General features: G+C 38.3%; 1 protein-coding gene and 1 pseudogene across 2 annotated transcripts; one reads left to right on the top strand and one right to left on the bottom strand.

Annotated features, from left to right (window-relative positions):
• Positions 1-33,635: 33,635 nt before the first annotated feature.
• Positions 33,636-35,154, top strand: LOC145093941 (Leucine-rich repeat (LRR) family protein). The gene has a single exon (XM_079032190.1). It carries the CDS (start codon positions 33,766-33,768, stop codon positions 35,038-35,040), a length of 1,275 nt encoding a protein of 424 aa, XP_078888316.1. The 5' UTR covers positions 33,636-33,765; the 3' UTR covers positions 35,041-35,154.
• Positions 35,155-39,036: 3,882 nt separating this feature from the next.
• Positions 39,037-42,741, bottom strand: LOC145093940 (DNA-directed RNA polymerase IV subunit 7 pseudogene; annotated as a pseudogene). The gene is made up of 2 exons (XR_013703146.1): positions 42,502-42,741; positions 39,037-39,773 (listed from the first exon to the last, which is right to left on the bottom strand). The product of XR_013703146.1 is annotated as a DNA-directed RNA polymerase IV subunit 7 pseudogene (transcript).
• Between the last annotated feature and the right edge of the window lie 29,348 nt (positions 42,742-72,089).

The raw sequence follows: 72,089 nt of genomic DNA, 5'->3' as shown, positions 1-72,089 counted from the left end.
TGTATCATACGTAGATGATGTTGATACTGGTTTATTTTCAGTCCATGAACTCGATGACATGGTTCGAGAATTAGTGTACAAAGGTGAACAGACCCTTTACTACCATTTTTGTATCCTTGAATTTACCTTAGACTACAATACCAAGATGTACTTCAATTGGTTTCGTATGTCCCTAAACACAGGCTTGTAAAGGTGTATATTGAAATTGGTCAGACTAGGGTACCTACTTATTTTAAGTCTCCTTCCAAAGTTGTTATTGAGGAATTGGAACCTGAGAGTGTGTCACCGGAACTTAATAGAAAAAAACCTTATAGAAGAGAAGTAGGATCGTGTAGTAAAAAGCTTGATTTAAACGACCCTACCAACCATGTTGTTGACCAGTCACATGTAATAGATATGGATGAAAGTCATGATTTTTCAAAGACTATTGTTCCATATGTTATGTCACAAGTTAGCCAACAAAGTAACGTCATTGATGTGAATGAAGGAGTGATCATGGGCCACATAGAAAAAGTGTGTAAGGATAATTTAGTCAATCATGCAGAGGAACCAATTTGTGAAGATATTGGTGGAGAACAAAGTATAAGACTATATGAATTTGAAGCATTTACAGAGGATTATTCAAATTATGCTGACTTTGATGTTGAATACAGTGTACCAAATGGTGAAGACAATCAAGTACAACTGGAAATTATAGAGGGCATGTTAAGTGAGGATAATGGAGATGCTTTCTATAGTTAGAATGGAGATGGTTCTGATTATAGTGGAGATGATTATGATGATAGTGACTACATTGTACATGGGTCTAACTTGCAATTTAATGTGGATGTAGACATGAGTGAATTCCAAAGTGATGTGGATGTAGATGAACATGGAATTTTAAACAAGCAAACTGAAACTTTAGGGAATGACATAGTTCATGAAGAGTTGGAAGTTATTCAAAGTGATATTATCAATATGCAGGATTTTATGAAGATGAAAGGACAACAATGCTTAAGGAGATGAGTAGGTCAACTCCATGCTCACATGGGAAGATCCATTTAAAACCATATAGGGTGGGGAATTTTTTCAAAACAAAGAAGGAAGTTGTGGATTACATGCATTCACATGCTGTAAATACAAGGAGATCCCTATACTTAGCAAAAAAATGATAAAATCAGGATAAGGGTGAAATGTGGAGGTGTTATAGGCCAATCTACTGAAACAGTTGAATGTGGTGGGCCATCAACTAGAAGTAAGGTAAAGTGCAAGGGAAAAAATGTGATTAGTAAAAAAAGGAAAATGTCATTGGGCAGTCCAAATCTTGAGGCCAGATGAGAATAAGGATTGGCTGGTGAAAACAGTACACGATGTCCATAAATGTTTGCAGACAATCTCAGTTAAAGCTTGTACTTCCAAATATTTAGCAAACTTAATTGTTCCACAAATTTAGAGTAACCCTAGAATTTTAATCAAAGCTTTACACGAGGAGTTGTATAAGAAGAGAGCTTGGTATGTCAGTTCAAAAGGTTGCTAGGGCAAAGCAAATGGTTGACATGTGATTAGTGGGGACTACCAACTACAATATAGGTATTTGAGGGATTATGCTTTGGAACTGCTAAACACTAATCCTGGTACAACTGTTAGGATAGATGTGTATCTTGAACCATACTTGTCGACTACTACAAGAACTTTTAGAAGAATATATGTATGTCTAGGTGCATTGAAGTTGGGATTCAAAGGTGGGTTAAGGGATTTCCTAGGAGTGGATGGTACATTCTTGAAAGGCCTATATCCTGGGCAGGTACTAATTGTTGTGGGTCTAGACTCAAATAATGGAATATACCCTGTAGCATATGCAGTGGTAGAGGCTGAAACAACTAGTTCTTGGACCTGGTTCATGGAACTGTTAGGAGAAGACTTGGAATTGGGAGCAAATTCAAATTTTACCTTCATTTATGATAGACAAAATGTATGTTTCACCTAATTATTTCTCATGTTAGTGTACCTTACTTTCTATTTTTATAAATGAAATGACTATATTTGTATTTGTTAATGGGATAATACCAGCAGTTGCAAAGGTATTCCCCAATGCAGAACATAGGTTTTGTTTGAGGCATATTCAAGAGAATATGAAGAAACAATGGAAAGGAAAAGAGTTGAGTGACAAGGTTTGGGAATGTGGTAGAGCAACAACATTAAATCACTTTAAATATGCAATGGATGAAATGAAGAATATTAATGATGAAGCTTATTCTTGGTTGTGTAAGATTCTTGTAGAGACATGGTCTAAATCTCACTTCAGTGGTATGTCACTAACAAGTTGTTGAGTTTTATGTTTTAATATAAAATGTGTAATTTTCTTTTTGAATATATTTTACACAGGTAGGGCACACACTGATTGTTTGTTGAATAATCTTTGTGAGGTATTCAATGCTAAGATAGATGTGTTGGATTAGGTGTCTAAGCCCATAACAATAATTGGTATGTACTTGACCCAAGAGTAGCATGGTCCATTTTGGGTTGCATATCACCAGGACAATTTGATAGGATAGATATTTGAGTAAGAGGTTATTTATGATTTACTAATATATTATAAGTATAATATATTAATGGAGAAATCATATTATTTAATTAGTATTGATCAATAATTAATTTGGAATTAATTTAATGATCAAAAGAGACTAATTAAAATAACAGGGACTGATTATGTAAATCAGTGATATATATATTGTTTGGGCTATCGATCCATGATGGGCTATGTTTATGTAAGTATCCATGAAGAGTTAGCCCACATGAGATATGGATCATTACCTAAGTGTAGGAATTAAGGTCACATGTGACTCTTGGATTCTACACTATATATGTAACCCCTTTATGCACAAAATTAATACACTAGTGATCTTGGAGATGCTATAGTCGAATTTTGGTGCCTAGAAACTCTTTCTCAATGTTCTCCTTTGTTCATGGTGTGTTGTGAACCGTTTGAGGCATCACATTTGGGGTGCTAAGTTCTTAAAGGCCAAATACATCAAGCTACAACAAAGAGGTAATCATTTAATCTATTTTTATGATTCAAGTATCAAATTGTATGCTAGTTGTAGGTTTCATACTTTGGATATTTTATTGCATGTATAACTAGAGAAAACTTAGATCGAAAGCATTTAGGGTTGTATGTGCACCATAGGATGTTGTAGTATCCAAAACTGTTGGGTCAAAAATATGGTTTATACTTTGATTTTCTAAGCATTTATTGTTTTTAGTCTTGGGCCGAAAATATTATTGGTTTAGTTGTAGCTTGAACCGAAATCTCATGTGATTTCGGTCTAGCCTTTGTATTTTGGGTTTGGGCTTAGTCCATAGGTATATATATATAGAAGTAAGGGTGAGGAGTTAGGGGTCAGCTATATCATTAGACAAGGGAAAGGGTTTTCGGTCAAGGTAGTGGAAGATGGAAGCCATTGTTTTGTAAAGCATGTGCTAGAGAGAGAAAGTTAGAGAGAACTAGTGTCTGTGAATCTTGTGTAAGGATTAGCATTCATATTATCAATACATCATAGATTCATCAATTTCTTCTTCTTCTTCTTCTTCTACATTTGATCTTGCATCATCCACTTGATTGGGATTCCGCATCATCAAGTGGATCGGATTGATACGTCAAGCGATTTTTTGGAGACTTACAGTTGGTATCAGAGCTTTGATTGTATCAATCATTTTGGCAAGATCTGGAGCGTTTTTGGATTTTTTTTTTCTTAAAGGATTTTGCATTTTTTATTAGTTTTGGACAAAATATTGGGGGTTTGTTCTTCGTGTTCTTCATAAAAATGGCTTTTTGATCGACTTTGGAGCTAAAAAAGTGAGACAAATGCTATTTTGGTCGTAATCTGTGAGGGGTGGCGGCGGTTTGTGGTCAGCAGCTAGGGCATCCAGAGCATTTTCGCCCGGAAATGATTTATGATCTGCGGTGTGTGCGGTCCGAAATGTTAACAACCGATAACGAGAGTTTGCGGTGGAGCGAGCCTCGGACGTTTTCGACTTCAGACAGTTTCAGTCCCCATTTGCGGTCAACATCCCGTTTGCGGTCAGCGGCATTGGTGCGAGAGTTCTCGGTAGCAACGAGCATATAAAAGTTAGGTGTAGCAAGGATCGAACCCGAGTCTCTCACACATACAACCCACACCCTTACCAATCCGTCTAGCAAGTCACATGTTATACGTATTCCGGGTTTAGTTCAAGTAGCTTCGCTTTTTCGGTTCTAATTTCGGATTTCTGACATTTTTGGCCCAAAAAATCAATATTGAGAATCTTAAAATTCCATTTTCTACCCAAAACTTTGATTTTTGATTTTTGATTTTTGACTTCCTAATTTGACTTTTAACCTTGAAAATTGACTTTGACTTTCAAAGTTTGACCTTTGACTTTAAACTTTGACTTTCTCATTTAACTTTCAAGTTTTCAAGTTTAGCTTTTTGGTTTCACTTTTCAAGTTTGACTTTCAAGTTTGACTTTTTAAATTTGACTTTTAAGGTTGATTTTTGAGGTTTATAGTCAAAGGGCATTTTTGATAAACAATGAGTTCTTCAAACACCAAAATCAATGAAGTTTCATGTTCTCAATCTTGTGAAGCTACTATCAAGTTTCTCCGTGATCAAATCAATATACACTTAGGAAAGGTCAAAAACCCACTTAAAGAACAACTAGACGCCAAAATCAAGGACTTCCGAAAACTTCAGGAAGAATACAGTAACAAGTGTGAGAATTATAATTATGTAAAGAGATAGCTTTCCAGTTTGACTGCCGAGCATGACACATTGAGAAATAAATTTGAAAATGTAGATTTTACCTTTAAGAAATTTGATGTGTCAAGTGAGGTAGTTGCATCCATGATTGAAAAACAATTAACTTTTAAAGATAATCAAAACACGGGTCTAGGGTATCATAGTGTGCCACCTCCTTTCAATGACAACTATAACCCACCCCTTGAAACAAATAAGGAAGAACTACCTACTTAGTGTGGCCAAATCCCTGAACCATTTTCAGTTAAGACTGAACAATTTGGGCCAACTGAGAGTGTTGAGGTAAAGGATTCTAATGTTTCTACTTCCTGTGCAGGTAAAGTAGTGGAAGAGGAGGACAAGGAGAACAGAAAAAATTCTAGTTCTGTTGATTCTGTTGACTGTCAAACCAATGTCTCATTGAACTCTAAATCTTGTACTTCTAACTCAATTACTTCTAATCAACCTGCTGTTGGTGAATACAGGCCACCAAATCAAGTGAAGCAGACTGCTTGTTGCATGTGTACATGTGGGAACAGTAACACATGATTTATACTACAAAGGGTGATGTTGTTCGAACGTGATGCTACAAATGCTTTGAAGAAAACAGAATGTACGAACAGTAGCACATGATTTATACATAACTTTCATGAATGATTATGGAAAGGATATAAAATTTCTCATTCTTTGATTCTTTAAAATTGAGCGACGATATCTCGTAATTTTGTAGATACGTTTCATATAATTGATGTGAATTAATTGGGAAGGAACGGAATTTACTTTCAAAAATTATGATGAGGTTTAAATGAGTTGAATACATTCATTTTATAAATGACGTTAACATTAAATCAATTAGTCAAGCTTTAAAATTTAGTCAATATTAATTTTATTTTATTTTATTTTATTATATATTAACAGAAAAAAGAAAAAAAAACATGATTTGCCAAGTGTAATAAAAGGAAATGTGAAAAAAAAAAATTCAATTTTACCTTTTTCGGGATTAAATTCATTTATAAAATCCATCCATTTAATATTGAATAAAAGATCAATAAAAAAAAGTAGGATGCTAACATGTGTATCTATGGAAGTAGGATACTAACATGTGTTACATATACACAAAAGAAAAAACATATACTTTTGTCTATTTGAAAGAACATATGGCACGTTTATAGACAATTGAAAGTACATTGCTATTAAACATGTAAACATTTGAAAAACAATCATTGTATATAGCATTGAAATTTTAATTTATATCAAATATAACAATTTTGAAAAATATCGTCCCAGTTAACATATAATTGTAGAAATGGTCCCTTTGAAAAATATAATTCAAGAAATGGTCCATGTTTTTACAAACAGTCAACTATTGAAAAAAAAACAATGTTTATACAATAAGATAAAATCATACTTTTTAAAAGGCATAAGATAAATACATATCCATTTCACAGGAAGTCCAATTCTATAAAATATAATTATATAAAGTGATTGAGTAAAGGAACACACTCAATTTGACTATTATACCACCAATCATATTATATACAACACCATGCATAGTAAAGTAAAAGAAAGTACGATGCTATTTAATGTATTTGAAACACTTAAATCATGCTATATATGTCATGGGATATTTCATAGTTGCGAGAAATAAATAGCTTCAATAGAATACATAATTCCAGCCACTACTTCCATATCACATAACCACATCTTCAATTTGTTGTTTAGTTCTTTTCAAATTGTCATCCTACTCCATGGTGACAACTGGAGTTGCTATTGTGTCTTCGAGATCTTCTAGGCTGACTTCAGGGGTGGTTGTCACAATTAACTGAGGATTCTGTGGGATGGTTGTGTTTGCCGGAGAGTAATCATCAATGGTGGTGGTGGTGGCAGGCGGTGTTGTAGAAGTATAGTTTCCTTGTATAGGATTTTTAAGTTCATCAAGGCCAAATTCCATTTAAAGGATGCTCTTGAATTCACAATGAAACTTCCTATTTTGAAGTAAATCGTGCGTTTCAAACATTCAATTAGTATCTCGTTCTTACTCTTCAAGTTGAGATAAATAATCACTTTGAAACCACACATTCAAACAAGAATCACCTGTAGTTCCCTGATTGTGGGTTGAAATAAATGCAATGTTTTTCCCAAAGTTTTAGCAGCCTGCAATTTAGGTAGAGCTGGCAAAAATCGACCCAACCCGCCAACCCAACCTGAACCCAACCCAAAATTAGCGAATTGGGTTGAGATTTTCAACCCATTTAACTTAAATGGGTCAACCTGTCTAACCCATTTAATTAAATAGGTTGGGTAGGGTAAAAATTATCAACCCGTCAACCCATATAACTTCAATATATATATATATATATATATATATATATATATAATAATTTTTTGATTATTATTATGTATTAATCAAAGTATTAACTTGTAAATTATAATGTTGCATTATTGGTATCTATGTTTAATAAAATTCAATCCTAATTTCCATCATTTTTTAGCGCCGATAATACTGATTACTCTCCAAAATCACTATGAAACTAAACATTTTTAATGTTATTTGAAAATTTTATTTGTATTTATGAATTAGGATTGTGCTTTTTTTTCATAATTATTAAGTTTTATTTACCTTTTATAATTTAAGTGATATAATATTTAATTATATAACTTATTTAATTGATTTAAATGGGTTTAGCCAAGTTTAACCCATTTATTTAACAGGTTGGATCGGGAACTATATAAACAGGTCAACTCAGTGACCACTATAGGGTCAAGTACTGCTTCCTCGTGGCCTATAACCAAAACTTTTCCTACTCCGCTCGCGTTCCCGGTCTTTGGGTAGTTCCTTTTGTAGTGACCCACCTCACCATATCTGTAGCAAGCCTGGCCCACACCAACACCGGGGACTTGGTTGATTGGCCTTGCCGGAGACTTGTAGAAACAGACAGCGTGCCCTTTCCTGTTGCAGTTAGCAAACTGCATTTCCCGGCAGAGTCCATTATGGTGAAAGTTGCACTTGTTGCACTTGGGTAAGCTTCCTGCATACTGCCTCATTGGTGTAGTGGCAGTAGGTGTTATCGTAGCATGAAAAGCCATGACCTGCTGCTTTTTGGCAGAGTTCTGCGCCGCTTTGTTCTTCTTGTTATCCCAAAACTTCCGCTTGTTGTCAGCGGCTTTTGATGGTTCTGGGATGACCAGGGTTGTTGTCGTCGGGGTGCGAACTCCATGATCAATGAGACGCTGTGCCAATCGCTTGGCACGGTCAAAGATAGTGGGGTTTGAAGCTAAGACATTCCCATGGAATGGAGGCACCAGCCCCCATATATACCTCTCGACTTTCTTTCCCTCAATAGCCACCATTCCCAGACATAGAGCCATCAGATCGCTGAACCTGACGGTGTAAGCAACTATGTCGGAGCCCTTCATGGTTAGGCTCCAAAGTTCTTGTTCAAGTTTATGAACCTCGCCCCTCAGGGAGTAATCTTCAATCATGAGCTCCTTCAAAGCTTCCCAACCCATAGCATTAGCCACTATCAGGGTTAGTGACTTGACATGGCTATTCCACCATGTTAAGGCTCTGCCTGCGAAGGTGCCAACAGCAAATTTAACTTTGCCCCCTTCCGGACAGGAGCAGATCTCGAAGATCGACTCCGTTTTTTCGAACCATTGTGAGAGGGTAATGATTCCACCAGTCCTGTTAAACGTCATGGGCTTGTAGTTGGTGAAGTCCTTATACGAGCACTCTTTAGAGCGCACTGGAGCATCACCTTGAGTGGAATGAACAGTTGTTCCACTACTGTTAGTACCACTAGCACTAAATTGAGCTAAGGGTGCCGAAACAGCCGCAACCACTGCAGCTTGGATAACTGCTGGATTGTATTGTGGAGGAGGTGGTTGAGTTGGAGTTATCGGAGGGTTATTTCTTAGAGAATGACGTGGAGGCATCTTTCAACTAAAAGTTTACAAAGATAAAGATGATAGTAAGAATTCAATTGTGAGTATAATGAGAATGGTCCAGGGACTAAGTCACCATAGACGAACAAAACAGATGAGAGTATGATTGAAATAGAGATCTAATAATAGAAGGATGAAAGTATTTGGATAAAGATTTCCCAAAAGATTAGATGTATGTCAATAACATTGCTATTAAAGATGTAACAAGTTCGGGAAAAATGATCTAGAAGTAGGCCTTACATCAAACCATAACAAGAAATTTTTTGACAACATAGAGACCTAGCAGACTGAAAGTCCAAGGTATTTAAAATACACAGGAAATTAATACTAGAGTCTATACATAGACCTAAATATATCTGAAAGACAGAGTAGAGTAGACTCTACCTGCGACGAGAACCGCTCGGATGAGCCATTGATTTTTCCTGATAACACTCCATTTCCAGCATACGCCTTTTGAAAGTTACCTGACGTGCTCAAAGTTCCCTGAATTTAGCTTGGGTTGTAGTAAGTTCTCTCTGTTGGACCTCATTATGGTCCAGAGTTCTTCCATGAGCAGCTTGTAGATGGTGAATGCAGACTATGTTGACTCCTGCATCAGCATCAACTTCCATAACTCGGTTGATGGCTGTCCTGCCCTGCTCGTCATTTCGAGCAACCCTGTGAACCAGAATAGGCAGGATTCTGTCTGCTAAGCCTCCATCGCTCAGATTGTAGAAGCTTCTGTCTCTGTTGTAGGGTAAGGGTTGGCCCTGCTCTTGACTCCATCTGCCCAAGTTCTCAGCCCACAGAGGCGTCGGGCCTTGAAAAGTCGGACGAGGGTTAGGATTTGGGATTGGAGCCACTAAGGGTAGATCATTGACTTCTAGATCGGAGTCAGAATCCTCCGGGAAGTTTTCTGCAAAGTCATCATCCAAAGGAATTGCATGATTCTCTTCTGGCTCTGCATCGAGCCATCCACCATTACCTTGGTTGGGAAAGTACGGTCGCCGGGGAGATGGAATCCATCCATGTTATCTACGCAAGAATAGGGGTAAAAGAAATAGTTAATAGACGTACTACTTAAGATAATTATAGGATGATCCTTATGTTGGGTTTTGAGCAAAACATCATTCCTATGGTGTACATGCAAACCCTAATAACTTTTGGATCTAGTTTGTCTAATGAACATGCAATTGAATATCCAAAGCTATAAACCCTAATCTAGCATACAATTAATCATATTAACATAAGAATAGGGTTTAGATCTTACCTTGATTGTTATGTAGCAATAACAATCTCAAATACTCCTTGTAATGGCTTTAGAAAGCTTAGAGTCACAAGTGTCACTCCTCTAATGGCTCACAAGCACCAAGATCAAGAGGATGAAGAATGATAAGAGAGGAGGCACCAAAAAAACCTGTAGAAACCCTAAGGAAACTCTTAGCCACGTTTTTGGTGCTCTAGGGATCCTTAAATAGTGAGGCTATTAGGGTTATCTAACAAGGAAACCCTAATTTGACTGCTTAGGCCCTAAGCAACCCAATGAATCCCTTCTTAGAGGCCTTGGATGATTTCTAATGGGTTTCCCCATAGAATTCGTCCATCCCTCTAATATGGAGTCATTAGCCCAATATTCAACTATCATACAATTGACAGTTCTAGTCCCTTAAGTTTAATTAATCTCTTTTAGCCACAAAATTAATTCTTAATTAATTATTGACTAATATTAATTAAACAATATGATTTCTCCTTTAATATATTATTCTCATAATATATTAATAAATCATAATTACTCCTCTCTCTCCATAATTCATCCTATCAAGTTGCTTTGATGAAGGCAACCCAAAAGGACCATGCACCATCGGGTTAAGTACATACCAAAATAGTTATGGACTTAGACACTAATCCAACACCTTACTAGTTACTTCAATACTTGCGTAGTGCATACCAGTCATATGTAACCAAAACAGGATATACCTTCGAATAACTGACTCTAACTCTAAGTCCACACCCAAACAAGTAACAGGAAGTAAAGCAAAGTTCACAGATTCTAAGTCTATGACACCCTAGTCACATATAACCTTAGCTTATCCACTCAGCAATTATTGACATACTAATAAAGACCTTTTAGTTCTCAAATAAGTAATTATAGTAACACAACATACTCCTATAGTATTTTAAGTTTATGTTATGTTCTAAAGTTTTCATTGTAGTAGTTTCGGTAAGTTTTTAAACTTGCTGCAACACCACAGCCATTCCTAGGCACATCCTAATCACTTATCGGAAAGATATAGTTGATCAGGCTATATCACTCCCAGATCTGATTATATATCCCCAAGCCTACTTGTGTTGTCCAACAACCGCAATACTTTTGTTCTGTTCTAGTATAAAACCGATCCTAGTATGAATGCATGTATGTATACTTTAGTTAAATATTTTATTATTTGAAAGTATAAACTATTGGTCAGAGTTTTTTAGTCCCGATGTGTTTATAGTTGTATATATTTTATGGGTTGATATACTCAATTCATTACAAACAAAGCTCTGATACCAATCTGTCACACCCCCAAACCAGAACGACGGAAACATTCGGGGGGAGAGGACGTTATGTATTGTATCATAACAATGCACAATAGTAAACAAGCAACAACATCATCCATTATATTAATAATATAATTTAATACAAGTGTGTTATGTGTATAGTTTGAAAGACACCAATATATGAATCAAAATAAAAGACGAGTCTTGAACACGCTCTGTCTTCTCAAAACCTGGTCCAGTGTACCTGTCTACCGGTGACCTAAGAATACAAGTTATTTTGAAAGAGTAGATCAGCATTTAAGCGGGTGAGTTCATAAGTATTTTAGTGTCAATTTTTGTATAAGTTTGATGAAAGTGTTTGTAAGTGTTTGATGTAAATGTTTGTATCTCCTAGAAAATCATATATTTTCTACTTATACTGAAATGTAGTCTTCTAGCAAGACCCGACTGTTCTGTATGTTTATTCTTGTGTAAAAGTGAGTGTTTTTCCCAAGTGTGATTATCATTACCAAAAATATAGTTTACATTACCGTATATGTGAGAGGATCACAATATGAATGAAATGGGAAAATGACGATCTACTGTAGTATTGTATATATGTCACACCCCAAACCTGGAACGGCAGAAACGTTCGGGGGCGGAGGACGTCATGCTCAGTATCATAATCATAGTGAAGAAAGTAAACACAACCATCATAAATATAATTTAAAAGGTTACATCGTTGCAAAATACATGTTTCCAAATAAATTACATATGATGTCAAAATAGTTCAAAAGAAATCTACGCCTCAGCGTCTTGTCTTCAAAAAGTCTTGTGGTTACATGTATTACTGATTACCTGAGAAATACAAGTTGTTTTTGAAAGAGTATCAACATTAAAACTGGTGAGTTCATAAGCAATTTATGAATGAAAAATGAATGTTGCTCCTTAAAGTTTGTTATGAGTTTGTTTCCAGAAAATCCAATATTTTCAAAAAGATTTACTGTAGTCTTAACTGAACCAAGACTTTATATATGTAAGTAAATCATCATACTTATATGTGGTTTTATATGTAAATAAAACTCCCTTTTGTGAAATCCTTAAATTCCCGTGAACGGCGTGTTTGTTAATTTCCCATGTGAGTTGTTATAACCATACTATGACTCGCAGACCTCGTATTCGACGTTCTTCAAGCGTCGGAATGTTATGACACTTGTCACCCCAGACCTGCCGGTCTAGCTGTTGCAAGCAGCTCAGGTGCGGGTTGTCAAACCCAATATAGATCTATATACAACTATCACGCTCTCCCTACAAGAGATTTTGGCTATAATTACAGGACTTTTCTGTAGTACTAAAGAGTACTCCGAAGATGAATGTCTCACAAATTTATTCATTAACATGTTCACGTAGTTTGTAATAAAATACTCGCTTTGTAAATCGATAGTGTTATCATTTGAGGTGTCCAAACTATACCTATTATAGTTTTGTCAAAAATGTTTTATGTTATAGACGATGCCTTGTTATGCATGACCTTGTATTTCAATAAAATGACATTGGAAATGCTAAATATAAAATCTTACACACCTTGCTCAACATGTTACAAGGTGTGAAAAATACTCTTAAACTTGTTTTAAGAGTTTAACTCTTAACTGCCACTATTTTAGATTATTTATAGAAAAATCATTATAAGTCAAAAACTAAATCCGTAAACTCTGAGAGATTGGAAAAAGACTCTAATATGTTCAAAAAATTTCTTATAATTTTTGGTGGTCTCAAAACCAGCGTGAAAATGTTCATTTTCACAACCTGGTCCGATTTTCGTTGCTGCAGTGATAGGCAGTTTTGTAAAAATCACCAAAAATTGTAGGAAAATCGTATGGAGATGTGCAAGTAGTCATTTTAAAGGTATAAACCTGAACTATTTGAATATTAAACAGTTTTGAAAAATATTAATATTAAGTTGGGTAAAACAGTTCGTGAACAGGTCATAACTTTTCTATTGTAAGCTGTCAAGTTAAATTTCAAATATGCTTTAGTGTTTTAACTTGTATTCCCCCCCTGAAAACTAAAGAAAATTAGAAAATGTAGGGGTATGAACTCACCTTTAGTGATTCTTGGAAGAGTGGAGGGTCAAACACGAGGAGTATCAAGTCAAGAACACTTGATGAACACGTAAAAGCTTGGATGATCCTAAGAACGATTCTTTGGCGTTAGAATGTGTGTAGATGATTCAAGGATGTTATGAAAACATGGAATAACACTTGAGTTTATAGGAAATACTTACCAAAAATTGAAGTAATAACTCAAGAACACTTCCAAAAGTGGCTGGAAGTTGAGAGCAAATAAGCGTCTTTGTGTGGTAAGAAAGGTGGAAAAGTATGGGAATGATCAAGTGAATCAAGAAATCCTCCAGTGATTTCTTTATATAGAGGAGTTAGTGGAGCAATTTGTGAGATCGAAGTGATGTGTGCATGGGTTTGTGTGATGTGGATAAGGTGGCAAGTGAGAGGGTGACACATGGAAGGCAAGTGGGCACACTTGACCCACTTGTGGGGTAATTATCCTCTTAATATAAAATAATGATTTTAAATTAATAAATCCTTGAGAAATAAATAAAATATGAGTTATGGTGTTTAAAATAGTAAAAATATGAATTTGGTGAAAAAATCCCGTAAAAAACAGGCTTAGGAGGCGAAAGTAGTCGAAAACCGGAAGAAGGAAGCGAACTTGCGAGGTTCGGCCCTTAGGAGGTGAGAACCGAGAGAAGGGAGGAGTAGGGACCAAAGGCAGGTGAATGGGACCAAAGGTGGAGGCTCGGACCCGAAGTTCAGGTTCGGTTCGCAGGGGGCTTCGCTTCTGACAGCCTCGCTTCTGACAGCTTCGCTTCTTATGAGAGGTTCCCTCTAAGAGGGTTCGGTTCCTAAGAGGGTTTCGGCCCTAAATGGCTATTTTTCAATATAACTTCCCATTTTGAGTGATTTTTGGCAAAGTTAAGGGTTGGGATGAACCGGTTTTTTGTTTAAGCAAGCATTTAAATTGATGGCTCACGAAGCTTTTCTCTGCGTCACTATCGAAAAGAATGCATGTGTATGTATTGTTGAGGAGAAATGTACCGGTGACCACAGTTGGGTCTGCAACTGCTTCCTCATGACCTATCGCCAGAACCCTGCCCACTCCACCAGGGTAGGGTTTCTTGCCTTCGGGCAGTTCCGCATGAAGTGTCCTGCCTCTCCACAACCATAGCAGGTTTGACTTGCTCCTGCATTGGCAGCTTGTGCGTTTTGTTGGACTGGAGATTTACAAAATCGAGCGGTGTGCCCCTTTTTGTTACAGTTGGTGCAATGCATTTCACGGAAAGTGCCATTGTGGTGAAAGTTTCATTTGTTACATTTTGGCAGGTTCCCAGCGTATTGCCTTATCGGAGTTGGGTTGGCAGTAGTTGTGGCGGCGTTTACAGCAACCACTTGTTGTTTCTTGGCAGGGTCTTGAGTAGTTTGACCCTTCTTCTTGTTCCAGAACTTCCTCTTGTTGTTTCCTCCTTTAGCTTGCTCGGAGTTAGTTGTCATAGTGCCATGACTGGCTTTATGGTCGATGAGTTGCTGTGCCAGTTCTTTGGCACTATCATAGGTAGTTGGCCTTGAGGCCAATACACTTCCTTGCAGTTGGGAAGATAGTCCCCAAATGTATATTTCGACCTTCTTGCTTTCCGACGGAACCATTCCTGGACACAGTATGGCTAGATCATTAAATCTTGAGGTATAAGACAGGATGTCGGAGCCTGTCATTTGAGACCCCAAAGTTCCTCTTCCAACTTTTGTATCTCGCCCCTTGGGCAGTACTCCTTCATCAACATGGTTTTCAGGTCTTCCCATGTTATCGAATTAGCCACTGGAAGTGTCAATGTCTTGACGTGGCCATTCCACCAGGTGAGTGCCCTTTCAGAGAATGTGCATGCTGCAAACTTGACCATGTTTGCTTCAGGGCATGCACATATTTCAAAGACGGATTCGGTTTTCTCGAACCATTACAGTAATGCTATGACACCTCCGCTCCCATTGAAAGTTTTGGGTTTGGCATTAGTAAAGTATTTGTAGGTACACTCTCTCAAGCGTCCCTAGCTGTCCCCGTTGTTAGAATTTGTGGGACCATTACTCGCACCACCCGCATTATTGGTGCTGATTTGGGACATTGTGGCTGCTACTGCGGCTGTTACGGCAGCCTAGAACATTACCGGGTCGAACTGAGGGGGTGGTGGAGGTGGTGGTGGCAGTGGTGGAGCTCCTGCGGCGCCGCCACGTCTAGGATTTCTACGAGGTGGCATTTTCTGCCATAACAAGAATGGAAAGACAATAAGTCTTTGATATCGCTCCAAAAGTCGAGAGTGAAACTAAACATTATTAGTTCTTTATGTACATAATGATTTTGACTTGTAAGGTTATTGTATGAATCCAGTCATACTAGAGGTCTATAGATAATAAAATATAGACTTTATGAATGCTGATGGATTTGATTTACATGAAATATTTGAGATAGAATCCATACCGGGCCCATCCATTAATCGTCTGATGTATAATATTTATATATGATTAAGATTTAATAAACTTTCGAATCTAATGGGTCCGCCCTGGGCCCACAACCAAACAAGGAACAGTATCCAAGGCGGAACCACCATTTCTAGGTCGACACGGTCTTAATTACATATAATTTGACTTATAAATCAAACAATCATAAATCGGACATCAGTAAATTTAGTCTGAAAACAATCCTTATCATGAACTTGATGTGATAAAGCAAATAGCGTGTCAATTTCATTGATATAACTTAGTATACAATATTGGGAAAATTTGACCCTATAAGGGTCTATGTTACATCAATGTATGGAAAATTTTGACCGCTTATCAGATCCCAGAAGTGTAAACACTTAAATTGCGGGATCGGACATAACATACTAGAAAATAATAGTAATATTTATCCGCAAAACTAGATTAAGCTGAAGCGAGCAGTGCAAGTACTACTTGCGGTGGTTGAAGCTCTGCTGAACACGAAATGAAAACACGAAGTTCCTCATTTCGACTCTGGATTCAGCCGCCTGGCGTTTTGCGTCTGTCAGACGTCCTTCTAGAGCAGCTCGGTGTTCTTGGAGTTCTTGTACTTCAGCTCGGGTCGAGGCCATCTCCCGTCGAAGAAGCTCGGTGCGGTCTCGAGTTCGATCGTGGTCATCATCCAACCGGAGAATACGAACGGAGTTGACTTGGCTGGTGGCACCAACTTCCATGAGATGTCGTGTGTTAATTCTTGTTTGCTCTTCGTGGCGTGTGACACGGTGAACTATGACAGGGAGGGCTTGGTCGGCTGACCCTCCTCTGCTAAGATCGTAGAAACCCCATTGCATGCCATAGGGAGGTCGTTGGCCTTGCTCTCGGCTCCATCGATGTATAGTTTCAGCCCATTGGGGCGTCGGGCCCTGATAGTGTTGTGGAGGAACAGGGGTAGGGTGTGGATTGTAAACTTCGGGTTCTGAATCGGTTCCATCTGAGTCTTCTTCTTCTTCTTCTTCCTCACCGTCTACTGATTCTTCCTCTTCCATGGGTTCTTCATCCTCCATGGTTTCCTCATCCTCCATGGGTTCCTCTTCAGAATCTTCCTCTGGGTCTTCCACAATCCAACCATCATTCCCTTGGTTGGGGAAATAGGGGTCACCCGGTAAGTGAAATCCTGCCATCGCGCCTGTACGAGAATAGGAATAAGAAGGATATGGCGAGAAATTTTAGTATAAAAAATTAGTTATTGAAATTTTTATGATATGATTATTTGTGTTAAAATACTCCTATACTATTTTTACGTTTGGTTCTCAAGATTTTTGGTAAGTTGAAGACTTGTTGCTCATCATGATCCTTCTTCGACATACGTTGGTCATACCTTGGCTAAATATAGTTGATCAAGCTATATTCACCCAAGATTCGATTACATACTCCGAAGCTGGATCATGGTGTCCAACTTGTCTCAATACTTTTATGGTATTGCTATTGTGATACTGAACTAGTGAGTGCGATGGTACGAATACTTTTATAAAAATACGAATTTTTACTTTTTAAAAGTATTTTTGAAAGGCTACGTCAGAGAATTTTGTCCTGTTGTATCTATAGTTTGTATATCTTATGTGGTTCGATATACTTAGTTCACTATAAACAAAGCTCTGATACCAATCTGTCACACCCCCAAACCGGAACGGCAGAAACGTTCGGGGGCGGAGGACGTCATGCTCAGTATCATAATCATAGTGAAGAAAGTAAACACAACAATCATAAATATAATTTAAAAGGTTACATCGTTGCAAAATACATGTTTCCAAATAAATTACATATGATGTCAAAATAGTTCAAAAGAAATCTACGCCTTAGCATCTTGTCTTCAAAAAGTCTTGTGGTTACCTGTATTACTGATTACCTGAGAAATATAAGTTGTTTTTGAAAGAGTATCAACATTAAAGTTGGTGAGTTCATAAGCAATTTATGAATGAAAAATGAATGTTGTTCCTTAAAGTTTGTTCTGAGTTTGTTTCCAGAAAATCCAATATTTTCAAAAAGGTTTATTGTAGTCTTAACCGAACCAAGACTTTATATATGTAAGTAAATCATCATACTTATATGTGGTTTTATATGTAAATAAAACTCCCTTTTGTGAAATCCTTAAATTCCCGTGAATGGCGTGTTTTTTAATTTCCCATGTGAGTTGTTATAACCATACTATGACTCGAAGACCTCGTACTTGACGTTCTTCAAGCGTCGGAATGTTACGACACTTGTCACCTCAGACCTGCCGGTCTAGCTGTTGCAAGCAGCTCAGGTGCGGGTTGTCAAACCCAATATAGATCTATATACAACTATCACGCTCTCCCTACAAGAGATTCTGGCTATAACTACAGGACTTTTCTGTAGTACTAAAGAGTACTCCGAAGATGAATGTCTCACAAATTTATTCATTAACATGTTCACGTATTTTGTAATAAAATACTCGCTTTGTAAATCGATAGTGTTATCATTTGAGGTGTCCAAACTATACCTATTATAGTTTTGTCAAAATGTTTTATGTTATAAACGATGCCTTGTTATGCATGATGATGCAGCGCAAAAAAAAAAACACAAAGATAACCAAGAATGAACCTGTTGATTCTAAAAGAATAGCCAAGACAATCTCTTCAAAACCACGTTGATTCTACGAATACCGTGGGATTGGCTTCAAAATCTGGGTTAACACACAGAATTTGGGAGAAAATCGAAAGTTCATAAAATTGATGATTGACCATCCAAATTACATCAAAAACAGTTAAATAAGAAGCAGAAATTAAAATGAAACCCTAAAAGTCCATGGGCCAAATACAAACCCAAAAATTAAGGAAAAATAACAAAATTGCTCATAACTCCATTTAGAAAGCGATTTTTGAACTCAAAAATGGGTAAGTCCCCTTTGGGGACTTATCTAGACGTGCTCCTTGCTCCAAGCTTCGATTTGACTGGTCGTAGGCCCGAAACGGAGATTCGTAGCCAAAGTTACGGCCATTTTCGAGAAGCCCCTTTAGTCACACGATCGTGGGCCTCTAGGAATGCAAGGGCCCGATCCTCCACACTAGGGCCCGCATCACATGACCTTGTATTTCAATAAAATGACATTGGAAATGCTAAATATAAAATCTTACACACCTTGCTCAGCATGTTACAAGGTGTGAAAAATACTCTTAAACTTGTTTTAAGAGTTTAACTCTTAACTGCCACTGTTTTAGATTATTTATAGAAAAATCATCGTAAGTCAAAAACTAAATCCGTAAACTCAGAGAGTTTGGAAAAAGAGTCTACTATGTTCACAAATTTTCTTATAATTTTTGGTGGTCTCAAAACCAGTGTGAAAATGTTCATTTTCACAACCTGGTCCGATTTCATTGTTGCAGTGATAGGCAGTTTTGTAAAAATCACCAAAAATTGTAGGAAAATTGTATGGAGATGTGCAAGTAATCATTTTAAAGGTATAGACCTGAACTATTTTCATATTAAACAGTTTTGATAAATATTAAGATTAAGTTGGGTAAAACAGTTCGTGAACAGGTCACAACTTTTCTGTTGTAAGTTGTCAAGTTAAATTTCAAATATGCTTTAGTGTTTTAACTTGTATTCCCCCCCCCCCCCTGAAAACTAAAGAAAACTAGAAAATGTAGGGGTATGAACTCACATTTAGTTATTCTTGGAAGAGTGTAGGGTCAAACACGAGGAGTATCAAGTCGAGAACACTTGATGAACACGTAAAAGCTTGGATGATCCTACGAACGATTCTTTGGCATTAGAATGTGTGTAGATGATTCAAGGATGTTATGAAAACATGGAATAACACTTGAGTTTAGAGGAAATACTTACCAAAAAGTGAAGTAATAACTCAAAAACACTTTCAAAAGTGGCTAGAAGTTGAGAGCAAATAAGCTTCTTTGTGTGGTAAGAAAGGTGGAAAAGTGCGGGAATGATCAAGTGAATCAAGAAATCCTCCAGTGATTTATTTATATAGAGGAGTTGCTGGAGCAAGTTGTGAGTTTGAAATGATGTGTGCATGGGTTTGTGTGATGTGTATAAGGTGGCAAGTGAGAGGGTGACACATGGAAGGCAAGTGGGCACACTTGACCCACTTGTGGGGTAATTATCCTCTTAATATAAAATAATGATTTTAAATTAATAAATCCTTGAGAAATAAATAAAATATGAGTTATGGTGTTTAAAATAGTAAAAATATGAATTTGGTGAAAAAATCCCGTAAAAAACAGGCTTAGGAGGCGAAAGTAGTCGAAAACCGGAAGAAGGAAGCGAACTTGCGAGGTTCGGCCCTTAGGAGGTGAGAACCGAGAGAAGGGAGGAGTAGGGACCAAAGGCAGGTGAATGGGACCAAAGGTGGAGGCTCGGACCCGAAGTTCAGGTTCGGTTCGCAGGGGGCTTCGCTTCTGACAGCCTCGCTTCTGACAGCTTCGCTTCTTATGAGAGGTTCCCTCTAAGAGGGTTCGGTTCCTAAGAGGGTTTCGGCCCTAAATGGCTATTTTTCAATATAACTTCCCGTTTTGAGTGATTTTTGGCCAAGTTAAGGGTCGGGATGACCCGGATGACTATAAAAAGTTGCGAGAGATTTTGAGAGAGATTTGGGAGAGATTTTGAGAGATTTGAGAGAGATTCACTATTAGCCATTTTCATTGAATAATCTTGCAATGCAAGGTCCGTGGACCCCGTTATACTTCGTTTATGATTATTTTAAGTCCCCTAAAGGGTTCATAGACGTGATTTGATGCGTTTAACTCCCTTCTTAGGGTTTCACATTGATAAACACATAGATTTACCTAGACACTCGAATTCTTGACACACAAATGTACGTTTTTCATAGAATAACTTTTAATCATACAAGTATTATACAAGATTGACCGGTTTGACTTGTTGACTTTGAATTTGATTTGAATTTGACGGTTGTCACAATATAGTAACTACCATTGTATTAACTACCTTAAACCAATTGTTTAATTAAGGTAAAATGTGATGAGATTATAACCATACTTGATTGACTAGTAAAACACGACGTTCGAAGACGTCGAAATGGTATGACATTCGTCACCCATAGACCTGCAGGTCACACTGTAGCTAGCAGCAAGGTGTAGGATGGTCAATCCCGTATAGATCTATACACAAATTCACGCTCTCCCTCCAGGAAACTCTGGTTACAAAACGTGACACAGCAGTATTGCCATGCCATGAAGTATTGGTTCACATTAATGTTATAGTGTTATTGTATTAGTGTAGTATGTTCTCTCTGTTCTAGTGTATAATATGTTCATCCCTGTTTCTCATTATAGTATGTTCTTTCTGTTTCTCTTTATAGTATGTTCTTTCTGTTTCTCGTTATAGTATGTTTGAACTGACTCATGTATGAACTGACTCTTGTATGTTTCATTGTTCTAGAAATAGTATGTAGTAATCCTCTAAACTATACCTATTATAGTTTACTAGTACTGTTGTTTGAATGACTGATCATGTTTGTACACCTTTGCTACCCAAAGGTATTGAACTGATTGGAAGAGCTTTTATATCTGTACATATATAGATAACATATAACTAAGATCCAAACGAAACTCGGACAAACAACCGATACCCTAAGTCCACAACCAAACAAGGAATAGGAAATAAAGTGAGTTATCAGTCCTAAGCCCTTTCAACCTTATTTATATAACTATATTTATATAGACATGATTTTGACAATATAAGTTTAAAAGAGTTTGATAAAGATTTTAGCATATAAAAGAGTTTTAACCATATGGATGGTTACATATGACTTGATGTCAGTTTATAAAATGTTTTGAAATAGTTTATTTGATAACACAGTTTTGAACTATAAGAAATCCATTTTGTAACATACCAAAATTCAAGCCCAAAATTTTCATTTTTGATTAATTAATTCATAAAACATTCATTAGAAAATATTGTATAAACACGTCATCTCAAAACCAAGTATCATATTTGAAACCCACAACCATGAACAAATGTCATATCAGAGTACAATCCCAGAAAACACCGTGCGGAAAATCATATGTGTGTGTGATGCCATGCTACGTTGTCGGCTCCTTCCCCTTAGATGAAGAGGTACCTGAAACCACAAACTGAAACTGTAAGAACAAAGCTTAGTGAGTTTCCCCCATCATACCACATGCCATACAGTGTCATCGGTATCTTTCAACCGGTAATCTTCATCGGCATCTTTCAACCGGTAATTGGGGACTATTCCACCCCTTCCACTAACATACAATAACAAGATATAATCATACAGTAAGGCATATATGGGTACTGACCTACCCCTTAGTTCTAAGAACCACTATCAGGGAAACTTTCCCTATCATGTAACATATCATACATATATAACTCATAACCAAACGCATACCAGACCAAGATAAATTATCACAAAGACAATTATCTTCTAAATACTCCTCAATGGTGGGCCGGCATTGTGGCCTTAGACCCACCCCTATTGGAAGGTAACTCACCTCGTAGCTGCTGAATTGTGCGGGAATCCTCTGACTACTGTCGTTGCTGCTACGGAAATCCTCCGGCTATAATTCCCACAAAACACTTAGTCAGAAACTGACATCTACCCTTAGGGTCAAATGACCATTTTACCCCTTGACCAAGTCAAAGTCAAAGTCAACTTCCAGTTAACCTGACTCGTTGAGTTGGCTCGCCAACTCGCCGAGTCCCTATCCTTCCATCGGACCTCATACCCGTCTCTACTCGTCGAGTTAGGCGATGACTCGACGAGTTTTCCTTCTAAGTGAACACCGACTGAATCCACATCCGACTCGTCGAGTTCATCATCAACTGACACTCATGTCCTGCCCTGACTCGCCGAGTTGTATGAACAACTCGTCGAGTTACTCTTCATCCTATGAACACGTTCTGTCCTTGAATCGCCGAATTGATGAACAACTCGCCGAGTACCATGAAGATTGTCTTGGACTCGCCGAGTCCGTTCATGCACTCGCCGAGTACCATGAATTCCCACAACACTTTGCTTAGTCCAGAACGTTGGGTCACTCCCCGGGACTCCTAAAACCCTTCCACACTCAACTGGTCCTTATGACCCTCACTGGTATGGGACCAGAACCCTTAGACTCGCCGAGTCGATCACATCCCTTACTAAGAACTTCGATTTCTGATGTACAACACTTAACCAAATGATAGATCCAGACCCCTAAACTCGATCTAGCACGTAAAGTTACAAACTTTACGTGCATGCATGGGAAATTAGAGCTTAAAAGGCTCTAAAATGGTTCTTTTGTTGCATGGGGCCTTCCTTGGTGCAAAAGCAACCTAGATCTGACTTGTGACTCATAAAATGACATGATACAGAAGCCCAAACCCCCAACCATGTTTACAAACATGGTTGGCCACCAAAAATGGCTTATAAAAGCCCTAAATCACCTCAAAGAGGGATCTAACAAATGAATGAGCAAGGTTCAGACTTTATACCTTCCAAAGACTGCAAATGATGAACCAAACTCGAATCCTTCAGTCCCCTCTTGATCCTTCTATGCTCTTCCTTGAGATCAAAACTCACAAGATTCACTCAAAAAGCCTTAGATCTTCTCAAAAACGGCTAGGGTTTGCTATGAGGAGTGTTTGGGAGCATAAAGGGGGAAAGGAGGCTGCATAAGGTCATTTAAATACGGTGCAAACTCTTGGATTAGGGTTTTTGTCCAAACAACGGCTACTCGCCGAGTCCGGGACCCGACTCGCCGAGTCCGCAGCTCAAACCCCGCGCCTCATCCCGCTTCTACTTGGCGAGTCAGTCCTTCGACTCGCCGAGTCCAAGGCTAAAATGCAAAAATAAATGAAGATTTAATAACAAAATACATACCAACAACCAGGTGCTACACATTTGTTTGATAGTTATTAATCACATGTGATTGATACAATAACTATAATGTTTTCTACTTGTATTCCCCCGTTTCCTGAATCGGATGACGCCCTTCCATGGCGACACCTTCAGGAGAACCATATCCCCGACCTGGAATTCCAGGTCTGATCGACGATTATCGACGTAACTTTTCTGCCGACTTTGAGCAGTCTGAAGCTTGCTTCGGACCTGCTGAATCTTCTATATCGTCTTGAGCACTACTTCGGTGCTCCCCATGACTCTCTAACCAACCTCGCCCCAACATATCTGTGTCCTTCACCTCCTCCCATACAACATCTCGAAGGGAGGATGGTCGATACTCGCATGATAGTTGTTATTATACGAGAACTCCGTGAACGGGAGGTAGGTATCCCAACTACCTCTGAAATCTAAAACGCATGCCCGCAGCATATCCTCCAGAGTCTGGATGGTCCGCTCGCTCTGGCCATCCGTCTGCGGGTGAAAAACGGTGCTAAAATGCAGACGAGTACCCAGCTCATCATGAAACTTCTTCCAGAACCTGGAAGTAAACCGCACGTCTCTGTCTGAAATCACTGAAACTGGCACTCCGTGCCACGCCACCACCTCCGTGATATAGATATCAGCCAATTTGTCGGCCGAGATGCTCTCCTGAATCGGAATAAAGTGGGCGCTCTTGGTCAATCGATCCACGATGACCCATATCGAATCCATCCCCCGCGCGGTCCTGGGAAGCTTCGTTATAAAATCCATTGTAATATCCTCCCATTTCCACAACGGGATATCCAACGGCTGCATCTTGTCGTGTAGTATTTGATGCTCGGCCTTGACCTTCCTGCAGGTCAAGCACCGCTCCACGTACCATGCCACATCCCGCTTCATGAAGGGCCACCAGTAGTCCATACGAAGATCGCTATACATCTTCGTCGCCCCAAGATGAATGGAGAATCGGGATTTATGCGCCTCCTCCATCAGGACCTAGCGCACGCCTCCATGATAAGGGACCCACACCCTACGGTGAAGAGTCAATAACCCTCGGCTATCATAGTCGAAGGAGGAAACCTGCCCCACAATCCGCTCACTCTTCCGATGTTCCTCCTTCATAGCCTCCTGCTGAGCCTCCCGGATGCGCTCCAAAAGCGGAGTCACCACTGTCATCCTTAGACAGATATCCCCGATCGGCGCTGCCTTGCGGCTAAGCGCATCGGCCACGACATTGGCCTTCCCTGGATGGTAGAGGATCTCACAATCATAATCCTTCACCACATCAAGGCAACGACGCTGCCTCATATTCAGATTTGGCTGGTCCATGAGATACCTCAAACTCTTGTGGTCCGTGTAAATCGTACAGCGAACCCCATAGAGGTAATGACGCCAAATCTTGAGGGCGAACACAACAACCCCCAACTCCAAATCATACGTCGGGTAGTTCGCCTCGTGAGGCTTCAGCTGCCTCGATGCGTAGGCGATGACATGCCCTCTCTGCATCAATACCGCTCCCAAACCTGCGATGGATGCATCGCAGTACACAACAAAATCCTCCATGCCCTCTGGCAAGGCTAAGATTGGCGCCTCACACAATCTCTGTCTCAGTGTCTCAAATGCGGCCTGCTGCTCAGGCCCCCCAGCGATACAGCACCGACTTCTTAGTCAGTCGGGTGAGCAGAACTGCTATCTTGGAGAAGTCCTGAATGAATCTCCGATAGTAGCCTGCCAATCCTAGAAAGCTCCGAATCTCAGATGGAGACCTCGGAACCTCCCAACTCATCACAGACTCTACCTTGGCCGGATCTACCGAAATCCCGTTCTGGTTGACAAGGTGCCCAAGAAACTGCACCTCGCGCAACCAGAACTTAGCATACAAGTTCTCCTTCCTCAAAGTCTCCAGAACCTCCCGCAGATGCTCCTCATCCTGCTCTCGCGTCTTGGAGTAAACCAAGATGTCATCAATAAATACTATCACAGACCGATCTAACATCGGTCTACACACGTGGTTCATAAGATCCATGAACGCGGCATGAGCATTGGTGAGCCCGAAGGGCATCACCACAAACTCATAGTGGCCATAACGTGTCCGAAACGCAGTCTTCTGCACATCCTCCTCCCTGACCCTCATCTGATGATACCCTAAACGCAGATCAATCTTGGAGAACCAAGATGCTCCCTGCAGCTGGTCAAAGAGGTCATTAATCATCGGGAGTGGGTAGCGGTTCTTCACCGTTACCTTGTTCAGCTCCCGATAATCTATACACATCCGATGCAACCCGTCCTTCTTCCTCACAAACAGAATCGGAGCTCCCCAGGGTGAACTGCTCGGTCTAATGAAACCCTTGTCTAACAGCCCCTCCAACTGTGCAGACAACTCCTGCATCTCAGGAGGAGCCAACTGATACGGTGCCTTGGCTATCAGAGCCGCACCAGGAACTAGGTCGATCCTGAATTCCACCTGACGTTCCAGAGGTATTCCAGGAAACTCCTCGGGGAATACGTCTGCAAACTCCCGTACCACAGGTACATCGTCCACCGTCGCCCTACCCGTTTCCCGGTATCCATAACATATGCGACATAACCTGCGCAACCCTACTGGAGGTAGCGCCTAGCTCTTGCTGCTGAACATAAAGTTGGTCCTCGCTGTGGCCTCTCTCCCTAGATCACCAGCTCTCCCCCGCTTGGGGTCTTGACCTGCACCAACTGCTGCGTGCAGTCAATCACTGCCCCATTAGGGCTGAGCTAATCCATGCCTATAATCACCTTGTTCCCACGCAATGGAATGGGAACCGGGTCTACCAAGTAGCGCTCCTCAAATAACCTCAGCACACAATCTCGAAATACCGTCGATGCCCGCACCGAACGGTCGTCGGCAATCTCTATCTCTAGAGGGCAATCCAACATGCCCGAAGACTAGGAAAATCTCTTGCTAAGCGCAAGAGACACAAATGATCGGGTAGCGCCCGAGTCAAACAATACCAGAACCGGGATGCCATTCACATGGAACGATCCTAAACAGAGCACATATCAATAACACATTCACAACAAGAAAAAAGAAAGATCAGAGGGACAGAATCATACCCATCACCACATCAGGTGCAGTGCGTGCCTCCTCGGCTGTCAGCTGAAATGCTCGGCTCCACACCACTGGAACCTCTGTCTTGACCTTCCGGCCATCTGTAACCCGCGCCGTCGTTGAGACCGGCGCCGCCGCTGGCACTGCTACTGACGGTGCTGTCAATCTCGGGCAATTGGCCCTTTTGTGGCCCTTCTGATTGCAATGGAAGCAAATCAGGTCTGTCATATGTACCGCAGGGGCGGGGGCAGTACAATCCCTGCCAAAATGCCCCACCTTGCCACACTTATAACAACCCGAACCTGGCCCAGTGCGACAAGCTCCCTCGTGTGACCGACCGCATTTCCCACAGCGGTCTCATCCTGCCTGGCCTTTCGGCCTACCATTAGATCCCTTGGGCTTCTTCCCCGAAGCCCCGGTCGTCAGCCCCTCCACTGCCTTCCTCTTCTGGACGTGCTCCAGATCAATCTCCCTCTCCCTAGCCCTGGCAATCATGGAATTAGGGCAAGTTGAAAAACTAACATGCTCCCGAATGTCAGCTCGTAGCATGTCGTGGTAGCGGTTCCTCCTCATATCCTCATCACCCGCATACTGGGGCACCAACAATGCCCTCTCCCGGAACTTGGCGGTGATCTCCGCCACAGTCTCCGTAGTTTGCCTCATATCCAAAAACTCCTTGGCCAGCCGCTGAAGCTCCACAGCTGGCGCAAACTCCACCCTGAATCTGGTCACAAAGTCCGACCAAGTCATAGCCTCAACAGCCGAGGCTCCCAATGAGTCACCAACAGACTCCCATCAATCCCTAGCCTTGTCTCGCAAGCATCCTGCTGCATATCTCACATTCAAACCCTCTGGGCAGAAGCTCATCAGCTGCGCAGACTCAATGTATGTGATCCATCTCCTAGCAGCAATGGGGTCCTTCACCCCATGGAAATCCGGCGCACCACTTCCACGAAAGTCCTTAAAGGACAGTGTGCGCGTACCCACCTGGCCAGACGCCATATCACTCCTGAATGACCGGAGACGATCCTCCATCAGCTCAACAATCCCCTCCTTTATCGACCCGAAGATGATAGGGGTTGAATCAAGGATGCCTCTCGTGATCTCAGACGCGATGAACTCGCGTAGCCCGTCATCAACCTGCTCGGATCCCGAACCCAAGCCTGATCCTGATCCTGATCCGGAACCTCTTGCTCCAAGTCGTGTGGTCACTATACTGAAAACACACGCATAAAGGTCAGGATCATACATATACTCAAGAGATCTAACACACTCTCCAAGGCTCCCGATTTCATCTAGGCCCTCCGTGATTCGAGTACGGGTCCTCTGCTTTTAGTAGTACGAGCCCATACTACCTTCCACATCTACCCGTGCTTTCCTCAAGGATTGCTTCGACTTCACCAGGTCCCTTTACCGATACCCCTTTCCACTAACCTCATCCTAGGCTTCCCTAGGACAATCTCCGACCTACTCTCCGCCATCAGCTGCACAAGAGCCCCTACCATTTCCTCTAACTATCTTGCAGGTACTGTTACATATCCGCTCCTTAGTTAGTTGGAAATAGCCAGACCCCCATAGCACAAAGCAAGCAACATTCGTGCATTGAGTAACCAAATCAGGCATAACCTATACAGGCCATCCTACTGCTGACTAAACGGTCCTAGCATACAGCGCATACAATAGGCATATAAGGCATCCTCCTAGATCCTTAGCCCTAACTAGCATGCAATTATCAGAATCATATATCAGGCACACAAGGCATCTTCCTAGATCCTTAGTCCTATTCTAGCATGCGATACTGAATCAAAGCCATAAAGCATAACATAACATGCATGGGTATCTTGGGGAAAACTTACTTGAGCCCGACCGGTCGCATGCATCACACACCTTGTCTTTCGTAAAATCCTTCCATTGTGATTTTTAGAAAACCATTTTATTGCAAAAATCTTTTAGCCCCTTAGTTTGAGTCCAGAAACCCCCGAGGGCGTGTCTGAATCCCTCAAACCAGGGCTCTGATACCAACTTGAAACATCCCAAAATTCAAGCCCAAAAATTTCATTTTTGATTAATTAATTCATAAAACATTCATTAGAAAATATTGTATAAACACGCCATCTCAAAACCAAGTATCATAATTGAAACCCACAACCATGAACAAATGTCATATCAGAGTACAATCCCAGAAAACACCGTGCGGAAAATCATATGTGTGTGTGATGCCATGCTACGTCGTCGGCTCCTTCCCCTTAGATGAAGAGGTACCTGAAACCAAAAACTGAAACTGTAAGCACAAAGCTTAGTGAGTTTCCCCCATCATACCACATGCCATACAGTGCCATCGGTATCTTTCAACCGGTAATCGTCATCGGTATCTTTCAACCGGTAATCATCATCGGTATCTTTCAACTGGTAATCGTCATCAGCATCTTTCAACCGGTAACTGGGGACTATTCCACCCCTACCACTAACATACAATAACAAGATATAATCATACAATCAGGCATATCCGGGTACTGACCTACCCCTCAGTTCTAAGAACCACTATCAGGGAAACTTTCCCTATCATGTAACATATCATACAGATATAACTCATAACCAAACGCATACCAGACCAAGATAAATTATCACAAAGACAATTATCTTCTAAATACTCCTCAATGGTGGGTCGGCATTGTGGCCTTAGACCCACCCTATTGGAAGGTAACTCACCTCGTAGCTGCTGAACTGTGCGAGAATCCTCTGACTGCTGCCGTTGCTGCTCCAGAAATCCTCCGGCTATAATTCCCACAAAACACTTAGTCAGAAACTGACATCTACCCTTAGGGTAAAATGACCATTTTACCCCTTGACCAAGTCAAAGTCAAAGTCAACTTCCAGTTAACCTGACTCGTCGAGTTGGCTCGCCAACTCACCGAGTCCCTATCCTTCCATCGGACCTCATACCCGTCTCTACTCGTCGAGTTAGGCGATGACTCGACGAGTTTTCCTTCTAAGTGAACACCGACTGAATCCACATCCGACTCGCCGAGTTGTATGAACAACTCGTCGAGTTCATCATCAACTGATACTCATGTCCTGCCCTGACTCGCCGAGTTGTATGAACAACTCGTTGAGTTACTCTTCATCCTATGAACACGTTCTATCCTTGACTCGCCGAATTGATGAACAACTCGTCGAGTACCATGAAGATTGTCTTGGACTCGTCGAGTCCGTTCATGCACTCGCCGAGTACCATGAATTCCCAGAACACTTTGCTTAGTCTGGAACGTTGGGTCACTCCCCGGGACTCCTAAAACCCTTCCACACTCAACTGGTCCTTATGACCCTCACTGGTATGGGACCAAAACCCTTGGACTCGTCGAGTCCAGGAATGGACTCGCCGAGTCGATCACATCCCTTACTAAGAACTTCGATTTCTGATGTACAACACTTAACCAAATGATAGATCCAGGCCCCTAAACTCGATCTAGCACGTAAAGTTACAAACTTTACGTGCATGCATGGGACATTAGAGCTTAAAAGGCTCTAAAATGGTTCTTTTGTTGCATGGGGCCTTCCTTGGTGCAAAAGCAACCTAGATCTGACTTGTGACTCATAAAATGACATGATATAGAAGCCCAAACCCCTACACATGTTTGCAAACATGGTTGGCCACCAAAAATGGCTTATAAAAGCCCTAAATCACCTCAAAGAGGGATCTAACAAATGAATGAGCAAGGTTCAGACTTTATACCTTCCAAATACTGCAAATGATGAACCAAACTCGAATCCTTCAGTCCCCTCTTGATCCTTCTATGCTCTTTCTTCTTCCTTGAGATCAAAACTCACAAGAATCACTTAAAAAGCCTTAGATCTTCTCAAAAACGACTAGGATTTGCTATGAGGAGTGTTTGGGAGCATAAAGGGGGGAAGGAGGCTGCATATGGTCGTTTAAATAGGTTGCAAACCCCTGGATTAGGGTTTTTGTCCAAACAACGGCTACTCGCCGAGTCCGGGACCCGACTCGCCGAGTCCGCAGCTCAAACCCCGCGCCTCATCCCGCTTCTACTCGGCGAGTCAGTCCTTCGACTCGCTGAGTCCAAGGCTGAAATGCAAAAATAAATGAAGATTTAATAACAGAATACATACCAAGAACCAGGTGCTACACATTTGTTTGATAGTTATTAATCACATGTGATTGATACAATAACTATAATGTTTTCTACTTGTATTCCCCCCATAAAAGCATTTAAAATCATTTAAAAGATAAGTTTAGGATATGAAGTCACCTGTAGTGAGTGATTTGAATGAAAGATCGATACAGGATGCTAAGTATGCCAAGAGAAGTCCCAAGCACAAATAGATCCTAATAAGCATATAATGACACATATATGTATGTAATAACTAATCATGTATTGGAAACATCCCTAGGAACTAAGAATCACTCACAATGGAGTGTGTTAATCACATATGATTGATTTAAGAGAGTTTACGGCCACACTACAAGTGTTCACGGCCATAGGGGTGTTTACGGCCATGACATGAAGGGTTTACGGCCATACGTAAACTCTTGATGTTCATGCTAAAATGGTGTTTGTTTCATGAGGCTTCAAGAGTTTCTAGTGTTTAACAAGAATATGGAAGGATACTTATAATTTGGAAGCCTTTGGGAGTTCACGGCCACCAAGAACAAGTGTGTGTTCTTGGTGAAATGGATGAAGATTTGAAGATCTAAACCAAAAGAGATGAATTCACAGATGAAATCATGGGGTTTTACTAGATCAAGAAGGTTATCAACAAATAAAGAAGGAATCACTTACAAATTTGAAGAGAAATGGAAGTGTTCTTGATGATACTTGAGAGAAAATGAGTGTTCTTGACTTGGAAGTGTGAGAAGTGAAGAATAATGAAGGTATATCATACTCAAGAGACTAGTTCACGGCCAAACAAGAGTTTACGGCCGTAAGCTCTAGTTTACGACCGTAAACTCCATATGATGGAGTTTTCCAGCTTGAATGTTGCACCATGAACTCTAGTAGATACTTCCTAACACCCAATCCTTGAATGTACTAGGATTAGAACACTCAAACAAACCTTTAACAATGCTAAAAGATAGCAAAAACAAGTTTGGCTTCTGATTGAATTGAATGGCTTTACAAGATAGAAATTCTGGGTTGTCACATCGACTTCCTGGGCAAAGATTCGCTCTAAGACAACGACAATAGAATTTTCAAATGTCAAATTCCAACAAAGTAATGCATCCTGGAATCAAATTCGGAGAAGAAATTGTGTATATTCGAATTCTATAATTGGTAAGTTATATGGATTATGATACCTATAGAACCACGTTCAAGAATCAATTGTTGCCAAGCTTTTGCAATCCGGGAACGACCATCGATTTCTCAGGCGAAAATTCGTTCTCAGCCGACGACGATAGAAATTTGAAATCGAGATGAAGTAATAAGCCAGTTGAATGACGTTTGTAGTAGTAAAGAGGATGGCGTACACATGTTATGAATTGTCTTTTTTTTTAAGGATGACATCATCATAATGATCTAAGGGTTGAAATTAATCAAGGAAACACAATGAATGACTCTGGTTGTTGAAGGTGATGTCATCAAGTTTCTCTTTTAGTATATATAGAGATGAATAATCGATCTTATTTACCTTGTGTTTTCTTCTTTGATTGATTGGATCTTCCATGCCGCTTACAAATTAGAATATATTCGTTCCTATTATTTCAACAATAAGGTTAGCGTGTATTACTACCGGATTTAATCTTGCTAATAGTGGGATTGATCTGGATTTTTGCCCTTCTTGTTGTACAAGTGTGGAGTCGATATAACATGTTTGTTTGGAGTGCAATATCGTTTATGGTATTTGACTAGTATTAGTAGGTGGTGATTAATATATCTTTCGCATGTAATGTATGTAATGTATGTCTATTCTCTTATTTATTGGGTTGATCATGCTCCTTTGATGGGAGTTCAAAGTAAGGTCCTTGATGTAGTGGTGGTCACATGGTTTTGGGTGCTATGGTCTCTTTGTAACGACCAAATTTTTGGAATTATGAAGCCTAAGAAATCGGATATTTTTATAACATTATTTCTAGAGATTTTTTGGTTTGTAATAGGAGGAAAAAAAATGCAAGATGAAGTGATGTGTTTAGATTTAAAATCTTGGACTTCCTTGTAATGCTTTGTGATTTTACTAGTTGCTTGATAGTTTGACTTTAATATCATTTCTACGGTTCAAAATAAAAAAGTTAATATAAATGATAATGATTTGTCAAAAAGTCGTTATTTAATTCAATAAGATTATTTTTTATATATCTAATACTTAAAAAGTACTTATTAAACAGTGTCAAACTATAATAATCTAATAAAATTTTAAACCAATAATCACAAACATCCTATGGTCTTCCAGTGTGATCTCACTATATGGTGTAATGAGATGAGTTGTGCTGAAACTGCCTCTAACTTTGTTCTTAATAATGGTGCATTTCCACACACACTCTTTATCGTATTTTTATTCTTTTCGATTCTTCATCTACTTGTAGTCTTGTACATTACAATAACATGTAGCATTTTACTAAATGAGGGATGAGAGGTGATATTTCGTAAGAAAATAAAAACAAATAAAATAAGGCACATAAAGTGTAAGATATGATGAAACTAAACCCGCCTAAATAATATCGCTTACATGGGACATTGTTACATTCAATTTGATTAACGAGTGATCCAAGTGAAATTCAAGAGGAATTGAGGAAATAACTTGTTATATATAAAAGGAGTGATTTAAGTGAACATACTGATTGATTAACTGGTTTAGGACTATAAACCTATTATAATTTAATATTTTATTAAATTAAATATCATAAACTTTTTCAAAAACATATGGTCTCAAAAAGTTATTATATATATACAGATATATAGATATATAGATCTGGAATTTAGTTTATGTCCAAAATAAAAATTGTGGCTCTAAACTACCAGTTTTGACGAAACAAACAAACGCTCTCTTTAGCATCTTATATCATCCCCGACAAAACCCTCTGCTTCCTCCATCTTCGTCGGAACAAAAATGGAGTTCTGCAACTGCAATTCCTTTCTGCAACTACTTTCACTCATTCTTACACTTCACCTCTCAATATCTCCCACAACCCAACAACAACTCGCCGCCGGCGATCTCAATGCGCTTCATCAGATCATGGACACACTCACCGACGTCAAGAATGGCGGATTCTTCTCAACCTGGAACTTCTCCTCACCGGAAAACCCTTGTTCTTCTTTCGCCGGCGTAACTTGCTCTGTAGTCAACGATAAATTACGAGTCACTGCTCTGTTACTCGGTAACGGATTTTCGGACTCACCTGGGCTCGCCGGAACAATCTCCGCCATTGGGATCTACGACCTCACTGAATTAACGCAGCTTATTCTCTACCCTGGAATCGTCACCGGATTCATCCCGTCGCAACTCGGCCGCCGCCTTAAAAACCTCCGTGTTGTTTCACTCACGAACAACCGACTCACCGGAACCATCCCGGAGACAATTTCGGAGCTCCAAAACCTCCACACTTTAGATCTCAGCCACAACAAGCTCACCGGCGTAATCCCACCGACGCTCGCGTCGGCTTTACCGGAGCTCAAAGTGTTGGTCCTCGCATACAACAATCTCGCCGGAGAAATCCCGGAATTCTCCGACGAATCACAGCTCATCCACTTGGATTTTAGAAACAACATGCTATCGGGAACGCTGCCGGAGACGATGCCGGCGACGCTCCGTTACTTGTCTTTATCTAGCAACGGTCTGTGGGGCCCATTAAACTCATTACCATCATCAAATTTAGTGTATCTCGATTTAAGCATGAACAAATTCAGTGGGCCCATACCTGACTCCTTTTTCAGTTCCTCACTTTCATCAATGTACCTCCAACGGAACAATCTCTCCGGCGAACTCCCACCACCGTCGCCATTTTTCGAATCCTACGGTCCAGCTTCCATCGTAGACCTCAGCCACAATTTCCTCTCCGGCGATATACCAAACTTTCTAGAAAGCGTCGAGACTTTGTTTCTAAACAACAACCATTTCACCGGAAAAGTCCCGGAGGAATACGTGAGGAATGTGTTCGCCGGAGCAATGCGAACACTTTACCTGCAACACAACTACATATCGTCGTTCCCGGTGGAGAATCCAAGGGACATGGTGTTGCCGGATGGGGTGGCGTTGTGTTTGAGTTATAATTGTATGGTCCCACCGACGGTGGGGCTGGCGGCGTGTCCGGCGAGTGCTGGTGGAGCTTTTTCAAGACCGTTTAGACAATGTTCGGTGTTCAATATTGGGAATTCCATAGGGTAGTATAGTATCATCATGTATCAATGTATGATGATGATGCATATATACATAGTGATTATTCAATGTATAATGTATAATTTTATTTATTTTAATACATGCTTTTGTTTTATTTAACAATTTAGTTATATATAATCTCAAAATGATTGTTGATATCTATAACTCATACCTATAATAACTAGATTTTGAATATTGATGTTGTTAAATTAGTTAAAATCTTATCAAACCGATAATTTGCTTTTAAAAGCAATCTATATCAATATAAAATAAATTTAATTTAATAATAAAACAATTTAAGATGTCTTATGCATTTATATATCGTTCCAACAATGTTGTTTTTAGCTAAAAATATTTGAATTTATATATTTAAAAACAAAATATATTGTTTTGAATTCACATGATGGATTTAAGAAGTGCCTTGTCATTGTTTACCAAATACCACAAGGACGTGTATTCATCAAATTGTTATTTAACTTGACATGTCATACGTAACAACTAGAAGTACATGACAAAGTGACATATCGTAAAATTGAATTTTGAATTATTAAACCCACACTTGCTTTTATCTCATGGGTCATGACGCCTCCTTGTTCTTTTGCCTAGGGTCCAACTCATTATTTATTTTGAGAGATAACGTATAAAATACCATCATCTAAATTATTACTCAACCTATTAAAAAGGAAACATGTACTTTACTTTGATTCTATGTGTATTAGATTACATGTAAAATAATTATCAATGACAATAGAAATCAACGAGGTTTCGGAGGTGTTATTAAAACTGTTTCGAGTTTTATTTTGATAGTTTATTTTAAGTTCGTATTAGAAATTTCCAGGAATGAGACAATGTAGTAAAATGTAGACTATAATAACTTATAATCATAAAATTAATGAATTTTTTATATATTATTGTAAAGTATCCAAAACATCACGACTAGTGTATATTATTGTATCTTACGATGATAGATTCATTATATTTTTGTAACATCATAATATACAATTGTATCTATCTTATCTTCAATTTCGAAGTTTGGACACATCCTCGAGAGATTTTCGCAAATTCATAGGATTTTTTTTTTATAAAATTTAAGAAGTTAAATAAAAACTAGTTTTGATTAAATTAAACTAAGACATTAAATATTTATAGCATATAATTCACATAAGCGCACACACACTCCCAACTAGCGGCCTTTTCTGGCGACAACCTCTTCTCCACCGCAATGAAGTCACCCTCCTCCGTACATAGTGTCCATGATGGTGGCCGGATGGTCCATTTCTCTTTTATTAATTTTAAGTTTTTTTTTTTTTAGTTTGACCCTAACTTTGTATGTTTATGTTTTGACCATAAAATAACTTGTGTGTAAAAGGTATTTTACTTATTTTTAGCCATTTTGGTGTAAATAAGACCACCTTCAAATCGAATGACATCTTTGAAACATTTTACATACTCAATAACCTTTTTGTACATGGTCCTTCATTTGGGTAAAAATCCAACTAGGCTATCATCCTTCGTATGTGATATTATTGTAGTCCCCTCACACAAAGTGGCCTTCTTATCCTTTTCTTTCAAGTCCTTTTCTTTTAACTTTTGACCTCTAATTGTGTACGTTTATTTTTTGACCACAAAACAACTTTAATGCAGGTGTAGTTTCGATTTATTTTTTTTCTAACCATTTTTGGTATAAATGAATCAAATTGTAAACTAAATAACTTTATGGATGATTCTTTATAACTGACCCACAATTTTGAAGCATTTTACATACTCGTGAGACTTTTTTTTATATACTCTCTTATTTTGTCATGTACTATATAGCCCCACAACTAGGTCCTCGCCATTTTTATGGATCGTTCTTCCAAGTTCCAATCCCCTCACAAGGTTGGGGTATTATACTATTATTATTATTAAGGGGGTGTTTAGAAGTATTTATCTAAAATGTTAAATCATTTTTTAACTTATTAGCTAATTATCTTATAACAGTAACAAAACAGAGTTTTTATTTTTTATTTTTTATTTTTAAATATTTAGGAGTTTTGAAAAATTGAGAGGAATAATTTATCAAAATGACTCATCTCTGATACAAAACCGTTGTTTATATATATATATATATATATATATATATATATATATATATATATATATATATATATATATATATATATATATATATATATATATATATATATATATATATATATATATATATACTCATTTTAACACGAATGAAACCGATAATAAGTTATGAAAACTTTTTTTAAGCTTTTTCAAACACTCTCTGAGTATCCAATATAACCACCAATAATTATCGAACATTACTCCATAAGAAAATATGATTGTTGCCCTGTGAACTTCTGTTTCGTTCTTATTTAGCAAATCAATTTGTTTAGATTTGGTAATACTAAAGATCTTGTTTAGATGCGTAAATAGTGATGGTTTACATGTTTTTTTTTTTTTCATATTTTTCCAGTTTTTGTCTCCAAACTTTTCAGAATCGATCTCCATGATTTTTCAAAAAAAAAATGGTGATTAAGCGATTTGATTTTGTTTCAAGAAAATGTAGATTTAAGCAATTTGATTTTTCAGAAAATGATGATTTAAACGTTTTGGTTTAGGACTTGGTTCAGATCTCGATTTTCGTCTTCAGTTTAGATATGAACGTCAAAAGCATCCTTAAGAATGTTTGTTTAGATATTGATTTGGACACATTATGGCATGTTCTTCAACCTTCAACCATTTTTCATCCAAAAATCATCCATATTTATTTTTTCTTCATTGAAGCATATTTTCCTTGGGTCCTAAAACCGACATCTCTAGCTAAAATCCAAAATCATCCATCTAATGGTGGTGGTGGAATGAAATGTGGTGGTGGTTGGAGGTGGAGGTTGAGGTGGAGGGTGAAATTAATAGCTCATAAGGATACATAACATTAAACCAACATTTAAATGATAGTTATTAACTGCTCAAATTAATAAACATTAATATATATTGATTGAAATATATTTTAAAGACAGATGAGTGTCGGTTAGGACCAGTATAAATACCGAATATTGAGGAAAATGTAACAAATATATATATATATATATATATATATATATATATATATATATATATATATATATATATATATATATATATATATATATGTTTGCTAAAAGAAAAAAGATTAAAAAATTTATATATACAAAACAAAATTTAATTTCATTCAAAGACGATATTTGATGAAGGTAGACCCGACAAATATCATCCATGTGCATCTCTACAACATGTTTCTCACCATGGCCCTCTCAGACCCTCATATCTTTGTCTATTGATACATCATTTTATTAAAACTTATTTTAGAATAAATTACAAGTTTGGTCCTTATACTTTATAAAATATGACAAGTTCGATCCAGATTTCCAGGTCATCCTAGTATTGTTCTTAGGTTTGTAGGTCAAAATGACCGCTACAGAACAAGTTATCAAACTTGAGTGGCTTTAATTGACAAAATTAAAATATAGTAATTGTTAAATCATAATAACTAAAATATAATAGATTCCATTTATCTTGTTTTTAGTTTATCCACTTACATTTTTTTACAATATTGTTCTACAACATTGATTTTGTGACCATAAAATTATAGTATGAACCATAACTTAATAAGTTTACCCTTTTAAGAAAAAAAAATTACATCTTATGTATAGATTATATGATTTTATGACTAATAACAACAATAATAACAGTAATGATAACACCATTAATATTATTAAACATCTATAAAAGTATAAAACTACCAACTTCTTAACACGTGACAAAAATTATCAAAACAATGAATGGAACACCACTTAAACATACATACACTTGAAGAAAAGCTTTATGACAAAAGAGTAAAATCAAAATTAATAAATTTTCTGATTTTCAAAATCAGCAATTAACAAACCTTAATTAAATTTTCTGATTTTCAACTTAATTGAAAGCATGTTATATATTTATATATATTCCAGGGTAATATCTGAACAATACACATAACCCAAGGGACTATTACTGTGAATTTATCTTCAAAAACTAAAAACCACATAATTCTCATTTCACTTTAACTTTCACTTACAAATATACTCTTTTCCTACATCTTCATTCCAAAAAAAAAAACAACAACATTTATACAACTTTAACCCCTTTACTTTCAACTTTAGACCAAACTACACCTCGAACCCATCCAAACCGGCCGTACTAACCGGTCCAAGTGACTCGCCTTCAATACTAGCCAATACCCTAATGTCACGTGTCCTCTGGTTCCACCTTGTAGCAAAAACCACGAACCGGACCACAACATCCTTCTCAATCCTCGACATATCATTACTCAAAAAACCCGGTTCACCCTCATCCACATAATAATAATTTGGCATTTTTCTTGTTGATAAATAAACGATTTTCATAGGTCCCGATTTTAAAAAAACCCCAAACCGGTTTACCGAGTGAACAATTCCAATCATGGTTTCACCTTTAACGGGTAAAAGGGTTCGACAATTGAATGCTACTAAAAAATCTATGTATTTTTTTGATTCGTGATTTATTCCATTTTTAATTGCTTTTAATTTTGTTACACCGATAAAATAACCGAATTCTTCTAGAGCTTTGTATATTGTTAATTGTTTTAAAAGATTTGTTACGATTGAACTTGCGGGAATTGTTCCGTTTGTATTGAGATCTTTTGTTGGGATTGACACGTGTTGGAGACATTCGATTTCGCACAACATTATTTTCTGCAAAATAAATAGACTTAAAATAATACAAAACTAGTTTTAATATCTTTTTTTTATTTGTTTGTTATCAAAGTATACTATGAATTCAAACAAAAAAAAAGCTTGTACTAAACAAAGCCCAAAACATTGGTCACTTATGGCATGTTAAAGTTGTTACAATATGGGAAAATGACTTAAGAGACCATCAAAGCTTCAAATTCGTTCGAAAAAAACCATTTAGGTATCACATGTTCAAAAAAACACCATCAAACTAAGACATATGTTCAAAAAACACCAACGAAGTACATGTTCTGTTCAAAAAACATCATCTTTATGGTTTACGGTAACTTACATATTTAGTCCCTAACTTTGTTTTCTTAACTCGGACGGTCCTTTTAGTTTAAATTTGTTTCGACTTCGGACCTTGATCGAGTTAAAAGACTAATATACCTTTATTACTTTCATTTAACATTATTTTTATTATTTATTAATTATTTATACAATTTATGTTATTATTTATTATAAATATATCAATTGTATAAATAATTAACAAGTAATAAAAATAAATGTTAAATTAAACTAATAAGGGTATATTAGTCTTTTAACTCGATCATGGTCCGAAGGAAAAATAAATATAAATGCTAGGGACTGTCCGAGTTAAAAAAAAGTTAGGGACTAAACATGTAAGTTACTCCAAACCATAAAGATGGTGTTTTTTAAACAAAATATGTACTTGATGTTTTTTGAACATATGTCTTAAGCAGTGTTTGTTTTTTGTCTGCAGATCTGCGAGGCCTCTTCTGTCTGCGCCGCGCAGACCACGCGCAGACATTAGCCTTCGCAGACTGTTTGTTTTTCTGAAGATTGCAAACCTAAAAATGTCTGCGCGCCCTCTTCTTGGCGCAGATGTGGACCAAAGTCTTCTAACATCTTCTAGCCTAAAAAAACATATATATCTTTATTTTTTTCAAGTTTTTTTTTTAATTTATATTTTTCCCAACTTTATTAATGATAACAATTTGAAAAAAAAAACTACAAAACTTAAAAAAAAAAAAAAAAAACTTTTGACGATACAAACATGATATTTTTGACAAATTTATAAATAAAGATTTATTACAATAATAGTCGTTAAATTTGTTTATATAAATATGAAAAAAATCATAATATATTCTTATATTTAATACAATATCGTCAATTTCTCGAAAAAATATTTATGGTACGTTTTTAATGGATTTAATTGAAAAAATCGAAGTTTATTTCCATCAATTTATGTATCAAATTTTTTGATCACTAATTATAATGGTTAATTATAATTTTGCAACCAAAGTTGTTGGTTTTTATCAAATATATATGTTAATTCATACCATTTTTAATTTTATTTTTTATACAATAATACATAAAAGTTGATCTAGATTCGTTAATTATTTATAACAAAATCATAAAAATATTAAAAAATCACTTTAAAGTTTAAAAAAATAAGTTTATTTAGATTTCAGTTTATTTTAGTAGCCCGCAGATGTTAAAAAAACAAACAGTCTTCTTTTTTCAGACTGCAGACGTTTGGTCCACCTCTTCTACTGCAGAGGTCTACAGACGTGGTCCGCAGACAGCAGACATTTTGCCTCAGAAAAAACAAACAGCACCTTAGTTTGATGGTGTTTTTTGAACAAGTAATACTTGAATGGTGTTTTTTTAACAAATTTGAAACTTCAATGGTCTTTTAAGTCATTATCCCTTACAATATAACTTTTTTTTATTAGCGTTAGTGAACATGACACTAAATATTCTAACAATTTTTTTAACCATTTTAACATGCTATATTCATGTTGTAACATTATTTTCAGACGATAAACATACTAAAAATAGTGTAAGATTAATTAATTTGTATGAATTTAAATACCAACTTGAGTCTTGACACCATATATAAGAAAGTCAATGATATAATAAAATGTAGTAAAAAGATCATAAAATGGAATAAGTTCTAAACAAGAATTGAACAATTAAGTAATTTTTTCTTCGTGAAACAATTAATTTTATTTTTGTTGAGCACTAGTTGTCCTAGATAGAAATATCTATTACAGATTCAGTTTACAATATCATACATGATTTAATTCTTTCCAAGTTTTAACTTGAAATAAATTTACCATGGTTTTTTAACCTAATATCTCCAGGAATTAAGGAAAAATACCAATTAAAATGTTCAATAATTAAAGTAATGTGATACTCCCTAAATCCATCAAGTTACATGAAAATCCCATTTCAAGATTTCTCATAGCAATTGCGAATATATACACCTAATTTGATATCAAGTTTTCTTACAATTTCTTGTCTACATCTACAAACCGAATTATTTGAACCCTAACTGATAAGAAAATCATCACTAAGTTGGAAGTAGTAACAATGGTAGATTTGTTTGAATCAAAGAGGAAAAAGAAAAACCATGTTTCCCTGATCCACATTCCATACTAGATCTCACCACTGTTGGAATCTAGCCCTAATCTTTCAAATCCCATTATATGATTTTTTTTTGTTTCATCTTAATGATCGAAATTCTCTGTTCAAAGATTCTATAGAACCATGTAAACCTAATTAACGAAATCAAACAACGGATAAAGCTAAAACTGTTAACATAACATGGATTCGTGAAGAAAAACGCATGCGTGTTGGATCAAACAAGTTGAAATTTCGGTTAATTTAACAAATAGAATAGAAAAAACGGATCTGTTGATATGAAATTTAGAGGTCTAACCTGGAAGGAAGAAGAAAACCCTTGAAAAAACAAGCTCAATCTCAACCGATTCGGAATCGTGGAAGTTTCATGGTGGTAGTGGAAGGGAGTCAGATTCAAATTATAGAGAAACAAAAAGGGGGAAACGGTGCATATGTTAATGCTACCATGCCCATTGCACTTCCTAGAAATTGCATCGACACGCCCATGGATTTAACCAATAAAAATTGCTATAAATTCATATGTAAAAAGCATGCTAGTCGATCTACATATTAATTTGTATAAGTGATAATTTTTTTTTTTTATCTAAAAGAGGATGAAACAGGACCGTCCAAACATATCTAAGGCCCCTTATCTCACTCGTTATTCAGAACTTAACATTATTACCAATTGTAAAAAAAAGTCACGGTGTGACGTCAACTTTCATATTTTTTATAATTTTCACCTATAGATTAGAATGTAGTAAATGGTTTACATATAAGGTTTTTCTTTTCTTTTTCTTTTTTTAATTTCAATAAAAAATAAGAACTTTTTTAAAAACCATACTAAAATTAAAAAATACATTTTAGAAATCCTAAAAGTAAAAAAATAACATGAAATTAAAAATTATATTAAAAACCAAAAATAAAAATAAAAAAACGTGAAGTGAAAATTAATATATATATATATATATATATATATATATATATATATATATATATATATATATATATATATATATATATATATATATAAACATAACATCAAATTTTCATTTGCGGTTTAGCTTATATTTTTCGCGAATCGACTGCTTCACCGCTTTAACCGTCTTTTGATCTTCAGGGTCGAAGTGTCTCGCATATTGCATTAACAACGTATATTTAGTGAGTCGGACGGTTGCAGTCATATGACTCTCGGAATTCACTTGTGTCATCATTTCTTCCGATCTAGCTGACTGCTCAGTTCCGACTGAAGAATTTGAAGATGTCACTTTCCCTTTTCCTTTTGCTCAAGCTTTTGTTTTGTCCCTTCCCATTGGAGGAGGAAGCGGGCATATTTCTTCGATGAGGTCGGTATAATCATTAAGATTAACGCCTACATGACCATCCGATGAGACTTGTTGTGAGCTCGAATATGAAGATGTCGGACTTCTTTTTGGGGAGTTAGCAATTTCTTCATGTGTTGCAAGTTCCCTCCACCTAATGCTTCTTTTGACAACCTCCTATACATGAATAAACTTAAAAGGCTTTAGCATATCATCTTGGAACGTAGCGTGTGTTTTTTTCAACAAACTCACTTCACTTTCTCCGCTAGCCCATTGCTTTTCAAAGTTTGTGTAAATTCCATTACAATGTGTGACAACTTTGTTCATAAGATTCCATTTGGAGTTACATTGGTCGGAGGTCCAATAATTTGGATTTCGACCCATTCCCTTACAAAAGCGCTTCATGAAATGTAACCAAAATTGATCACGATTTTGACCATTTCACGTGTCACCATCTTCAGATATGTCGACCCATGCCCTTGCTAACTCAACTTCTTCTTTTTGTGTCCGTCTTCTCGGATCATCCTTCCCTTTCTTTTGTTGTTGAGGTTGTTGTTGTTGTTCTTCGTGTTCGGAATTAGAAAATAATTCGGTTGAAAGGTATGAACGGCGGTTGGGATGGAAATTGGGTTTGAGATGGTTGGGTTTGAGGTTGAGATTGGAAATGGAATTGTTAGGGCATTTGGAATTGTGAATAATAGCTAGGAACACCATCCATTTGTGGCCGGTAAGGTGGTGGTGATGACGGATCGTAACTGAAAAGTGTGAAAGGGTTGTTAACATTTTGATTTGAAGCATTTTGTTTGGAATAGTTTGGATTGTTGGAAGAATACATTTTCAATGAAAAAATATTTGTTGAGAGTGTATAGTGTGGTGAAATTTTGAAATTTTGATTTGTATATATAGTAGATTTAAAAAAATAATAACAACAAATAAATAAAAAGGGTTGTTGTCGATCGTTTGGCAACGTCCCCTTCCCCAAAAAGCCACAAAATTTACAATTTCACCAACGGTAGAATACCACCAACGGTAAAACCACCTTTACGGCGTGATGTTCACCGACGGTGAAAGGGTGACATGTCAGATACCACCAGTGACCCCATCACCACACCGTGTAGCCATATACTTACACATATCTTATGAAAATCTTATTAAAACAATTCCTCTACTGACTTTTAACTATTAAAAACTTCTTAATATTTTCATAGTTTAGATGTTTTTTACCAATAAACCAACGTTAATTTATTTTAAATCGTTGATTGAGTTGTTGATTAACACATGCGCATAGTCCAAGAATAAAAGCTACCATGTTTAAAGCCTTCACCAAGAATAACAACATAGTTTGGGTGCAATACCAATAATAGTAGCCAAGTATTGGTTTGTCCATAAAAAGGAACTACTGAAACCTTTGAAAAGTTTGAGCATCTTCCAGTGAAAGGACTTCAGTTATGGGGGTATTTTTGTCCAAAATAACCATTTTTGAAAAGTTTGAGCATCTTCCAGTGACAGGGTTTTGTTGGATTGGGTGTCTAAGTACATAACTATTTATGGTATGTACTTGACGCGGTTGACATGGTCTATTTGGGTTGCATGACATCATGACACTTGGATAGACGAAATGAGAAATGAACACTGTGACAACCCGAAATTTCCATTCTGAACAAACCATTTCAATCCAATAGAAGTTAGAACAGTTACAGTGAAAACTCAGATTTCGAGTATAAATTGGCAGGTTCCAGGATTTTACACTTAAGGAGATATTAGGAGAGTGGATGCACTAGGGTTTTGTGCAACACTGTTATTCCAAGACTCTAGGACATTAGAGTTCGTTTCAGGAATAAAAATATTTTCTGCTAAAAATATTTCAGGACTATAAATAGATTCTGAACTAAATTCATTCATTATTCACAATTCCAACTAGAGAAAAGCCGTTTTCTCTCTCACGGATCTTCGGGTTTTTATCCCAAATCGTGAGTACACTTCTCTAGTTGTGTTTTAATGCTTGTTTTATGCTTATTAACATAGATTGTAAGTCAAATATAAGAGATCCGGGAGTTTACCGCCCAAGAACGTTCTTGGGGAGTAAACTCCATTTTAAGGTCCTTAAGGGTTCAAATGACCCTCAAAGCTTTAGAACTCGAACTAGGAGCCTCCAATTCATGCTTTATACCACAAAACAATTAGGAATCATGGTTAGAAGGGAGTTTACGGCCAAGGAGCTTCTTAGGCCGTAAACTCCATGTTTTAGGTGCCAAATTGCTTTGAAACACTACCTAAGGCTTGGACTCTATTTTAGACAAATACCCTACAAGGTTTAATACCTAGAAAACATAAGAAAAGCACAAGTGTTGAAGAGTTTACGACCAAGAGTGGTTCTTGGGCCGTAAACTCCTATTAAGGGGTCAAAGGACACCCTAAATCCTTCCTTGAGCCAAGAAACAATTTGGGCATGTACCTAAATGAGTTATGGACTAGTAAAAACACTTAGAACCCCATGAGTGAGGGAGTTTACGGCCCAAAAGGTTCTAGGGCCGTAAACTCCATAAAAATGGTGCCAAATGTGCCATAAACTCTTCTAAAGACAAGTACCAAAGCCTAGTTTAGTTCCTAGAAATGTTTGAGACTTGAAAACACCATAAGAACCCTCCCAAGGGAGTTTACGGCCGTAAACTCCAAGGGAATATGGTCTATGGGCCATAAACTCCCCAAAGGAGTCAATATGGTACCCAAAAACTTGTTTAAGCCTTGAAACAATTCCCCACTAGAGTTGTGATAATTCTAAGCTCCATTTAGGCCTTGGTTGAGAGTTTACGGCCAGGAGCTTACTCCCCTGGGCCGTAAACTCCAATGATTATGGTCATTAGACCTTAAACTCACATTAGGGGCATTGCATTCCTTTGTTGCAACCCATTAGCCTCCTAGCACTTGACCAAAAGTGTTTTCCTCGCGCTTAAATGTTATTACTTGAATAATTAGTGTTTTAATCACTAATTATTTATATACATATGTTTTCATATGTAATTAGGATCATTGTGTGTGTCTAAGTCTTCACTTGACACCAAGCACTTGTCCGATCCTTCCGTACGATAACAGTCCGTTCAATTCCAGTCACTTACTGCAGGTGAGTTCATACCCCTTAACTAATGTTTTAAACTACTTTTAAATGTTTTATGGGGGGATACAAGTAGAATCATGCTAGTTATTATATCAATCACATGCGATTGATAAGTAGAATTACGCTAGTTATTATATCAATCACATGTGATTAATATACAGCATTCAAAAGATTTGGCTACTCATTAGCCGTTTTACCAAACGGTTTCCTTCAAATGATTTTTATAAACATTTTATATGTTTTAAACTACTTATTACACTGTACATCTTACTCTGTACATTACCTTTCAAACTTATTTACAACTGTGTTTCAAACAAATGTTTCCTTATACTCAAAACTGTTTTATCATACTTATGCCTTCAAATTGTTTTATAGATTGAAATCAAGTCAATCTTTTCTTAAAATAATATTTCTGTTTCAAATGTCTTACAAAACTTATTTATGCTTTTATTGTATTATAAATTGAATGCCTCTATATGTATAGTTATATAAGAAATGTTTAAAAGACTTATGAAGGCTATCCACCCTATTTCCTTTTCGCGCTTGAGATGTGGTCTGGTGGGATATCAGGTACTCGTCCGAAGGTCATTTAAATATTAGTTATATATCATGTGTACATATATAGTCATAAAAGGTCCTTCCAGTTCATCCCGTGCCCTTGGGTAGCAAGGGTATACATCCATGACCATACGTACCAGATAGATTACTAGTAAACTACCATATGGGTAGTTTAGGAAGATACTAGAACAATTACTAGAACGCGATATCATACAATGAGTCAGTTCATTCATGAGTCAATACTTTCTAGAACATTACTGTACATTACATATACAACTATACTAGGACGAGAACATATACAACGATACTAGAACGATTACATTACTATACTTGCTAGGTAGAGAGCACGTACATTACAGCTAGAACAGTTCATCACATTACATATACTAGAATACGTTAATTACTGTGATTTAAATCGGAGCATGACTTAAATGACATGGCCCGAGTTGTAGCCAGAGTCTCTTGAAGGGAGAGCGTGAGTTTGCGTATAGATTCTATAATGGATTGACTATCCTACACCTTGCTGCTAGCTACAGCGGGACCTGCAGGTCTACGAGTGCCAAACGTCATACATTAATTTCGACCATTCTTATGTCGATGTAATCAGTCTATAGTATGAGTTTGTGTATAGATCTATACTGGATTGACTATCCTACACCTTACTGCTAGCTACAGTGGGATCTGCAGATCTGCGGGTGCCAAACGTCATTTCTTATTACGACCATTCGTATGTCGTTATTACCAGTCGATAGTATGGTACAATTTATCACATAATGCCTTAGCCTAAAATCCGGTTTAAGGTAGTTAGTACGGTAGTAGTCCTTTTAGAGCTACGTTTTAGTACTACATTAATTTTCCCATTACATATTTTTAGTGATAACCTCACTTAAACATTAATGTACAAACTATATTTTTGGATAATGATAGTTATACTTTGGAAAATACATACTCTTACAAGAGACACACATACAGAACAGTTAGGTCTTAGTAGAAGACACCTTCATATACTAGAAGGAATCATAGGGATTCTAGGGTTTTTCAAACACTTACAGTTCATATACACTTTCAATACTTACAATACATAGACTTACAAATTCTTACATACAAATTAAGACACTAAATACTTATGATCTCACCAGCTTCAAAGCTGATACTCGCTTTCAAAATTACTTGTATCCTCAGGTCATCATAGACAGGTACCGATGCAAGGAGAAAGAAAGATGGAGCTTGTTCAAGACTTATCTTTCATTTTGATTTATGCTTTAGTGTTTATCAAAATTTGACATAATACAATTGTATAATAATTATTTTATTAATGCAATGGATGATGTTGTTTCTTGTTTACTACTTTACATTGTTGTTGATATTATACATGACGTCCTCCGCCCCAGAACGTTTCCGCCGTTCTTGGTTTTGGGGTGTGACAAACACTTATGGATTATTAATATATTATAAGTTCTAATATATTAATAATATTATTTAATTAGTATTGATCAAGAATTGAGTTGGAACTAATTTGGTGATCAAAAAGAGACTAATTAAATATATGGGGTTGATTGTGTAAATCATTCATTCTTATATAGTGGGCTAATGATCCATGGTTTATTGAATTGGGCTAAAACCTATAGGGTGCTCCATGGATAGTCCATGGAGGTTAAAACCCAGGGATCATTGAGGAAATGAAAAGCCATGTCAATTAGGTTTTACATGGTGTAACCCTACTTGTGACACAACTATAAGAGGACCCCATGGGCTACCAAAAATGGCACTAAGTGAAGAACTAGAGGGCTAGTCGATTTTGAGTGTATGTGTACTTCTCTCAAAGTTATTCCAAGAGTTGTGGTGTTGTGTGAAACACTTGAGGCATCACATTTGGGGTGCTAGGCTCACAAAGTTCTTAAGGAATCCAAGCAACAAGAAAGGTATGTTCTCCTACTAGCTTTTATGTTTCAAGTTCCCCATGTCATGCTAGTTAGATTAAGAACCTTGGAAAAATCAAATTTGCATGTATCTTAGTAAAACATAGATCCATGGTTTCTAGGGTTGCATGTAGACCTTAGGAGTGTTAGAGTGCTCAAAATCCTTCAGTGGTATCAGATCCTAGGCTTGTTTTCTTGATACTTGATGCAAAGTGTTGAAGAAGCTCAAAGTTTCTGCATTCTGCTGAGTGAACTTGCCGAGTCCATGGGGGGGGGGACTCAACGAGTCCATGCATATATTCATCCTACTCGTCGAGTAGGTTCGTGCACTCGACGAGTAGGAGGCCCAGAGTGTAGTTTTTCGAGTTTTGCTGCTGGAAATGGACTAGAATCGTTACCCTAAACTATTTTGGACTTATAAAACCTGTTTTTGATGTGGTAATGTGTAAAACCCCATCTATTTATTAAATAAATTAATTAATTAATGAATGGCTCGTAGCCCTAAAATAAATAATTATATATGCAGGGTGTTGGGTTCGAGGAGTTAATTGCCACATTTTTAGAAGTCGGGGGTTAAAAGCGTAAGTTTGGGACTCATTTTATAAATATTTATGAAGACATAGGCTCCGTGGTAATTATTTGAATTTAATTGAAAACGAAATAAGGTGGAAGGGCTGATTATGTCATAATTAAGATATTGGGGGCTGTTTGATAACTTATGGGACTTAAATTGTAAGGGATCTCCATGGATTGGGTTGAAATGTAAAGTATGGATCTGTTTCAAATTAAATTGGAGCTGGAGGGACCATTTTGGTCATTATGGCAAAATAGTATGGGGAGTCGGTATATAAGGGTTATGAAACCCTAACCCTAGCCTCATTTTGTTCAGTCGCACCACCCTTATGTCTCCCATCCTCCAGCCGCCACCCTCACCTTTCCACCCCTCGTCCCAATCGTCGCTTCCGTGAGACCTTGGTGAACCACCAACCTATCTGTTACCGGCGAAGAAGAAGAGCCATGCGTCGTTGTGTTATTCGGGAGGAGCGGATGAGTGGGGATTGTGAGACTTGCGCCTGCTGCCGACGTCGCGTCAGTTGAAGACGGAGGAGCAGTTCATCTCTGCCGCTGCTGCTTCACTCCACCCTTCTTCCCCATCAGTTCATTGAAGTGCCCTCGCCCCTCCGTGTCTCCTTCTTCTTCTTACTCTGCCTGCCTTCGCTGCTTTATCTCGTCACCACCAGCTGCCATGGGTGGTGGTTGTGAGTTCATGATGATATGTGATGTTACCTTAAGACTCGTGTGGCTGCTAGCTTGATGTCACCGGAAACGAGCTCCTGAAGGCCACCTTTCGTTGTATGTTGCCGCCTACCGCCGTTAACCGTCGCTGCCTTCGCAAACTGCCGCCATCTAGTGCCTTCTCCGCCTCGTATGCCACCAGATCGGGAATCTGTCAGCCAGCAGCTGGGGTTGAGTCTGCAGGACTTCAACAGTGTGGGATTGTGTCTACGGGACTTCAGCAGTGTGAGGTGAGTTACCTTCCAGTAGCGGTGGGTCTACGGCCACAATGCCGACCCACAAGTAGGAGTTGTTGTTAGATGATTGTCTTTGTGATAATTGTCTATGTTTGCTACTACCTGTTATGTTTATGTGCTAGCATGATATGATGTTATGTGATAGTGGTAGTAGGGGGTGAAATAGTCCCCACTTACCGGTCGACAGGACCGAAGGGGTAGGCCAGCACCCAGATATGCTAGGCAGTATATGACTTATGTGTTTATGCTATGCTTTTATGTGGTAGTGTTAGGGGGTGAAATAGTCCCCGGTTACCGGTTGAAAGATACCGAAGGGGAGGCCAGCACCCAGATATGCTAGGCAGTATCCGGTCGAGAGGACCGAAGGGGATCCCAGCACCAAGATATGCTAGGCAGTATCCGGTCGAGAGGACCGAAGGGGAGCCTAGCACCCAGATATGCTAGGCAGTATCCGGTCGAGAGGACCGAAGGGGAGCCCAACACCCAGATATGCTAGGCAGTATCCGGTCGAGTGGACCGAAGGGGAGCCCAACACCCAGATATGTTAGGCAGTATCCGGTCGAGAGGACCGAAGGGGTAGGCCGGGCACCCAGATATGCCCGACAGTATATGTATGTTATATGATTGTGTGGTATGTGGTATGATGGGGGAACTCACTAAGCTTTGTGCTTACGGTTTTCAGTTTTGGTTTCAGGTACTTCGTTTTCAAAGGGAAGGGGCCGGCTCGATCGCAGCGCATCACACTATGGTTTTCCGCACATGAGATCTTTGGGATTACACTCTGATATTGTTTTATGATAACACGTTTGATTATTTCTACTTTGGTTTTGACATGACATGATATTACAAATGTTTTATTACACTGTTGGTTTTATAATGATGTATTTAAAAATGAAATTTTTGGCCGGTATTTTTGGGATGTTACAAGTTGGTATCAGAGCCTTGGTTTGAGGGATTCGGACATACTCTCGAGTGTGTCTGAACTCAAACTAAGGGCTTGGTATGAAAATTTTCAAAAGTAAAACGATTTTATAAAAAGGAGTTTGAAAAGAATCTTAAAAGAGAAAAGAACTTTGGGAAGAACAAAGTGTGTGATGCATGCAATCAGCCGAGCTCAAGTAAGTTTTCCCCAAGATACCCATACATTTTATGTTATCGTATGATACGGTATGATTATGAGAATTGCATGCTAGATTAGGGCTAAGGATCTAGGAGGATGCCTTATATGCCTATTGTATGTGCTTGTAGACTTGCATGCTAGTACTGATCAGTCAGTGATAGGATAGCCTATTTAGGTTATGCCTGATTGTATGAGCCTTTGAATTGCATGTACAAATTCCTGATTAGGGGATAGAATGATCTGATTGGAATATGTTGGTTAGATTTTCCATTGTCTGAATGCTGCTTGCTCTGTGCTTTGTGGGACTCTTAGTAAAGTGAGCTAACTATTAAGTAAATATGCTAGGTCACATGGGGCACAAGCCGGATAATATCAGAGTGAGAGACTTGACCCTATTGCGCAACTCTTGTCTGAGTCCAACCGTTCTAGGGATGGGTCTTTTACTCGAAGGATTATCTGATCTCTGTTGCATGTGGCTATATTCATGAGGTAGCTAGTTGACATTACTGGGAATCTTTCAACGGTTGAGGACTGGGTGAGTTCGGGAACCTAGGGAAGCTTAGGATATATTTCAGTGAATTAATAGTGAGGCTCAGTTAGACTTGGGTGTAGTAGTTTGAGTAAGTGACTTGGAGGATTTGGGAGGATTGTCGAGGAAAGTATGGATAGGTGTGGAAGGTAGTATTGGGCCCGTACTACTGAAAGCACAGGATCCATACTCGAATCGGTGAGAGTCTTGGAGAACCTAAGAAGCTTCAGGGAAGAGTTTGTGACCCAGTTTGGGGACAGAGGATGTTCCAGTTGTTGCAGCTTAGCCATTGGCAAGCGAGCTAGTGAGCGTGACAGGGTGTCGGACCCTGAAGGATATGATTTCCAAGAGTTGCAGATGTGAGACCGATTTGGAACACCCTGGAAAGAGAGGGTTATGCTAGGTGTGTATAGTAGAGGGTCCCAGGAAGAGACCCATGAATTCTGATCATCAGGTGAAAGGCCAGCAGGGCCGGAGTCGGTGCAACGGGTATGAGAAAGTGCACGAGGGAGTTTGTCACTCCAAGGGTTTAGGCTACTACGGGGTAGCGTGATTGGTCATGTCAGCAGAAGGTGATCAGTATTGCTTCAGGTGTTGCGGGTATGTCATCTTCTATGATATTAGGTGAATGTTTGGAATACGTACCGCTTTGGAATTGTGAGTGAGTTTGGATAAGTCAGATCTCAGGTCGGTTTTTCTGCTAGTGTTTGGGCTACCAAGGATCATATATGCCATCCTGCATGCCGAAAGGTCCTTGATGAACCCAAAGAGGGATGCGTCTTGCAAAGTGGGTTCTGCACATACCTTTATCATTTCGGATCTTTGTCGGGATCTATGCAGGAGTATTATTTAGAAGATACTCGATCAGGGTTGGAGTGATTGTTCTCCAATGAAGCCAGCGTTCAGAGGTTTTATCATTGTTCAGGTATGGTTGGTAATTGTTTATGGATGAACTTTGGAGTTCAAGGCACTACCGTTGCTAGGACAGAACTGGTGACAGGAAGAGGTTAGTGTCAATCGCGGGTGTTAAATGCATAAGTGGTTGGTCATTGGATGTTCAAGAGAATTGTGTTTTCGCATGGGATGTGTTCGGTCAGAGTTCAGTGGTACTGCAAGATTGGAAATGAGAACGGGGATTCGTCAGCTAAAGTGAAGATTAAGGTCTTCAACTGACAGCATGTTAGATGGATTGAGGTGTCAGACTGGATCAGATTTCAAGAGTACTCATCGAGATTTCCGAGGATGGGAGATCTCAAGGTTTAATCGGCGATTAAACGCTAGCAATGGCAGGCACAGGTTGTCATCATTGGGATATTAGAAAGCGAGAAAGATTGGGAATCCTTCAATTCTGGCATAATGTGAAGACTTAGTCGAATTTAAGTGGGGGAGAGACTTTTATAAAGTTCTCCAACTGTGAGTTCTGGTTGTGCAAGATGCAATCTCTTGGCCACCTTGTCAACCAGAAGGGTATTCTAGTTGATTCAGCCAATATAGAGGTCGTGATTCAGTGGAAGATTCTGAGGTCTCCATCTGAGATTTGGAGTTTCCTGGGTCTAGCAGGTTATTACCGGAGATTTATACGAGACTTCCCCAAGATTGAGGTTCCATTGATCCGACCTTCGTTGGGGGCCTGAGCAGCAGGCAGCCTTCGAGACTCTTAGACATCGGTTGTGCGAGGCACTGATTCTCACCTTGCCAGAGGGTGTAGATGATTTCGTGGTTTGCTGTGATGCTTTGATCACAGGCATGGGTACGATACTGATACAATGGGGTCACGTGATAGCAGGTTTCGGGAACCAGATTTGAGTTCCGGTTACGACTCAAGTTCAGTTGTGTGTTAGGTCGAGTGCGTGTTTGACCCAGTATGGAAAGTGTTGTAAGACTACGGGGGTAGTCGTAGCATTCACTAGCAATCAGATTGTTTGGAAAGTGTTGTAAGACTACGGGGGTAGCCATAGCATTCACTAGTAGCAGATCGTGTGAGAGGTGTTGTGAGTCTGCGGGTGTAGCCGTAGCATTCACCAGGTTGGCAGATAGTACTAGAGTGTTGTAAGTCTGCGGGTGTAGCCGTAGCATTCACTAGCAGCTAGATAGTGATAGAATGTTGTAAGTTTGCGGGTGTAGTCGTAGCATTCACTAGGTTGGTAGATGGCATGAGCATGTTGTTAGAACGCAAAAGGAACAATAGTACCCACCAGTTCGGGTGCGGCAGTGAGGTTATGGAAATCCCCATATTGGATTTCGGTATTACCCAGATGGATTAGATCTGGTTGAGCCAGTGATAAGACTGTAGGAACGCCACTACAGTTATGAGATCAAGGAAGTAATGGATTGCGTAAGGGCATTGGTGATGTAAGGCTACCATTGGTTGGGTCGCGATCACTTTTAGTCTTGGATTTGATGATGTCAGGATCCGACGCATGGACCCGATCGGTTAGATCAGAGAGTAGTAGAGTCACAGTGGCATGATAACGAGTGGCAACTAGTTCCATAAAAGGATTCGTTCAGAAGTCGTGTGAGGCGACTAAGTAGGGAGTCCTTTGGCTCCGCAGCTAGGTGGAAACCCAGTATTTCAAAGGATTGGCAAGCGAATTAATACCCAGGAGGTCTTGGTAGCTTTTGGTAAGCAGCTATGTAGCAACATATACTGCTTCAGGCGGTTCAGTGTTCGGGCAGTTTCAACGTTTGGGTAATGATATTATGTGTGTTTTAGTTGCATATGCGCACAGAATAACTGGTTTATTGGGGAGCGACAAGTCACCCACAGCGGGATTAGTTGAGCCTTAGCCGAGAATAAGTGATTTGCAGAGGTAATTGGGTTTGTGACCTAGGTTTATGGTGGGAACCTAGTGTTATCAAAAGTGGAGTAGTCAGTTGAGGGATAAGCGGGCTGGTTCCATCGGTAGTGATTCAGTATGATTGGTCTATCAGGGAATCAGACCATCTCAAGACAACAGAATTCAGATGAGTAGATGTGATCTTGTTGCAAGGAATTAGTTCGCCTACGAATTTTAGCGCTTTGCAAAAATTGGTCACGGCTACCCTAGGAAGACTAGGGCGTGCCCAGGATGATGACTATGTTACTAGAGTGGCTTGGTATGTAAGGATTGGTAAGGAATGATTTCGAGGACGAAATCTAATTTAAGTGGGGGAGAGTTGTAAAACCCCGTTTATTTATTAAATAAATAAATTAATTAATGAATGGCTTGTAGCCCTAAAACAAATAATTATATATGCAGGGTGTTGGGTTCGAGGAGTTAATTGCCACATTTTTAGAAGTCGGGGGTTAAAAGCGTAAGTTTGGGACTCATTTTATAAATATTTATGAAGACAGGGGCTCCGTGGTAATTATTTGAATTTAATTTAAAAGGAAATGAGGTGGAAGGGCTGATTATGTCATAATTAAGATATTGGGGGCTGTTTGATAACTTATGGGACTTAAATTGTAAGGGATCTCCATGGATTGGGTTGAAATGTAAAGTATGGATCTGTTTCGAATTAAATTGGAGCTGGAGGGATCATTTTGGTCATTATGGCAAAATAGTATGGGGAGCCGGTATATAAGGGTTATGAAACCCTAACCCTAGCCTCATTTTGTTCAGCCACACCACCCTTATGTCTCCCATCCTCCAGCCGCCACCCTCACCTTTCCACCCCTCGTCCCATTCGTCGCTTCCGTGAGACCTTGGTGAACCGCCAACCTATCTGTTACCGGCGAAGAAGAAGAGCCATGCGTCGTTGTGTTATTCGGGAGGAGCGGGTGAGCGGGGATTGTGAGACTTGCGCCTGCTGCCGACGTTGCGTCAGTCGAAGACGGAGGAGCAGTTCGTCTCCGCCGCTCCTGCTTCACTCCACCCTTCTTCCCTATCAGTTCGTTGAAGTGCCCTCACCCCTCCGTGTCTCCTTCTTCTTCTTACTCTGCCTGCCTTCGCTGCTTTATCTCGTCACCACCAGCCGCCATGGGTGGTGGTTGTGAGTTCATGATGATATGTGATGTTACCTCAAGACTCGTGTGGCTGCTAGCTTGCTGTCACCGGAAACGAGCTCCTGAAGGCCACCTTTCGTTGTATGTTGCCGCCTACCGCCGTTAACCGTCGCTGCCTTCACAAACTGCCGCCATCTAGCGCCTTCTCCGCCTCGTATGCCACCAGATCGGGAATCTGTCAGCCATCAGCTGGGGTTGAGTCTGCGGGACTTTAGCAGTGTGGGATTGTGTCTACGGGACTTCAGCAGTGTGAGGTGAGTTACCTTCCAGTAGCGGTGGGTCTACGACCACAATGCCGACCCACAAGTAGGAGTTGTTGTTAGATGATTGTCTTTGTGATAATTGTCTATGTTTGCTACTACCTGTTATTTTTATGTGCTAGCATGATATGATGTTATGTGATAGTGGTAGTAGGGGTGAAATAGTTCCCACTTACCGGTCGACAGGACCGAAGGGGTAGGCCAGCACCCAGATATGCTAGGCAGTATATGACTTATGTGTTTATGCTATGCTTTTATGTGGTAGTGTTAGGGGGTGAAATAGTCCCTGGTTACCGGTTGAAAGATACCGAAGGGGAGGCCAGCACCCAGATATGCTAGGCAGTATCCGGTCGAGAGGACCGAAGGGGAGCCCAGCACCAAGATATGCTAGGCAGTATCCGGTCGAGTAGACCGAAGGGGAGCCCAGCACCCAGATATGCTAGGCAGTATCCGGTCGAGAGGACCGAAGGGGAGCCCAGCACCCAGATATGCTAGGCAGTATCTGGTCGAGAGGACCAAAGGGGAGGCTAGCACCCAGATATGCTAGGCAGTATCCAGTCGAGAGGACCGAAGGGGTAGGTCGGGCACCCATATATGCCTAACAGTATATGTATGTTATATGATTGTGTGGTATGTGGTATGATGGGGGAACTCACTAAGCTTTGTGCTTACGGTTTTCAGTTTTGGTTTCAGGTACTTCGTTTTGAAAGGGAAGGGGTCGGCTCGATCGCAGCGCATCACACTATGGTTTTCCGCACATGAGATCTTTGGGATTACACTCTGATATTGTTTTATGATAACATGTTTGATTATTTCTACTTTGGTTTTGACATGACATGATATTACAAATGTTTTATTACACTGTTGGTTTTATAATGATGTATTTAAAAATGAAATTTTTGGCCTGTATTTTTGGGATGTTACATAATGATTATTCTAATCCAATTACAATGGTTATTATCAAAATTTCAACTTTTATATGTGTGTTTATAATTCTTGAAATTGTTGATATGAATGTTCATACACTTATGAGTTTGGTAGATCATAGGAATTATTTGCAAATAGTTTGTTAGTTTAATTCTTGATCTAAATGTTTTTAATGAAATCCATAATTTGTCCTCAAGTTATGGATTACCAAAAGTCTTTCTTTTAAAGTCCATTAAAGAACACATAAGTTATATAAAATGAAGAGTCTTCATTTTAATAAACCATTAACTCATAAGTTATGAAGTTGAAAAGTTTTGAATAGTTACAAAACTTGACCTCAAGTTTTGGAACATGTAAAGTCAATTTAGAAAACTTTAGTTCCAACCCCTAGAATTTTAAAAGTTAAAATTCAACCCTTATACTTTATAATTGTACAAGTTAATAATATATATATATATATATATATATATATATATATATATATATATATATATATATATATATATATATATATATATATATATAAGAACAAGTCGTTTTACCGTTAGTAGGCCTCATTTACGAAGTTGGTCTATAAGGGGAGTATAAGGTTGTTGCCTATAAAATGGCAGCTTAATGGGTGTCCACTCTCACCCCCTTGAATGGTGGAGGGTCGTTAGCCAAACGGGTAGGATAATGACTTTAATCCTCATTAAAATTATAATAATTATAAAGTAACTAAATGTTTTATAAATTCCCAATATTAGTTACTTTAGGAAAATGTGAATTTGGTGCTAATCAATGAAATTACACTTTGCACCTTGCTTAAGTCGTTAGTGGAGCGTGTGTGGTTAACCGGCACACTAACTTGGATGTAACTGTTGGGTTTCGAGCATTCTAACACTCCTAAGTGTACATGCAACCCTAAATACCTTGGATCTATGTTTTCTCTATTATAAATGCAAATAAGAACTTCCAAGGTATTATCCTAATCTAGCATACAAAACAATGAGTGTAACAAGATAGAATACATACCTCTTTGATGTAGAAAGTCTTCATGAAGCTTGAGTGCCTAGCCCCAATAGTGTGGAAGCCTCAAATGGAATCACAATCACCAAAACACTTAGAATAACTTGAGAGAATTCTACAACTCATGAAATCGGCTAGCCCTTTTACTTCACACACTAGTGGCCGATTTTGGTCAAGAATAAGATGCTTATATAGTTAGGGTTACACCATGTAAACCCTAATTGACATGGCCTTTCATTTCCATGATCCATGGGTACAAATACACCATGGAGCATCCATGGACCATCCTATGGGTTTTAGCCCAACTTGATTATCCATGGAGCATTAGCCCACTATACAAGTATGGATGATTTACACAATCAATCCATATATTTAATTAGTCTTCTTTTGATCACTTAATTAATCCTAGATTAATTCTTGATCAATACTAATTAAATAATCTTATTATTCTCATTATTAATATACTAGAACTTATAATATATTAATAACCATAAATGTCTTATTTCTCTCATTATAGTCTATCCAAGTGCATGATGGTATGCAACCCAAATGGACCATGCTGGGTCGGGTCAAGTCTTACCAATTATAGTTATGGACTTAGACATTAATCCAACAGTCTCCCACTTGGATAAGTCTAAAACTATTATTGCGTATGACTTTAGGAACCAACTGGCAATCGTAGCTCTCAAAAGCTTCTGTCGAACTCTGACCTTGTAGATGAACTCTGACCTTTGTCAATGACTTGTCCATTAGATAAGGGATCATATATTCCTCCATTCTAGATATCATAAGGACTGAGACATGGATTATAATCATTCTCTCTGTCCATTTGTTGTTTCCTGATTTTCGATTTATGACGACTGACTAATTGAACAAATCAAATCAGTCCTGGCCCGACCGAGCACTTCCATTTGTCATCATCAAATCATCGAGGGGCCCACAGATATCGCTTTTATCCCGAAGATAAAAGGAATGGATAAACTTCGACTCATATGGCTTGTTCTACTACTTGTTGAATCATACACAAAGGCACATTTTATAGCACCGAGTTACCAAATGCGTTTTCGTGCAATCAATGTACTATCAACTCATAGTAACAACTCATATCTCTAGGTTTGAAGAATATAAGATATTATCGTCTCATGATCACTCGTGATAAAATCCATGAAGTGATTCCAATGAGCGCGGGTTGAATCCAATACTCAGAACTTATGAGCACTCATGAGTGTTGTAGCCCTTTGTCCAACACCTTAGACCTCTACAAGCCAACCCATGACAGTCTTTAATTCATATCTACTTCCAACATATGACCGATTGTGGATGGTTTGAATAACTTAGTCATTCCGGAAGAATAACCCAGTTTATTTGGGAAGTCAAAACATGCAAAATGAAACACAATAATAATTGAATCCAATATGGTATCAACCCTTTGAACATAAATAAAACACCTTTTATTTATCACCATATGATTACACATTATTCATTGTATACTGTTTCAGCTATCAACTTTATTCTTGAATTTAAAACAATAGTTGTTCCATGCTCCAAGCATGTACACTATGTTTTCTTAAACACTAGTCATGCCATACACCAAGTATGCATACTATGTTTGTCTATGATCTTTACTTTGTGAACTAGATCAATTGAACATAACTTCAATGATTCTCTTTTCACACTCCCAAATCCTTACTGCAAATGCAAGAATTCCAAATTCATGCCATTTACTGAAATCTGTTAGATTCCAAACTCATATGCATTGATCCTCTTGTAATGATTATGCACAAACTCACAAAGACTTGGCAACAATCATTACAGAGTATTCCAAAGGAGATCAACTCCTTGGAAATATCCTTCTTGCATTAAGTTTCCTTAATCTTACACAGATTGAAAATTCTAACTTTGAAACATTTCCAGATTCCATTTTGACTATCACTTCTGAAAAAGAGTTGCCTCCTTATAGATTATGTCAATATGGTCCTTCCAGAATTATCACTATACTTCCAACTGTCCTTGAGCAAGCAATCTTTGGTAAACCTTAGATTGTCCTCGACAATTGTTTAATCCTTTTAGTCATACCTAGTTCTAAACCTTTTCCCTTCTTAATGCCCTAGGCATTTGGAAAATTTTAGAAAGGATAAATATAGCACATGTAATCGATCCTATATCTGAATCATATGGGACACGATTCATGATGTCTCACATAAAGACTAAACCAGTCTTTTGCTATAACATTTCCATTTCTATTTGCCAAGTTCTCATAATTCAGATTATGAAAAGGGATGCCGTAATCATAATCAAATTTTAGAACGCAAATAATGGACCCATATACAGAATTTCCTTATGTTGAGCCATTCCAACATGAAATCCATATATATCCTTGACTAAATGATTAAAACCTCACGATCTAAGCTTATAGATTTGAGATGAAGTATAATTTCCTCTCCCTTAATTATAGCAAAATAACTTTTTCCCAATTGAAACTTTTGTTTTCTATAATTAACATTGCTAACTTGCAATACTTATCATAATTATCATGCTCCCACTAACATGATGATTATTGGCATAACACTTATGCTCCCACTAGCTTTGACATGGACCCAGAAATCAGCTGGACTTCTAGAAATCAATACATCATTGACTTTCTTACCAAAGTTCAGATTTCTGATACTAGATTGTTTTGATAAAACTTTATCAAAATCATACACCTTCCCTTAGATAGCACACTTGTGTGTCTAAACAATTATGAAGAGGTATGCCGTAATCATAATGGTTAGACCTTTTTGCCACTTCTCACAAGTCCAGGTTAGTGTGCCGGTAAACCACACACGCTCCACTAACGACTTTGAGAATGCAAATATCACAATTGCTATCTAGATAAAATCTACTTAGTGAAAGTGCTTCCTCACCATCATTTTCATGAATCGGAGAGAAACCTTATGACACTTAGATTTTTAATGGTGTATGTGTTCTTATCCATGTGAATTGTCAAAACCTTAGTCACAGGACAAGGGTAATGACAAATCCAAACTCATATGGACTGAACTCAATCTTAATTTCTTGCCCCTGGCATCTCAAGGGCCTGCCATTGCTTCCAAGTTGTTGTGCAACAAATTGAGAACTCTAAGAACTCATATGCAAAGCCAACTTTAACTGGAATGGGCACAGAATATGTCAACACGATAGGTTATGAACCTCAAGTTGTGTGCTAGTGAAGAACTTTAGGTTTTATTCTTGATTAGTTCTTGAGACTTTCAAGACTTTTAAGACTCCCACTGTCCTCTTGACCTATAAGACACCCTTGTCAAACATCCAAGAGATAGTGTGGATTCTTATCAAGACAAACACTTCACACAATTGGCCTAAGTTGGTCTTTGTTTTATCCAAAACATCACAACTTACCAATTTCAAATGTACAAGAGTACAAAACTTTTACTCTTACATTTGACAAGTGTTTTAAACCTTCTTTAAGACATGTCACTCAAATTACAATCTTGGAGTATGACTCTAAGACTTGTATTGGAACGAAGTATGACTTATCTTCTTGATTTAACCATTTCAACAATTCAAGTTCTTCTTCTTAGTCATAAGAATGCACTAAGATTTCCTTAGAGAACTAATTTTGATATGGATTCTTAATCATTAAGATGATCACAAAAACTGATACTAAAGTACTCTCCCATCTTTTCAAATTTGAGAAACTTTTATCCTTCTGCCTAATTTGATTCTTCTTATTCGCTCTGCCTTACATTGGAACCATTTTCCAATGTCTCAGAGTTACACTTAAGCTGTAAGTATAATCATATTTACTGAGCTTTAGTAAACTATGACCAATAGTCTTATCGATCTTATGTGGTGGACTTAATCAGTGCACATGAATGTGTACTCGATCCCTTAGTCCTTCACTTGACTCACACATCCATGTGAACAAGTAATTAGTCTTAATTTTCCAATACTTGAAAGTTCTCATTCATCATGCTATACAACTTTCATGATTCCAAGTTTCGGTCCAATTAAAACTTGGGTGATGAGAGTCTTTCCTTATTTGGTAAATCTAGACATTACCACAAATGAAAGAATCAATTTCATATTTCCACTCTTGCTCTTAATGGAATCATATAAGCAACAATTTTTCCTCAAATTCCATTGTAAGGATATTTTAAAAATAACTAAAATCAAAATTTTTCCTTTTATTTTAAACTTTACGGAAAACTTATCCTTACAATCCATATGAAAACTTGTTGTTACCTATTCCTAAGCAATATCTCATAACTCCTGAGAAGTAGCTCAAGAATCCGATCTTCAAACTATGCGATAGAAATCCATCTACGCGATCAGATTCAGCATATTCTTTCTTTAAGTTTCTTCACTTTTCTTTGATTCTTAAAACATCACCATGTGACCCAGTCACATCATGTATCAAGAATCTCAGAATAGAAACTTAACAGAGTTAGATAGTGGACTTTACCTGAAGTAGAGTCAAACTTATTGACTTTAACATCCTTAGGTAAATCTGGCAGCTTCGCAACCAATGCCCCTTCCTTTGGCAATATAAACATATGGACCCTTTGATAAAGGTACACGGGACTATCACAGACTTAGCTTTTCTCTTTTCCATTTGGTCAACCGAGTTGACTATGGCCGATCCCTTTCCATTGGGAAGAGAATGCTTTACTGGATATCCAATGTCATCATTGTCAATGTCCATAAAGTTTTAGGAAGTTGATCTTAGCAAATAGATAAGATCATTAAGGGTCTTGTCATAGTCTGTTTCATAGGTGTCCCAAAGGAACTCACTATGTGACTTAGAAAGTGATTGAACCACCAACTTTCTCAAGACTTTGATACCCAACTCTCCCGGCTTGTCAATATGTGACTACATCTCCAAGATGTGATCACACCTAGACCTTGCCTTGCCAATAGGGCTTGAGTGACCTTAAACTTTTCAAGAACTTGTGGGTTGGGGAGAATAATTGGAGGAGTTGAATGAAGTATGATTTCCATGGTACATCATCTTCATTAGGAAACCTTGTTTCAAGAGATTTGGGAAGATCATAGGTGTCTAAACCAGACATCTTTTGGGAGATATTCAAGATAGTTGATTTTAAGTCCTTAATATGACACCCAATATGAAATATTAAGGCTAGGACCCAACAAACTATTTTATAACTTAGAAGAGGTATGCCGTAATCCAAGCTATAAAATATTTGAAGGTAGGTGAATGACAATTCACCAATTTCCACCAAGATAAACGAAATGTATTATTAGGTTTTAATTGGTTTTGAAACTCCTAGATCTTTGAGATTCATTGAACTTTTCAAAGGCATGTTTCAATCTCGAGTGTGCCCTTCAGGTTTTGTGACTGGGATGCCGAGCATCACAAAACAAGGTGTGAAGTAACCATGCAAATTACTTGGTACCCTTAAGTGTTTACCCCTTAATCGATGTGCCGGTTAACCACACACGCTCCATCGATACTATGATAAACATTAAGTTACCCTTTGCCTACCTTGTTAAATACGCGTTAGTGTGCCGGTTAACCACACGCGCTCCACTAACCGACTTAAACAAAGTGCAAAGTGTAATTTCATGGATTAGCACCTTATTCACATTTTTCCTAAGTAACTAAGATTGGGTATTATTAAGAGTTTAGTTACTTAGTATTATCATTAATACTTTTAATGAAGGGAGAATTCTAGTCCTGTCAAACCCGTTCGGCTAACGACCGTCCACCAGTCAAGCAAGCGGTGGGTGAGAGTGGACACCCATTAAGTTGCCATTTTATAGGCAACAACCTTATACCCACCTTATAGACCGGCTTCGTGAATGAGGCGTACTAGCGGTAAGACTGACTTTACTCTTATACATATATATATATATATATATATATATATATATTATTAACTTATAATATTATAAAGTATAAGGGTTGAATTTTAACTTTTAAAATTCTAAGGGCTAACTTGGAATTAAAGTATTCATAAGTGAAAACTTTTCAAATTCCAAAACTTGAGGGCAAGTTTTGAAACTATTCAAAACTAATTAATTCCATAACTTATGTGTTTAAAGTAGTTTTAATCCAAAAACTCTTCAAGTTCCATAACTTGAGGACAAGTTATGGAAGACTTTAAACTAATAAAAGAACTAACTTTTCTTTATTTTATAACTTATGGATTTAATTATGGTTACATATTTATTCTTTAATGAAGTGACTCTTGAACTTACATAACTTGAGGACAAGTTATGGAGTCATAAAAATTATTCAATGACACAAGACTCTTCATTTTGTAACCATTGCCAACTTTTATGAGTTTTATGAGTCTTTAATGTGACTCTTCATGTAACTTGAGGACAAGTTACACAAACACATTTTATACTCAACTCTTAGATTAAAATGGATTGAAAACAACTATTTCAATTAACTTTTCTATTAATCTAAACAACTCATAAGAACAAGATAATTCAAATCAAACTTTTTCATGTAATTAGTCTAAACCTTAAACTAATACAAAACATGAATCTATTGACAATTATCTTTGAAAATGGATTAGCATGAACATTACCACATCAAAAACAAGTTTATAAGTTCAAAAACAACTTAGGGTAATGTTCCTAGTCCATTTCTAGCCAAAAACCTTGAAAATATGTTGTCTGGGGCTCCTACTCGGCGAGTGCATGAACCTACTCGGCGAGTAGGATGATTTTACTCATGGACTCGGCGAGTTCATCAGTGGACTCGGCGAGTCCAGTGCCCAGAAAGCCAGAAAATCGAGTTTTTCAGCATTTTTCAGCAATTTGCATCAAGTATAATAGAAAACAAGCCTAGGCTCTGATACCACTGTTGGGTTTTGAGCATCCTAACACTCCTAAGTGTACATGCAACCCTAAATACCTTGGATCTATGTTTTCTCTATTATACATGCAAATAAGAACTTCCAAGGTATTATCCTAATCTAGCATACAAAACAATGAGTGTAACAAGATAGAATACATACTTCTTTGATGTAGAAAGTCTTCATGAAGCTTGAGTGCCTAGCCCCAATAGTGTGGAAGCCTCAAATGGAATCACAATCACCAAAACACTTAGAATAACTTGAGAGAATTCTACAACTCATGAAATCGGCTAGCCCTTTTACTTCACACACTAGTGGCCGATTTTGGTCAAGAATAAGATGCTTATATAGTTAGGGTTACACCATGTAAACCCTAATTGACATGGCCTTTCATTTCCATGATCCATGGGTACAAATACACCATGGAGCATCCATGGACCATCCTATGGGTTTTAGCCCAACTTGATTATCCATGGAGCATTAGCCCACTATACAAGTATGGATGATTTACACAATCAATCCATATATTTAATTAGTCTTCTTTTGATCACTTAATTAATCCTAGATTAATTCTTGATCAATACTAATTAAATAATCTTATTATTCTCATTATTAATATACTAGAACTTATAATATATTAATAACCATAAATGTCTTATTTCTCTCATTATAGTCTATCCAAGTGCATGATGGTATGCAACCCAAATGGACCATGCTGGGTCGGGTCAAGTCTTACCAATTATAGTTATGGACTTAGACATTAATCCAACAGTAACAAGGTTGACAAAGGGTGGCTTAAGGTTTATCATAGATCGGTGGAGCGCATGGTTAACCAACACATCGATTAGGTGATAAACATTAAGAGTACCAAGTAATTTGCATGGTTATTCACACCTTGTTTTGTGATCCTCGGTATCCCGGTCACAAAACTTGAAGGGCACGATCGAGATTAAAACATGTCATTGAAAAGTTCAATGAATCTCAAAAGAATCTAGGAGTTTCAAAAAAAACCCTGATAATACATTTCGTTTTTCATGGTGAAAATTGGTGAATCGTCATTCACCTACCTTCAAATATTTTATAGCTTGGATTACGGTATCCTTCTTCTAAGTTATAAAATATTGTGTTGGGTCCTAGCCTTAATATTACATTTGGGTGTCTTATTAAGGACTATTTGTATATCTAATCTAAACTTGTCTTTCTTCTTTTCAGATGTCTTCTAACAATGTTGCTTCTAGCTCAAACCCCATCGGCTTCTTCTCTCTCATGAACCTTTGTGGGAGAGTCATCTTTGATGGTTCCAACTTTATGGATTGGATCCAAAACATCAGGATGGTCACTCGTTATGAGGACAAGGAATATGTGCTCGACAAGGAGCTATGGGAAATTGATGAGTCCATTGCTACTCCAGAGGAGATCGCTGACTTTAGGGAACATGAGAGAGATGCTACCAAAGTGGAATGCATCATGTTGGCCACAATGACCGCAGAACTCCAGAAGTCCTATGAGGACTTTTACCCTTTTGAGATGCACATGGACTTGATGGACCGCTACCATCGAAGTGCTCGTCAAGAGAGGTATGATATCATTTATTGCATGATAACAACCCGAATGAAGGATGGTGAATCCATCACGGGCCACTTGCAGAAAATGCAAAGGTATGTGGACCGTTTGCTTAAATTGAATGTGAACTTCCTCGAGGAGTTGGCAATTGACATCATTTTGCACTCCTTACCTTCTTGTTATGATCAATTCCGAATGACCTACCACATGAACAAGGAGGAGGTCACACTCAGCAAACTTAAAGGACTTTTGAAGACCGCCGAAATCGGTCTTAAAGGTAAATTGGTTGTTACCACTCCTACTCCTATCGCCTCCCCTGTTTTGGCCATCGGGCAAGGTAAAGGGAAGAAGAGGAATAGCCCTTCGAAGGGTACCAAGAGAAAGTCTCTTGATGGCTCCTCTTCAAGTAGAACCAAAGGTGGTTCTGTCACTCCTTCTGCCAACCCTAAAGAGGCTGAATGCTTCTATTGCCATGAAAAGGCACACTGGAAGCAAAACTGCCCAAAGTACTTGCAAGATGTTAAGGATAGGAAAGTAAAACCCAACCGTACAGGTATTTACACTATATTGTCTAATAACTCACCATATTCTAATTCTTGGGTCCTTGATACTGGTTGTGGTATTCACATATGTTCTGATTTTGCAGGGACTAAGAAGAAGTGAGAATGTGGAGCATGGGAAGATAAACTTGATAATGGGGAATAAGAAAGCTTCACCTGTCACCAAGATTGGAGTCTATTCTTTGTTTCTAAGTAGTGGGTTAAGATTAGATTTGAATAAATGTTGTTACTCGCCTGAAATGGCGAGAAATATTATTTCCTTTCACGGTTTGTACAAACAAGGATTTACTTTTTCATTTGATAATAAATGTGGTGGTATTAATGCTTTTTATAATAATGTCCTTATTTCAAAGCATTACCTTGTGATGGTGTATATGAAACTATGTTAGTTGTAGATAACCTAGGAAATAATATATTGTGTATTGATTCTTCCACTAGCTTGGATAAAGCATCATTATGGCATTGTCGTCTTGGACATGTTTGCAAGAAATGCATAGGCCAAATCCAAAAGGATGCATTCTTGGAGTCATTTGACCTAAATTCGGATGATACTTGTGAATCTTGATTACTTGGAAAAATGACAAAGTCACCCTTCACTGGTACTTGTGCCAGGGGTGAAGGTTTGTTGGATCTTGTACACACAGATGTGTGTGGACCCTTCAGAACTGCCACAAGGGATACTAATCGCTTCTATGTGACTTTTACTGATGATTAAAATAGATATGGTTATGTCTACTTAATCAAGCATAAGTCAGAAACCTTTGAAAATTCAAAGAGTTTAAACAGGAAGTGGAGAATCAGCTGGGCAGGAACATTAAGATGTTTCGATCCGATCGAGGTGGTGAGTATCTCAGTACAGAGTTCCTTGACTATCTTAAGGAATGTGGGATTGTCTCACAATCGACACTTCCCAGAACACCACAACTTAATGGTGTGGCTGAGAGACGTAATCGAACCTTGTTATACATGGTTCGTTCCATGATGAGTCGAGCTTCGCTACCAATCTCATTTTGGGGTATGCCTTTGTGACAACCCGTAAATGATTCCGTCGCTGTAACCCGTGCCCGTCAGTAAAACCCATTTGTCTTTCAATTTTTCCGATAACATTTTGGATTAGGTCATTTAATTTAAGACTTTTTATTATGACCCCGTGAGTATCCAAATCCATTAGAAACACATGAAAACACCCCAAATTATTATTTGGAAAATTTTTAGTTTTATTACGTCGGGTTACAAACAATTAAATCGGGTACGACCAAAAGCCTCGTTTAACGTCAGTATCGGGTAGAATTCCACCGGGCCTCAAACTTAAACCATATATAAAGTTGAAAGAACTTCATTTGAAGCTTTTTCACCCTCTCTCTACTCTCTCTCTACAAATCCAAGCTTTTGATCCAAAAACCACCCAATTCAAGCTCCAAATCGGTAAGTTATCCATCCTAGCTCATAGATTAACATGTTTAGCTTTCAAATTCGTGGAAAAATCATGAAATAGGGCCAAGAACATGTGTTTACGGCCCTGGAACAGCCCTAGGCTGCAAACACACATAATTGGGGTTTTTGAGCCTCAAAACCCTTCCAAACCACCTTTGGAGCTTAGATATGACTTAAGGACTTACAATACTGGACTTAGAACACCAAAACCTTAACATTTGAGGGGTAAACATGATTTTATGGCCCAATAACATGCTTGGACCGTAAACACCCTTTCATAGGCCGTAAACCCCTTTTAAGGTGTTAAAATGCCCCTTAAGCACCTCCTAAGCCTTGGAATAATGTCTAGAATCATACACCAATGTGTTAGGGACCTTAAACATGCAAGAAACCATCCCCTTAGGAGTTCACGGCCATAAACCCCCCAAGGAATGGTTCCTGAGTCGTAAACTCCTTTGTGGTGGTCAAATGGTGCCCTAACTTCCTTCCATGGCTTGTACTTTGGACTAGAAACTCTTATGCTTAACCTAGGGACACCAAAACACAATAAGAACGTGTACTTGAGAGTTTACGGCGGTAAACTCCTAGTCTACTGCCATAAACTCCATAAATGGTCCAATTATTGATCAAGTCCCCTTCCAATGCCTTAAATCTAAGCCAAGCATTACCCCACAAGAGTTTTAAGACCATTAAGCTCCCAAGAACACCCCGACCATGAGTTTACGGCCGTAAACTCATGGGGACATGGTCTTAGGGCCGTAATCTCCATATGGAGTTTACTCTTGAAGAGCAAACTCCATATTTAGGCCATATACACCCTTAGACGCTACTCGGATCACTCCTAACACTTGAAATGAAGTGTTTTCGTGCCTCGGAGTGTACTGTCTTATCTAAATAGTAGTTCAAAGTCTAATTAGATACATTTATGTATCTCTTCATATTACATAGGAACCTCGCGCGTGTTCAAGCCCCGAACTGACACTTAGCATCCTTACCGACGCATTTCTCGACCGGTGAGTTCATACCCCTACACTTTTTCCGTGTTTTTCAATGTTTTCAGGGGGAATACAAGCAAAAGTACAAGGAATCTTGTACTCAAACTTATTATTTTTGTTTGAAATGTTTCATATTTCGTATGCTTTTCACACTGAAACCGTATTGACCAACGTTTAATTTGCAGAGTTAGCTTCCAGATTATTTGTAGATCTCATTATAAAATGTTATAATCTATGTTATATTTTATAATTTATGAAGGATTCATGCTAATCATAAATTAGGATTATTACTAATAAAATACGCCTCCGAATAGTACCAGAACTTCGAAAGTACAACTAGTGCACACCTTTGGATGGCACCAAAACTTCGAAACTTTGTCACCAAAGTTTCGGAAATAATTCGAAAGTATGCCTTTGGATATCGACAGAGTTTCGAAAATATACGCCTTTGGATATCGACAGAGCTTCGGAAATACGTCTAAAACACGCCTTTGGATGTCACCAGAATTTCGAATATACAGCTAGTGTACGTATCCGAGTGTCTCCAAAGATTCAAAATTCCGGATAAGTACAGTAGATATTCGACATTCGTGTATAGGATAACCAGACTTTCAGAATACTTATCTAATACTACAAGTATGGTAGATACTAGTACATTACATTCCGAAATAAGAACTAACCACGACTTTTAGGAAAATAAGGGGTTTTCCTGGGATAACATAACTGCTCTTAACCACACTGTGTAACAAACGAATAACTAAACTTTTCTTATAAGAAAATATGGGATTTTCTTGGATAACGACTTTTTCAGAAAAACCAAAGGAAACTTGTTCTTTTACGAAAACAAACCACTTATGAACTCACCAGCTTTATGCTGATTTTCAAACTGCTTGTATTCTCAGGTCCACATTAGACAGGTACACCGCGATCTTTTGGAGAAGACGGAGCATTTAGCAGACTCGTCTTAGCTTTTGTTCATATGATATATATGTATAACACTTGTAACACTTTGTTTTCAGACTATGTAAATATTTCTATGTAACGTAATGGTTGTGTTTACTATGCTTACTATGTACATTAGTTGTGATACTTTACATGATGTCCTCCACCCCGGAACGTTTCCGCCATCGGTTTCGAGGTATGACAGCCTTAGAGACTGCTGTCCATTTCCTTAGTCTAGTCCCTACCAAAAAGGTTGTCAAAACACCTCATGAGATGTGAACTGGGAAAATTCCCAATGTAGACCACATCAAGATTTGGGGTTGCGAGGCTTTCGTGAGGCGCGAGACTCACGATAAGCTCGAACCTTGAAATGAGAGGTGTATTTTCATCGGCTACCCACATAAATCCTTTGGTTACCTCTTCTATAGACCCAGTGATAATGTGGTCTTTGTAGCAAGGAAATGAGTCTTTCGCGAGAGAGAATTCATAAGCCAAGGAAACAACGGAAGGCAAATTGATCTTGAAGAAATTCAAGAGTCAAGTGGTGAAGGAACCTCAAACCCTAGCAATCAACATGAAGAGGAAACTCTTGTTGATCCAACTGACGAGTCTGTACCTCTGAGGCATTCCACGAGAGTTAGGAATGCACCTAAGCATTACTATGGTTTCCATATTACTGCGGAAGGTGATACAATTATCTGTGATAGTACACTGGTAAGTTTGGATGAACCTAAAAGCTACACGGAAGCCATGGCAGGCCTCGAGTCTGCTAAATTGAAAGAGGCTATGGATAGAAAGATATAGTCCATGTATGATAATCAAGTTTGGAACTTGGTTGACAATGTACCATGTCGTAAGACAGTCGGGTGCAAATGGATCTTCAAGAAGAAGACCGACATGGATGGGAATGTACACACTTATAAGGCGCGACTAGTTGCAAAGGGTTTTTCTCAAATTCCGGGAGTTGACTATGATGACACCTTTTAACCAGTAGCGAAGATTAAGTCTATTAGGGTTATGCTAGCCATTTCCGCATTTCATGATTATGAAATATGTCAAATGGATGTCAAAACCGTTTTCCTTAATGGAAAGTTGGCTGAGGATGTTTACATGACTCAGCTAGAGGGTTTTGTAAGCACAGAGTACTCTAATAGAGTGTGTAAGCTTGAGAAATCCATCTATGGATTGAAACAAGCACCTCGCAGATGGAATCTTTGTTTCGATGAGAAAGTCAAAGAGTTTTCTTTTTTGAGGAGCGAAGATGAGTCATGTGTTTATGTCAAGGCTAGTGGGAGTATAGTTAGCTTT

Source organism: Lactuca serriola, chromosome 3, assembly GCF_051521515.1.
Source record: "Lactuca serriola cultivar US96UC23 chromosome 3, Lser_US96UC23_V15, whole genome shotgun sequence".
In the NCBI taxonomy this organism is placed as follows: Eukaryota; Viridiplantae; Streptophyta; class Magnoliopsida; order Asterales; family Asteraceae; genus Lactuca; species Lactuca serriola.
The sequence above is the reverse complement of the archived record's forward strand: the minus strand, read 5'-3'. Positions and strand labels throughout refer to the sequence as shown.

Coding starts and splice junctions, on each gene's coding strand:
- LOC145093941 (XM_079032190.1), top strand. CDS start 33,766: ATGGAGTTCTGCAACTGCAATTCCTTTCTGCAACTACTTTCACTCATT.